Source organism: Folsomia candida, unplaced genomic scaffold (assembly GCF_002217175.1).
Source record: "Folsomia candida strain VU population unplaced genomic scaffold, ASM221717v1 Fcan01_Sc010, whole genome shotgun sequence".
NCBI classification, from domain to species: Eukaryota; Metazoa; Arthropoda; class Collembola; order Entomobryomorpha; family Isotomidae; genus Folsomia; species Folsomia candida.
The window spans coordinates 3,402,596-3,474,684 of NW_019091202.1; the positions used below are offsets into that span (position 1 = coordinate 3,402,596).

General features: G+C 36.7%; 4 protein-coding genes across 4 annotated transcripts; 1 reads left to right on the forward strand and 3 right to left on the reverse strand.

The window, feature by feature from the left end:
• Positions 1-21,709: 21,709 nt before the first annotated feature.
• LOC110854689 lies at positions 21,710-23,027 on the reverse strand. The gene is made up of 4 exons (XM_022103155.2): positions 22,846-23,027; positions 22,602-22,760; positions 22,208-22,318; positions 21,710-22,127 (listed from the first exon to the last, which is right to left on the reverse strand). The coding sequence occupies exons 1-4, from the start codon at positions 22,915-22,917 to the stop codon at positions 21,972-21,974; spliced, it is 498 nt and encodes a 165-aa protein (XP_021958847.1). The 5' UTR covers positions 22,918-23,027; the 3' UTR covers positions 21,710-21,971.
• A 14,855-nt stretch (positions 23,028-37,882) lies between these two features.
• Positions 37,883-40,241, forward strand: LOC110854522. The gene is made up of 4 exons (XM_022102959.2): positions 37,883-38,236; positions 38,681-38,870; positions 39,141-39,437; positions 39,815-40,241. The coding sequence occupies exons 1-4, from the start codon at positions 37,964-37,966 to the stop codon at positions 40,120-40,122; spliced, it is 1,068 nt and encodes a 355-aa protein (XP_021958651.1). The 5' UTR covers positions 37,883-37,963; the 3' UTR covers positions 40,123-40,241.
• A 6,790-nt stretch (positions 40,242-47,031) lies between these two features.
• Positions 47,032-48,616, reverse strand: LOC110854646. Its single transcript, XM_022103113.2, has 3 exons — positions 48,479-48,616; positions 48,182-48,400; positions 47,032-47,681 (listed from the first exon to the last, which is right to left on the reverse strand). Exons 1-3 carry the CDS (start codon positions 48,537-48,539, stop codon positions 47,140-47,142), a joined length of 822 nt encoding a protein of 273 aa, XP_021958805.1. The 5' UTR covers positions 48,540-48,616; the 3' UTR covers positions 47,032-47,139.
• A 2,873-nt stretch (positions 48,617-51,489) lies between these two features.
• Positions 51,490-53,809, reverse strand: LOC118436819 (protein SUPPRESSOR OF K(+) TRANSPORT GROWTH DEFECT 1-like). The gene is made up of 7 exons (XM_035855448.1): positions 53,771-53,809; positions 53,389-53,550; positions 52,739-53,299; positions 52,296-52,473; positions 52,068-52,242; positions 51,718-51,832; positions 51,490-51,654 (listed from the first exon to the last, which is right to left on the reverse strand). Exons 1-7 carry the CDS (start codon positions 53,807-53,809, stop codon positions 51,490-51,492), a joined length of 1,395 nt encoding a protein of 464 aa, XP_035711341.1.
• Positions 53,810-72,089: the final 18,280 nt, after the last annotated feature.

A 72,089-nucleotide genomic window follows, 5' to 3' on the forward strand; every position in this document is an offset into this window, starting at 1 on the left:
TCACAGATCCAATTTGCACAGTGAGAAGAACTAACCGAACTCATTGCCGATAAAGTTTTTTATACTTCCGCAATTTTATACTCAAAACGTAGTTATTTGGGGTGGTTATTATTTATGAAGCAAGGGTACATTATTTATGATACAAAACTTTGCATTTCTGATAATATTTCCTGATTTTCACCCATCTTTTATACCTAAATCTGTCCGGTTTATTTCCTGGCTGAAGGCAGAGATCATAAACCTTCTTTTCATATTTACGCTCCTTTTAGATGTAAGCATAAGAAGGTCAGTCGGTGTCTTTGCTACCAGGCTTGCAATGTCTCCATTAAGTTTATTGTCTTAAAAACAAAGCACTAAAAGCACTTAACTTTTCAACAAAGGGGTTAATTCTTTGTTGCACAAAAATTAGAAAATTATGAACCTTTTACAATCTGGTTTTTACTTGAGAAACCCAACCATTTTGATCATGATAATACTTAATATATTTTTTCAGACCTTTCAACGGGTGCGAATAATCATATAAATTTCAAACGCTTACAGCGCATTCAATATTCACTTTACAGAAAAATGGCCCGAACCTTTTGTTCGGAAGGGGATAATGCATCCAATAAAGTCATCAATTGTACTTTGCCACTTCGCTAACACACCTAAAATATAATATGAAGACGTTTAGGTTTTAACCTTGACCCAGTTGTAACCACATAAATTTCACAGACTTACAGCTCATTTAATATCCATTTTAGAGAAAAATGTCCCGAACCTTTTTTGTTCGTAAGAAGATAATGCTTCGATTAGAGCTATCAATTTTACTTTGCGACAACGATAACAAACCGAAAATTGGAAATGAATTGTTGGATCAATTGTAGCAGTAGTATACAAGGGCCTAGATTATCACCATTTAGCAGTATGAAATTTATTTATACCTGGAAAACGACGTATTATGTAACCAAAAGAATTGAGCAGTTTACAATTTCACGACAGGATTCAATTGGCCCCCAATCACTCCAAATGTAAAGAAGTGATTTTATTGAAAGTTTATATAATACTGCGCATGTCGATTTACTCATACATTGTAATTTAGGGTTTAAATAATTTGAACTCTATACGATTCAACACATCTAAAAACTGGATTCTGATTGGCTATTGATGAGAAAAGTAATGTAAAGAAATAGCTCGAAAAGAAAATCAATCGATCATATGGAGAAAGATTTTATGAGTCACCTCTCAATTTGCAACATATGTGTACATATATGTGTTCATATGTGTGCATATGTATGTGTACATATGTGTATATATGTGTACATATGTATACATATGTATGTGTACATATGTGTGAATGTGTATGTATACATATGTGAGCATTTGTATCTACGCATATGAGTGCATATGTATATAACAACGTGCAATTTTACCTAAGACAAGATTTGAGTCTATACACCTGAAGTACAGCCAACAGATATTTGGTAAATTCGAAATGGAGGTTGAATCGTTGGTTACAAGTCAGATTTGTTGGTTGTCTGCACACCTCGGTACGACAGGAATGTAGTATTAAAACGTTCATGATTGCAAGCGTCGATCGCTGCATCAGATGATGTGATTAATAAATGTAGTATGAGTAAGACTACTAATGATAACAATATGTTTTTATTTTACCAACTTACTCTGTAAATTTAGGCCGCCAAATATATACATGCTTAACTCTCATATGAACTATTGTATAAAATCATTTCTAATTGAACATCCATATATCCATGTATTTTCATCTTTACATTTTTTTAAATTAGTCCGTTGTTAAGGATTGCGTCGTTAAGAATAGTAACTGAGCAAATTTGAAGAGGGTTATCGTGCCTATACTTATTCAGCTCTAGGGAGACCTGCTGATGATCTTACAATATCAGTAAGTAATTTACGATTGACAACCATTTCTCCATGACTTGCTGCAAGCATGATAGCTACTATTACATTCCTCACATGTTCTCCAAACGTAAGCATTTTCTCTCTTTGGGTTTGGGGGACTTCTAGAAACTGCATCAATTTTGTCAGCACATTCGTCGAATCTTCATTCCTTAGCAACAACTCTATTCCACGAATGTGATACTCAGCAAGTGGTTCACACCAAAAATCTACACGGTCAGGTTTATGCAGTGTGCGACACATCTCACAACATTCACCAGACTCGTAGGAAGTACTGCTTGCGTGACTTTCTGTATCATCATCCTCTTCTTCTTCGTCAGAAGACGCGTCTGAACTTGAATCTCGACTGTCTCCTTCGCTACTACAATTTGACCTGTTCGTCCTTTCACCTCCACTTTGTCGTTCTTTTTTGGCCTTTGGCTCATCCTCGGAACTAATTTCAGCTGAGTCATCTTTGTTTGTTTCACTATCATCAGAACCAAATAATGTAACTTTATGAAACCCAGTTTCATGACTACTTAATGCCTCTTTAGAATTAAAGTGTCTGGGGCAGCGTCTACAGTTGTAGGCCATCTTGATAACACCTTCCTGAGTCAACTGTATGTGCGCTTTAATAATGTCTTCTTTTATACTGCTCCAAAATTACAAGGTGCACCGATAGGTCTGATGTTTTGAGTTACATGCATATGTGCGCATGCTCCAATATATACATATGTGCAAGTATGTGTATGTATGCATATGTATATTTCCATATGTACGTTATTATGCCGAGATGACCAACAAATCTGTCTGAATTGAATCCATTGATTCAAACTTACTTTCGAACTCACTTTACCGCGGCCTCTCAAATGTGTAGGCTCAGGTCTAGTCTTGATGTAAAATTGCAAGTGAGTTGTGTGTGTATGTACACACATGCACACATACATATGTGCACATATGTACACATATGTATTATACATACATATGTACACAAACGCACACATATGTACACATATGTATCATACATACATACATATGTACACATATGCATACATATGTACACATACATATGTACGCATATATATGTTCAATTAGAATTGATTTTATACAATAGTTCATATGAGAGTTAAGCATGTATATATTTGGCGGCCTAAATTTACAGAGTAAGTTGGTAAAATAAAAACATATTGTTATCATTAGTAGTCTTATTCATACTACATTTATTAATCACATCATCTGATGCAGCGATCGACGCTTGCAATCATGAACGTTTTAATACTACATTCCTGTCGTACCGAGGTGTGCAGACAACCAACAAATCTGACTTGTAACCAACGATTCAACCTCCATTTCGAATTTACCAAATATCTGTTGGCTGTACTTCAGGTGTATAGACTCAAATCTTGTCTTAGGTAAAATTGCACGTTGTTATATACATATGCACTCATATGCGTAGATACAAATGCTCACATATGTATACATACACATTCACACATATGTACACATACATATGTATACATATGTACACATATATACACATATGTACACATACATATGCACACATATGAACACATATATGTACACATATGTTGCAAATTGAGAGGTGACTCATAAAATCTTTCTCCATATGATCGATTGATTTTCTTTTCGAGCTATTTCTTTACATTACTTTTCTCATCAATAGCCAATCAGAATCCAGTTTTTAGATGTGTTGAATCGTATAGAGTTCAAATTATTTAAACCCTAAATTACAATGTATGAGTAAATCGACATGCGCAGTATTATATAAACTTTCAATAAAATCACTTCTTTACATTTGGAGTGATTGGGGGCCAATTGAATCCTGTCGTGAAATTGTAAACTGCTCAATTCTTTTGGTTACATAATACGTCGTTTTCCAGGTATAAATAAATTTCATACTGCTAAATGGTGATAATCTAGGCCCTTGTATACTACTGCTACAATTGATCCAACAATTCATTTCCAATTTTCGGTTTGTTATCGTTGTCGCAAAGTAAAATTGATAGCTCTAATCGAAGCATTATCTTCTTACGAACAAAAAAGGTTCGGGACATTTTTCTCTAAAATGGATATTAAATGAGCTGTAAGTCTGTGAAATTTATGTGGTTACAACTGGGTCAAGGTTAAAACCTAAACGTCTTCATATTATATTTTAGGTGTGTTAGCGAAGTGGCAAAGTACAATTGATGACTTTATTGGATGCATTATCCCCTTCCGAACAAAAGGTTCGGGCCATTTTTCTGTAAAGTGAATATTGAATGCGCTGTAAGCGTTTGAAATTTATATGATTATTCGCACCCGTTGAAAGGTCTGAAAAAATATATTAAGTATTATCATGATCAAAATGGTTGGGTTTCTCAAGTAAAAACCAGATTGTAAAAGGTTCATAATTTTCTAATTTTTGTGCAACAAAGAATTAACCCCTTTGTTGAAAAGTTAAGTGCTTTTAGTGCTTTGTTTTTAAGACAATAAACTTAATGGAGACATTGCAAGCCTGGTAGCAAAGACACCGACTGACCTTCTTATGCTTACATCTAAAAGGAGCGTAAATATGAAAAGAAGGTTTATGATCTCTGCCTTCAGCCAGGAAATAAACCGGACAGATTTAGGTATAAAAGATGGGTGAAAATCAGGAAATATTATCAGAAATGCAAAGTTTTGTATCATAAATAATGTACTCTTACTTCATAAATAATAAAGATTTCTCCTCTCATTTGTTAGTTACTCGCAGGGTGTTCAAGTTGAAAATGCCATTTACTGCGTGCCAAAACATTAAAATTTGAGTCAATTTGAGGCTATTTGAGACGTCTAGGAGAATTTATAGAATAGGCAATAGCTTCGGGGCCTAAAGTCTCAAATGCCCCGCCACCATTTCTTGCCAACCCATGTACATGTATCTGAAAGATTTTTTCCCATAAGAAATACATCGGACGTTAATTTGAGTCATTTGGGGCCCTAATTTTGGGGATTTGCGGCAAGATGAGACATCTGGGGGGAGTTGAGACAAAGGGGGGTAATTTTAGATAATTAGGGTATTGTGAGTCAGTTTTGAAGTATGCGCCACCATTTCTGCACATGAAAACACATCTTGTAAAATTTCACTTTTTCTGCACATGTAAATACATCTTATAAATTTTCGCTTTTCCATAGCCAGCATCGTAGCAATCACACACATCCACCTTCCTCTCTCTTTTCCATACATAATATCACGCACGCATCCACCAACTCATCCCTTTCACGTTTCCATGGCCGCCGGTGCTGCGTACCTTTCCCAAGCTGGGCGACAAAGTATACACGACTTTCGTCAGTACGTTCTGAATGTGACGCCTACCATACCTATCAGCGTTAAAGATATGGGGTATCCTACTCGTGCTGGGCGCGAAAATATGCGCACCTTTTACCAGTAGGTTTTAAGGTCACGTCTAACCCATACCTATCAATGTTAAAGACAAGGGGTATCCTACTCATGCTGGGCGCGAAAACATGCCCACTATAACTACTACTAATCCTTATGGCCGTTGGTAATCCTTATGCCGTTGGTAATCCTTATGCCGTTGGTAATCCTTATGCCGTTGGTAATCCTTATGCCGTTCGTAATCCTTATGCCGTTCGTAATCCTTGTGGCCGTTGGTAATCCTTATGCCGTTGGTAATCCTTATAGCCTTTGGCAATCCTTATGCCGCTGGTAATCCTTGTGGCCGCTGGTAATCCTTATGCCTTTGGTAATCCTTATGGCCGTTGGTAATCCTTCTGGCAGTTGGTAATCCTTACGCCGTTGGTAATCCTTATCCCGTTGGTAATCCTTATGGCCGTTGGTAATCCTTATGGCCGTTGGTAATCCTTATGCCGTTGGTAATCCTTCTGGCCGTTGGTAATCCTTATGCCGTTGGTAATCCTTATGCCCGTTGGTAAGGATTACCAACGGCCATAAGGATTACCAACGGCCATAAGGATTACCAACGGTCATAAGGATTACCAACGGCATAAGGATTACCAACGGCATAAGGATTACCAACGGCCATAAGGATTACCAACGGCATAAGGATTACCAACGGCATAAGGATTACCAACGGCCATAAGGATTACCAACGGCATAAGGATTATCAACGGCAGAAGGATTACCGACGGCCATAAGGATCCTTACTGATGACGTTAACCTATCAATGTTAAAGATATGGGATATCCTACTCGTGCTGGACGCCAAAAACATGCACAGCTGTTACCAGGAGGTTCTGACGGTGACGCCTACCCATACCTATCAATGTTAAAGATATGGGGTATCCTACTCGTGCTGAACGCGAAATCAAGCCCACTATAACTACTGTTAAGGTCATTTTACATCCTTAAAAAAATTGTTATTCTCGCATTGCCGCTAATTTGTCCCGTACATCCGAATTTTGAGTGATTTTAATTAGAAGTTCTCGCTTCTAAGACCTGTATCTTAAGGCTATGGTGCTATCGATCAGCACTTAAATATTTTCATTCCATCCATGGTAAAAAATTTAACGAAAAATATTGACGGGATCATTAGTTATAGCTGATATTGTCTCCAGCAGGCGCCAAAAAAATTAATGTTACCGGAATAAATTTACACCCTTTATATTAGTCCTTATTCTTTGGACCAATTATGCCGATCATGCCCTAAGCTCTTTGTTGATGACTTTTACAAATTGGTTTCGATTAGCAATGATTTGATATTTTAGTAATCTTTAAAATTTTGTTAGTAAAATGTTGCCCGGATTTTTTCGTACTATTTTTCTTTGAATGCACAACAGACTATCAAAGGAACATAAGGTTGATTTTTTAACGTGCCACTACAATTTGAGGTGTCACGCTTTGCGTTAAAGCCACTTGGTACCATCAAAGTTTAACCTAAAGTTGCAGACCCTCGTTAATATGTGATCCGATTTGTTTGTCATAAAAAAATACTCGGATGAATTAGATAGACACAACTTACTACAGATATAATAAATGTTTATAGGTCAGGCATTGTATACGGCTTGCTGTAGTTAGTGGCTTTTGACGCTTAAAGCTAAGATATGTGCAACTATACATCTAAACCCTGTGTAAAAGCAGTGTGAGTGAGTGAACGTAGAAACTTTAAGCCTAAAAAGGGTAATCGAAATATTTTTTGGGCTGGCCCAATCCCTATCCCCCCAAGGCCCAATCCTGACTACGCCGCTGACTGTGGGTGTAACGGCGAGCGGATGGACATCTATCCTGGCACTCCCAGTCACGATAATCTGGAAGCGATTGGATGGAATGTTAGTATCTGTTGTTTTTCCACTTGTGAATGATTAAAATTATCCATGCAAAAAATGTAAATATTTGGATAAAATTATCTATGTATGTATGTATATATTTGTTTCTATTCAATTAAACGTTTTAGTAAATAGAAGTCTAAAACTTAATAAATTGAAAGTATTTGGTAAAACCGGTCGGTGATCGTCCATATATTACGTCATCATAGAAGCCACCAGATTTACATTCCGTCCACCTATTATTTATCTATCCTGCTCATGCTACGAATAACACGAGCAAGACAGGCGGTCCAAAACCACCAGAAAATCATTTATTGTTTTGTAAGTTGATAAAAATTCGAATTGGTTAATAATTGGTTAATTTAAGTAAGTAAATTTTGTTAATTAATGTCCTAAATTTACTGACATTTCTTTTTCTCCGCGCTGAATTTATACTGTGCAGTTGAGAATTGTTTTGAAGGTTCACTTGATAAAATTATTGATTTGGCGTCAATTGAAGACGGTAATAGTAATGGCTTAGATAGGATGTAAACTGTTGAAACATGCCATGTAGCTTATTTGTAGTCTAATATTAAGCTAGAGCTATCTTCTTTAGTCTTAATCATTTTTACCTGTATCTCATGGTCATATAAATCAGTATAATAAATATTATTATTATTACTATTATTATCTGGGTTGAACATGGTTTGTGCCCCCATTGTTAGTAACCTCCTCTTACATATGTAGGAGTATTAAGGCCATAATGTCTTGAAATTTATACTCGTGCGTATACGTGGAAAATACTACTCGACAAATACCTACATACGTATATAGTATTTATGTGGTATTTTACCTTATTTTTTTCTTCATACGGTACAAATCATGTCTAATACATTTGTTTTTAATTTATTACTTATTCATTATATTTTGTTTAACTACATATCTACTACTACAATATACTATAATATAGTATGTATTTAGTAAATATGTCAAACTCGTGCAGAATTAAATTACGGAGCTCTCGACAACACTCTGAAAATAATCCTTGTCGAGAAACGACATTGAAATTAGTTAGCTTGTGACGGCCGTATAGAAAAGTTTTTTTTCAATTTCCGACTTCAAACATGACTTCAGACTCAATTGAAATTACCGAATTTTTCGGGGTGATCCTTGCTTATGCAGAAATCATGGAGAAATCCTTTCTATTTGGAAAGTGTCCGATGCAATGGGATCCAAAGAATCATGTTGCAAGGCTAGATTGGGGATTTCTCCGGTGTTTCAAATTTTGGGTGAAAATCGTCACTTCATTTTTATTCCTATTTCTCCCCGTTTTCTCAATCCAGTTGCGATTCCTGGTTAACAAGTTGTCTATTTTGGGCACGTTTGAAGACAATGTGCCACTCACCGTGGTCAGCCCTTACTTCGCCTGCTCAGCCAGGGTTGCAGAAATCTCACTAGTCGTCCACAAATCTCATCTCAGTGAGAAATAGTGAGATTTATGAGAAATAGTGAGATTTATGAGATTTATTCCACCTCCATCTTGCGGACAAAACCACGGCTAAGGAAAAGAGCATATAATCAAAATTCTCTCTGCACAGGTCATCAATACTTTTAAAATAAAAATTTATTTGGTAATTCAATAGCTAAAGAATATCGAAACAAGCTATTAAAACAAGTTAATTCGAGCCAAACAGCATGGCTAGACGAAAAAGAAACAATTCTGTAGTTTTTAAATTCGGGACGGTGGAGAAAATGACTGCATCCCAGGAGCAAGGAATTTTGGATATTTTAGGTATGGTAATATATTATTTATAATTAATGCGTTCGTTAATATACTGACCTTTTTAATTAAAGCAGAGGAAGAAGAATCAGCAGGCGGAAGCCAGATCACACATGAAAACATCGAGAAAAACAGTAATCAAATTGATGGTTTGCAAAATGGTGAGGATTATTTTGGCTAATTACTATTTGTGATGAGCAAAGCTGACTTTTGTGCACCTTGTGACATATGTACAGCTCGACTCGAGGTATAATATATTTTTTTCTATGACCAGAACCAAGCGATATTAAAGGAAACCTTATTGATCAAGTTACTGTCGCTGTTAATCCTGCTCAAATAGCTCAATTCTTGCCCAGCATGAGCCCTGGTATTTATCAAATATTAAATCGAATTTTTGAATTATTGCTAAGTCTCTATTAAGTAATTAAAAACTAGGCAGAATGATCACAGAAGACGATGAGATTCTAGGCGAATGGACACTAGAACAATTGGATACAGGGGCGCCCGAGCGACAAATTCCGGTCGTGGCTAGCACTCAAGGTCAGGCGAAATCAGCAAATCAGCAGAAACTACCAGGGAAGCCTCGAAGCAATGTTTGGGAAAACTTCGATAGTGTGTTCGATGCTAATGGAAAGCCTGATCGAAGTTCAATGTCGACATGCAAAAAGTGTGGTCAGAAAGTGAGCTCTCAAGCCGACCGATTAAATAAACATTTATCTTCCTGTAAAGCATTACGACAAAACAAAGCCGGGACCTCAGCGCAAATGCCGTTTTTAAGCGATCAAATGCCTGAGTCCAAAGGAGGAGCACAATCAAACTTGCGCAAATATTTCAAATCCGTTAATGCAACTGAGAAGAATAAGCTCGACTTCAAGCTCGGAAGTTTTATTTTCGCCTCAAATTTACCCTTTAACGTGGTCTCTCATCCACAATTTAAAGAATTTGTTGCGTCGCTAAACCCAGCGTATAATATTCCGTCCAGGGAAACAGTTCGAACGACGATTTTGGATACTCACTATCAACGAGTTCTGGAGTTGCGGAAATCCGAAATTGAACATAAGGTTGGTGTTTTATTGCAAGACGGCTGGTCCACGAATCAAAATAAGCCTGTACTCTCACACTGCCTTGCCACGCCATCGGGATCGTACTTCCTATCCGCCGAAAGTACTGGAGCCGAAAAAAAAGACAGTGAAACATGTTTCAAGTATCTCCAGAAGGCTATTGATTATTGCACAGAATCACTTAATTGCTCAATCGTTGGAATTGTAACTGACAATTGTTCTACAATGACGGCAATGCAGACGTTAATTCGTAAAGATTATCCACATATGGAAGTTTATGGATGCAACGCGCACCTTTTCAATCTTATCGGAGAGAAATTTACGGACAAAGATCTTGCTGAGAAAATACGACATGTTCAGACCTACATTCAAAACCATCACTTTACGAGTGGCCGATTGGACGAGATGGGAGGTAAACGACCGGTTCTTCCCGGAACTACCCGCTGGAACTCCCAAATTGACTCTTTTTTTAAATTATCTGGAAAACCTTATATTTGGGCATTGTTCGTGAGTTATGCAAGGATAAAGATCATCGTGGGAAAGAAAGCTTCCAAAAATTGAAAGAGGTCGTTGAAGATAACTCGGTTTATAACAATGTAGAAGATGCGGTAAAACTGTTGCAGCCTATTTGTGTAGCACTTGACGAGGTCTGACATATGTGCAATTTATGACATTTGTGCAGACCACTTACCAGTTTTTCTTATTGCTTTTCAGATGCAGAAAGAACATTCCACGCTCGCGGATGCGGCCGAAATGTGGATTACGCTTTGCTGCAGTCTTCCGAGAAGTATCACAACTCACGTGTATTTTTTGAAGCAAAAGAAACTTGGTCTTACACAGACCGCAATCGCGGCGCATATCTTACATCCTAAGTACAAAGGTATCTCTTTGAATGTAAAAATAAGTTAATCGTTAAATGATATCCGTTCATGTATACCACAGTAATATATGTACCTCATTTCAAATTTATTTTTAGGCTCACGTTTGACCTCTGAGCAAAAAGAGTCAGGACTTTCATGGATATCTGACAAAGATCCAAACTTTCTAGTTCCAACCGCCGCCTTAGAACAAGAAGGATCTCAATTCTTTTTCAAACAATACCACAATGAATCAATCTCCGCACAAATGACAGCGACCTCATGATGGAAAGCTGCATCAAAGGACACTGTCCCAAAAGCGATGCTTGACATGATCGCGAAATTATTTGCTCTACCGGACAGCACAGGTGCGATCGAAAGAAATTTTTCGACCATGGGTCAGATTATGTCTGATCAAAGGAACCAAATCTCTGTTGAAACAGCCAGTAAATTGTGTGTAATAAATAACCACTATAAAATGCAAAACGAATTAGCAGCCAAGCGACAACCAAAAAAGAGAAATTTTAGTCAAGTTGAATGAATATGCAAATGTCACTGTTGTGCACAAGTGCTATTCCGAGATTTTTTGTTAAAAATAAATTTAAAAATAAATTACTTAAAACATTGAATTACTCATTTATCATGTATTATTTATTTCTGAAGGGCGATTCACATTTTTTTAATATTATCAAACTCTCCGTCCTCAATTTCATATGCCCGAGAAAATGGATTTTTTGCTAGTGCTAATGGTAGATAAATTTCTTGGAATAATCTCATAGTGGCACGAGCATCTGTTAAAGCGGAGTGAATCCCTGATTGAATATCTTCTTCGAAATAGTGAAAATACAACGATCTTAGATTTATCGGCTGGTAAACTTTGTCCCCTGCTTTTGTAAATTGTCCTGACCATTTTCGGAACACCGTTTGAATATCAAATAGTTCATAATCTGACGGTACCAGTCCAAGACTTAACAAATCTGAAGCACCCCCGGCTGTTATAATAACTTTTCCCTCTATAATGGATTCCGTTTGTTCCATAATTGCTGATAGTTCTCTCCCTTTTTCTAAAACAGAGCCTTCGAAACCTTAATTTTCTTTGTGTATGAGTTGACTTTATAACTTCCGGCCTTGTGATACACCGTCTCCTATAAATAAATGTTCTTAGGTTTTCTCATTATCTTTAAACAATATCAATACCGATTTCTATAATATTTACTCACATTTAAAATTGTATCTTTTTTCCAATCAACAATTCCTACGGTGGCAGCTTTTTGGATGAATTTTCCATGTGAATTTTTTTGATTTAGGGTCATCATTTCAGTCCAGTGATACAAATCCATCCACCCCGACCTCCTCCCACCAAGAGGTTGGTGGTGGTGTCGTTGGCATTTGTGCGACAGTAGTCGACATCTGCGCAACGACGCCAACCACTTCCTTTCCAACAGCATGTCGTTTCTTTTTGGATAAATGTTTATTAGGCGATTTCCTCTTCTTAGCATTATCTACGAATCTTTGCACTATCTTCAACTCGTCGTGGGGGGTGCATCTAATTTAAATCTTGAGTAAATTTAGCCTGGAGTCACGGTCAGTTGAACACGTCCAGTTCACCACTTCCTAGTATTTGCATACAACAAAATTATAAAGAATTCATTTTCATTCATTTAATATTGAATTGATTACCTGAATATTAAATTCATCCATTTCGAATGTCGCTTGTCGTTTTAACACCAACTGTGGAATATTTTATACATATGTAAATATCGACTATTAATTAATTGGAGTTATTAAATCTTACCCTCAAATAATCAAGTCCAAAACAATTAACTCTTGGCCTAGACCAGCTTAACAATATGAATTGGAGGAGGAAATAAAGATTCTCTTTTTAATTCAACTTTCGCTCTTATTTTTTTACAGCCGGGCCTTCATTTGAGACGGAGCGAATGTTTTTACATTAAATCTCAGTATTTCTCATATTTCTCATATTTCTCACCTCAGGTCCAATTGAGATGATTGATATAAATCACTAAATCTCACTAAATCTCACCAGGTGATATATATCACTTATAACCCTGTGCTCAGCCTTAGCAGATTCCCTGGTCGTGATCTTTATACCAATAATTGTTTTAGAGGACGGGTTTCTTATTGGAGAAATTAAACATTCATTTCACACGTTTCGGCAGTTGAGGAAATGTAAGCAGCCCATTTTTAATGAACAATAGACCCCTTTTTCAAGCTACACCAAGATTGTTTAGCGAGTTATATCAAAAAATAAAGCCCAAAATTAGAAATCACATGGCGCTTCTCATTCCGGTGAATGATCCTCTGAAAAAAATATGAGAGACCAAAGTACCCACGATCGCTTTGGTCTTCACCTCACGGAATGAAGCTGAGAACAAATTAATTAACAAATTGAACTTTGCCGCCCACATTTTTTTTAAAGCGGGCATTCAACGGAAAGAAAAAAGTGTCACATGATTCCCAATTTATTTTGATATAACTCGTTACACAAACCCACTGTAGCTTGAATAAATGTTGCATTGTCAATTGTAATATTTCTTTGTTTAGTTCTCCCCCAGGATGAAAAAGGATCCGAGATAAGCTCTAATATCAACAAAGTTGCCTCTTTCGTGGCCCAACTTTACGCCAAACTGCCCTTCATTCTCACCATCCTCTGTATTCCGACCAATATAGATCCATTATACTACTTTATTCAGAAGACGCCACTTTCACCTCGTAGCAGCAGTACTGTCCTCGTCCGAACTGTATTGCTTTTCACGTCTTGGATAGAACCCTGCAGGGTGGTCGCACTTATAATTTTTGCCTCACTCTTTGCAATCAATGTGGCGAAGAGAGAGACGCAAATGTGGATGAATATCAGGAGACGAAGTAATTCAGCCGGATTACTGTTTTACAGACATATTGCAATTCTCTACACGCGAAGGAGGCTGTGGACATCGCAAGTGATGACGCTAATTTTTGCGGTCGGGTTTGTTATGCAGGTATGCTGTTGGAAATATGATATTGACCAGGATGGTTTCATGGGAACGCTCAATTACCGAATACAAGCTAATTTGTGTTTGTTTCGTGATGTTGTTCGAAACATTGAATTTAGTAAAAGTTGCTAAAAAAGGTGGGAAACTAAATTAACTTGCAGAAGAATTTGTGGAAATATAGATACATATAACGTAAAAACTCAAATAGTGCCCGTTATTTACATAATAACCGTGCGACTTTTCGTAATTTTATAAATTGTGCATAATCTCGCCCAAATAGTGGCCCTCGAAACCAAGCCACCCATGTTGTAGATAGTTGCCCTCGGCTGCTTTTTGAGTTTCTGCTGTGGTTGAAAATTTTACGATTATTTGATGAGCACCCCATATATGTGTAATTTTAGATGCATTTATCCCATTTTTAATTTCTTTAAGAATTATGTATGTATAGCGTCAAGATTTTAATTTTCAGGTCCTCTTCAACTACGCGACCCTCACCAGGGTATTCCGACCCAGGGTTTTATTGGGTTGGGTTTTTTGGGTTTTAATGGGTTTTAATGGGTTGTTAATGAATAAAACCCAACGAGTTTTACCATGTTAAATGGGTTTTATTTGGGTTTTAATGGGTTTTATTAGGGTTTTAATGGGATTTAACTGTGTTTTAGCTTAAAACTATATTCTAAAAGCTGAAAACAGCTGTCATACATTAGACGAAGTTGTTTGATGAGAGCTAAGTAGTTTCTTTGATTAATACTGTAAGTTTTGAAAACCAGGAATAAATCAGGGACATCCCTTACCATTACAGGTTTCAAGTGACAAAAAATACACAAAATTAATTTCGGAACGAGGTATGTTTAACTGATCATACATAATTTAATACATTCTGCCATCATAATTAATACTTTTTTTCCCGAATACTTCCTCTCATCTCAGCGAATAAATTAAACAAAATACTATAGTATGTTTTTAATTTGTAAAGTTTTTTAAAATGTTTCAAAGCGATCTTAATTATCACCTCTTGAAAAATCGAGTACTTATGGACAACGAAGTACTTTATTATGAGCAAAAGAGTATATCTGGAAAAAAACACTTATTATATTCTCGATCGTAATACATACGTGCTTTGTGCTTTCGTTGTTCATAAGTACTCGATTTTTTCCAGAGTTTATAATACACGTTAAGATCGCATTGAAACATTAAATTTTAAAAACCTTTAAACAACTTGCATTTCATTATGATGAGAGGAAGTATTCGAGAAAAAGGTAAGATATGTAATTATCATAGGGCGGATATGTATGTACTTATATTCCTCAAAATATGTATGTAATATGTACTTAAAAAACGCGAAAATATGCACGTAAAACATATTTTTCAACCGAAATTTTCTACTATATTTACATTTAATTTTCGAAGAGTTTCAAATTTGTAACACTCTTATTAATGAATTATTATGTATAGTATTTTAATATTCATGTAATGAATAAAATAAAACGACATTAGCCGTATTTAGAGATTTTCAGGGGTAATTTTATGACTTGAAAAATGGGGCAAAATGGATTTGCTAGTCGTTCACACGAATTAAACTCCGTTATCATGAAAGTACAATTTTTATCCAACTCTAACGTCTGAAAGAAGAAAAATATTTTGTCCTCAGGAAATCCTGAAATATGCATTAAAATATTGATATTTAGAAAAAAGCTCGAAATATGTACGAAAATATGTGTATTTACGAAATAACCTCAAAATATGTATGAAAATATGTATATGTACGAAAACTCTAAAATATGTAAAATATGGAAAACCATGTCTGAATTTTTGAAATCATGCTTCGATGGGATGTGAGTATACGAAGTTTTAGTAAGATCTGATTGGGAATGAAAAAGTTAGAAATACATACATATCCGCCCTCTGGTAATTATGGTCTCATAAAGTATTAAACTATGATCAGTTAAATAGGACCCTTTCGAAACGGATACAAATTCTAACATGGACAAGGAGGATTTGCATATTAACTGAAATTGGATTGCAATAGTTGTGAAAATTGTTGTTCAATGTATTACTTATGTAAAACCTAATAAAACCCAATAAAACCCATAAAACCCATCAAAACCCAAAAAACCCATTAAAACCCATTAAAACCCCTGGGTCGTTACTTTTTGAATAAAACCCTGGGTTTTTCCGAACCCTGACCCTCACTATGCCTGGCGTAGTTCCAATCTCTACCTACTTGATATTTCCCTACGTCGCAGGCGTCCTTGGAGTCATTGTGACGCAAATTGTGGACATCGCGGCGAAAACGTACCAAAGTTTTGACACAGGTTTGAACCTCATGAAAGGAAAATGTAGTGCAAGGACGTCAATCATGTATCGAAGGTTGATAGCATCGCCAGTTATGGGGTGTCATGTCTACCTTGGAGGGAGGTTGTACCCAGTTAAGAAGAACTTTAAGATAGAATATCGAGCAACCGTGTTATATTACACGGTATCACTTATGCTCGCAATTCCAGTGGATTCGTTTAGGTCCTAGTTTTTGGTAAGGCTCTGATCAAACTAGATTTTCAATTTATATCTGTATTTCTTAGTTTAAAAATATGGTACGAGACACCACTTATCAGGCTAAACGGCCAAACCTGGGTATTTAGATGAAGCATCCTTATAAGGACTATAGTTCTTGCAACGTGGACATTAGAAGGGTTGATTGACAGAGAACGAAAATTAATAATTATGCTAAAAAAATAAAACAAAACTTTTTCTTCGACTTTTCCACTAAACTCTGTGTAATCCAATTATTAAATAATTATGCTATTTATGAACTAGATTTTACTAATATATCATTATAATATCATATTTTTGTCTATTTTGTTGTTGCACATCGTTGTTTCACAATTTCATTGGATGGTGGTATTCATAAAAGAGCCAAACCTTCAAGATATTAAATAAAATCTACTCACCCTCGGTTAAAACTTCAACTCTTTACTTTCACTCGTGTGCTTTAGCACTGCAACAGAATTGTCAGATGTCTCTCGCGAATGCGTCACATTATGACAATGAGGTGCCAGTCCAGTGTGTGAGGATAGTAGATACCTGTTATTTTCGCGGAAGTGCTCAAATGCCACACTGCTTACATTAAGCACGTCACAAATATGCTGTACATGTACCTCTTGCTCGTCACAAATATCGTCACAACTTGACGAAAAGGGAGTTTTGGATGGAAATTCCTTTAATTTGTTTTAATATCATGCATTGTGGTCATTTTGACGTACCGGCTTCGGTGGTTCCGTTTTTTTACTTCGTGCTCTTGATACACTAAATAATAGTGGTAGAAAATTTACCCAAGGTTGAGTAAGAAAAAGGTGGATGACACAACAATTGATTAACATTTTTTAATATGTAAGTGAATACAATTCTTCAACAATTTATTAAAAATTTTTAACAATTGAGTACAATTCTTAAACAATTGCGTAAATTTGTTTTCAACAATTGCATACATTTCTTTAACAATTGAGTACAGTTTTTCTAACTGTTATACAAATTTTGTCGTCTGTCCGTAGCTCCGATAACTTTTGAACGAAAAGACATAGACACTTGAAATTTTGAACATAAACTCCTAACGTCAATGGATAGGACGAGTTCGAAGATGGACACTGTGACATCGTCCCCTGTGACGATGACGTCGTCTCAGTGACGAAAAGTGACGAAAAAGTGTCACGTGTCAATTTTGACATGTGACACATCATTTTTAACCGTTTTTCAACGAGGAATTCGAAAATTCATGTCATTTTGCACTTGGACGTCACCTGTGACGATGACGTCGTCACAGTGACGAAAAGTGACGAAAAAGTGTCACGTGTCAGTTTTGACATGTGACACGTCAAATATTTTTCAACGTCGAATCCAATGGTGACCTTCATTTTGACCTCAGAGGTCATCTAAAGGTCATAGGACATATATATGTCAATTTAACAAGGAATTCATTTTAACGTATTAAACAGTTCTTTCATCCCTTGGTTACATTCGTTGTAACGGTTTATTTAGATACTAATCTGGTGATAAAATTTCTTAGTGTTTTAATGAAAATATTAATGTTTTAATACATATTTAATCTAATTTTCCTTTATGCGGAATCAAAATCATAAAGTTGTTAACGAGCAAGGCAGAGTTATTGCTATCGTTTTGTCCGTTTGTCCAGGACTCTAAGAATACGGCTTATGTGAATTCAGCCCCGTTAATACATATGTTTGACCCCCGTCCAATCTATGTATCTCCTCTGCCTTTCCGTTCTGTCCAATTTATTATATCTGTTTTTGAGCTTATTTCATTTATTATTTATACATATGACTGTGTGTGTAGTAGAACTCCTTATATCTCTTTGCGGGTTTATTTCATTTATTATTTACACGTATGACTATAAATCACAAACCCAACTAAATTATATTTGTAGCATTCTAAAAGTCCACTTTATCGAAAATTGGAAAAACGTTGCTGCTTATCACAGCCCTTTAGAACACTTTTCTCGGTTGTGCAAGAATATTCTAAAATGACTTCGTCTTCCCCCCAAATTGCCGAATTTTTCGGTGTGATCCTCGCCTACACGGAAATCATAGAGAAATTTGGAAAATTTCCGTTACACTGGGACCAGAAAAATCTAGTTTTCAGACTAGATTGGAGATTTCGTCCATATTTCAAATTTTGGGTGAAAATCGTCACCTCATTTGTAGTGCTGGTCATCCCGGCTTACTCAATCGTGTTGAGATTCTTGGTGAATAAGTTGTATTTCATGGGCACCTTGGAAGACGGCGTGCCACTCCCTGTGGTCACTCTTAGCATTCTCACGACGGCCTTAGTAGCCTATTCGGTGGTGACATCTATACCAATAATTGTTTTAGACGAGGGCTTTATTACGGGTGAAATTAATCATGCGTTTAAAATGTTTGGAAATTTGAGGGAATGTAAGTCTATCATTTTATAATTAAATCTTCCGACTCGTTGAAGTTTCGTTGTTTTGTTTTCAACCTGGGTTTCGGGTTTCCCGTCCAACATTATTTTTACAAGGGCAGGCACACTCTTAGAAAATCAATACCAGATCAATATTCATATGTGACTCTACCGTCGTGGTATAAATTCAATACCAACGGGTATGTACATACGATTTTGCATTACTATCGTGACGGTATTAAGATGAAATTCGTGGTATTGATTTTGTACTACTTCGGTACTAATTTATACTTTACTGAAATCAAGTATTTGAAAATTGCGGATAATTTTGACACGTCTTTCTTGAGGTCTCACCAAGGAGGAAAATGGACACCAGATAAGCGCTGATATCAATAAGGTTGCCACCGTCGTGGCCCAGTTTTACGTCATGGCTCCCTTCATTTTTACCTTTCTCTGTGTTTCTTATGACTTGGACCCATTATACTACTTTTTCAACTGGACGGCGCTTCCACTTCCACCAGGAGGGGTACTCTTCTCATACGAACTGTCTTGCTTTTAATAGGTTGGCCAGAACCATGCAGATTGTTCGTGCTTCTCATTACTTCTCCACTATTTGTAATGAACGTCGTGAAGAGGGAGACGCATATGTGGATGAAAATGACGAAACAAAGTTATCTAGCCGGGTTACACTTTTACCGACAGATCGCAATTCTCTACACGCGAAGGAGGCTGTGGACAGCGGTTTTTATGACGATCGTTTTCGCTGCCGGATTTGTGATGCTGGTATGCAAATGCTCTGTAGGAGCAAATGAATTGATTCCTCAAGTTTTTACAATGTAGGCGAAATAACAGTTAACGAAAAAACTTGCGTCGCGGAGCAAACTTATTCTGGTAGTTTTGCTCCGCGACGCAACTGTTTTTGTAGGGACAACTATTCGAAAATGTGGTGATTAATACAAGAATTGAGTCGACAGCCCGATTTTTGGGGTACCCGTGGTCCCCTAGGTGTAATCTAGTAAAACGATCGGATGAAAACTAAAGGGTGTAAATTTAATCCGGTAACATGGATTTTTAGATCCCCGCTCGAGACAAAATCAGTCATAATTATTGATCCCGTTAATGTTTTTCTTTGAATTTTTTCCCATGAGTGGTATGAACATAGTTGTTAATAAAAAGCACCATCAAACTGAGATGCAGGTCTTAGAAGCGGGAAATTCCAACTAATAATTAAAATCTTCCAAAATTCGGATGTGCCGAAAAAGTTCGTGGAAATGCGGGAAGAAAATTTTTTTCAAGGATGAAAAATGACCCGAACCATCCAAAAGGGTCTCACCTACCACAAAATCAATGACTATACTCAAATTTCCTGAGATAACTTAAAGTTTTCGTCCAAATAGTGGAATGGAGCGGAAAAACATAAAACGGATTAAATTAAAATCGTGCACAAATAGCCCATTGTGATGATAACTGCCGATGAATTTGTACTATGTGTTCACCGAACTTATAAGCTAAGCAAATAAAATCATCCGTCTCCAAAAAATATGGATGACCATGTTGCATTGACATAAACGCTATGAAAGAATGGGAATTTGACTGCTTCAAGAATTTTGTCGCCATATCCTCTAAACCAATAACTCGCAAATTTAGTTGTATCCTAAATTACACTGACAAAATTGAACATACAGAAGAGCAAAGAAATTAAACCAATGCTTGATAGGAGTCCTGAAATTAGGGTATGAAGTTATGGTAGCCGGTGGGTTTTGAGCACGACAAAAATCATCTTGCACAGTACATGAAGCATGACCTTCAGGGCATGATCGAAGTACGTGGTGAAAACACAAAATAGTAAGGTAAATTCTGAAGAAAATTGGTTTTTGTAATATATGCAGTTTCGAAAAACAAGCATTTTCTTTGCAGTGAAAAATGTTACCAGATTAAATTTACACCCTTTAGAAAGCAGTTTGGCTTACAATTAGATTTTAAAATGTAAAAAATATCTGATAACCAAAAGGTACGGATATTTCTTGAAAATTAAAAGAACTGGGGCTCCCTTTCTGAAAGCGTTGATCGGGCAAAGGGGCCGTCCATAAATTACGCAACCCAAAAATCCCGATTTTCTAAACCCTCCCCACTCTTGCGTTACACAATTTATGTTTTAACGGTCCTAATTTGTGCCAGAATTATATGTTTCAAAATTTTCACAGGTACTCTACAACTATGCCACCCTCACTATGTTTGGCCTAGTTCCGACAACGGTCTACTGCATATTTCCCTACTTGGCAGGAGTCGCTGGAATCCTTGTGACGCAAGTGGTGGACCTGGCTGCGAAAACGTATCAAACTTTTGACACGAATCTAAACCTCATGAAATGGAAATGTGGGACCAGGAAGTCAATTACGTATCGAAGGTTGTTAGCCTCGCCACGTTTGGGGTTCCATGTTTACCTTGGCGGGAGGTTGTACCCAGTTAAGAAGAACTTTAAGATAGAGTATCGAGCAACCGTGTTATATTATACGGTCTCGCTGATGCTGGCTGTTCCCGTGGATTCGTTTAAGTCCTAGGTTTGAGTCAGGTTGATAAAAATGTATAAATTCTCAATTTATGTTTCAATTTTAAAGTATGAATGACCAGGAGAGCAAACCAAATCAAGATGCTGCACTCTTAGAAATGAGGTTACGATTATAACCACAAAGTAAACGTATGTGACTCGACCGCCATGGTTATATATTTCTCATCGAGTGGTTACAATTGTCGCCGACTAATTATAAAGTTTCACATTGATTGGTATTAAATTGTCACCAGAGCTAATACATTTATAACCAGTTGGTGGCAAATTCATAACCACGGCGGTAGAGTCACATTTGTTTAGTTTTTGGTTATAATTGTAACCCCATTTCTAAGAGTGTACATGTGGTTAACAAAATAATAAAAATAAAAATTTCCAATTTTCATTCATTTGGAGATAAATAGGTAGTACCCATATTTCATAATTGGTAATGTTAAAAAGGTATTTCGGCAGGGTACATACATTCATATTTATATATTGATTTACATACTCATTTATATATTCATTTATGTATACGTATTGCTATTACCTTGCGTAACATTAAAATGTCAGCATCTTAAAATATGTACTTGATAAAATCTCTGACAAATGTTGTTATTAATTATGCATAAAATATGTAGCGACACCGCTACGCTTTCGCGGAAAAGATTGGCTTGGATGAGGGTGTATATTTTCCTTCGGTTAGAGTCCATCGTGACGTAATTGTCCAAGTATTTATCGCCTCTTTGTTAATCGAATATCCCAGGGCGACATATATCGAGGATAGGAAAAACAGTCCGAAAATCTAGAATATTAATGTCCTTTCTGTGCATTAACTACATACATAAATACGTTTTTTAAATATGTAAATATGCATCTGCTCACATCAGAAATGAGGGAAGTGGGAGCTGCTTGGTAATAAATGTCCAGATCAAAAAGACTAATGAACGATCCAATTCCAATTATCAATGCGCCATAATTGTTAAAACGGTAAATCTGGATCAAGTATTAAAATACATGTATAGTAACGACTTATTAGTAATTAAATAGTTCTGACATGTTCTACACTCTTAAAAATAATGTTACCCTTTTGAAACCTACGTAAATTTATCTTAAATTCTGTATTAAATAAAAATGCAGTGTAAATTTTACGCTTTATTAAGTAACCGTTGATTTCGATTTTGTATAGTTTACTTAATACAGAATTCAGAATACATTTACTTTTCCAAAGGGTAACATTATTTTTAAGAGTGTATTCATACCAGAAAAAGTAACTCACATAATTGACCAATCCTTCCGATTTTTCGAAATTGCGAATTGAAAATGCAACAAAAATGAAGACAGTGTGAGCCAGCATGAATACGGATGGAAGAATGAGGAACAGTTGAGACTTTCCGTACTCATACGTCCCCAAGACTAAATTAATTGATCCGAAAGTCTGTTTAACAAATTATTTAGTTGAACAATTAAAAAAATATGGATAATTATGAACCTTAAACAATATTCCTACGTATGTATCTTACCATGGCCACGGCATAAAGGGGATAGTAGAGAGTTAATGGATCCTTATTTGATTTATGGATTTGTTTCTTCATCACGAAATATTAAGGATGATGCAGAATTTAGCCAGAAAGTAAAGCAAAAACGTTAAACTATTGACAAGAGTTACACTGAATTTACAGGTTATTCTCCCAGCTATAGCTAAACTTGCTGAATGGAGATACCGCACTTTTATCTCATTACTTATATAATCAGTTTTTAAGCTTATGTATGTAAATTTATCTCATATTTATCAGTGATATTATCTCAAAGCCATTTTTGCTTAATCTAACTACACTCTAAATTAAGTTATTTCAAATTCACTTACATAAGAGTAAGTAAAATGTTGCATGACACAGTAACTGGTGAGTAACCAAGTTACGAAAGTTTATTTAGTATGCTATTAAAAATTTTTTGATGTTTTTTAAAATATCCCTGATGACAACGTACTCAAACATTTGGACCATAAAATTGTTTTAAAAAAGTCAATCCAGAATGTCCGTCGTGCATATGTATCTTATTCAATGTACATACATATTTATGAGGACTGTTCTTACGCGATGTACGAGCATGTATCACTGATGTTTGCATATCTATTTACACATATCACGTATTTTACATATTTGTTTAGTATACATACATATATTTATTTACTATCTACTTTTATGTAGTAAGAGACAAACCATTTTGTATTTACATATTTACACCACAAGTAGTCACCTGTAAAAAAATTCTTTACAGAACAACAGCGTGTAAAGATGTGCATACATATTTATTTATGTCGACATTGACATTAATAAAGAAGCCGTTTGCCTAACACAGAACTCCTGAACCACTAAAGGTGTTAATCCTTCCACGAAATTATTACCAAATTCCAGTTTAAGAGGTATCAATGAATTCAAAACTTTCCGGTCATGACTCCTATCAAAACTTTGCTTCTTTAACCAACTATCACTCAACGTGTTCACCTTGGCCGCCGAGGTAAACGTGAGCATGGAGAAAATCGTTAATGCCCAGTAAAAATAGAGCAGTATCGCTTTCCTGGAGATATCGGCGTCCTTTGAATTAAGCATTTTGATGGACATGAAACCAAAAAATATTTGCATGTTTGGAACGACAAGGGCAATTGTGAGAAAAACGCGGTGTCGCATGCATGAGTTTATCCATTTTTCGAGCACAAGAAGTTTCCGGTAAGTATGAAGACGCTCCGAAATCCCAGAGGTTACGGGATTTTGATCCAAACCCAAACATCCGATCCATAAGAAGGAAAAGAAAGTCAACATGTGAAATACACCTGTCCAAAATATTTCTTCATTCAAAATTCATCCAATTTAAAAATTCAGGAATGTTTGAAAATGAATATTAATTCATTATCAATTTTCTATTATTTTTTTCTCAAACTCGCCTTCTTAAGTGGATTTCTCAATATACCCCGTGAATTAAGCAGAATCATAAATGAAGAATGAATGAAGTAATTTATGAATATGAAACGAATAATCTTCTTTTCAATATTCATTCAGTCAAAGATTTAAAAAAACTATTCATTCATTATTCATGAATTTATTGAATAATGAATGAATAATTAACCTATGTATTAGATACCCAGTTATAGTGAAGTTATTATGTGAAGCATACCGTGGTAAGAACCGCCAATCATGGATTGAAATGCAGAGATACTTTCAATTAGAGAAAATACAAGCCGAGTTGTTACAGTCCCGCGACAGAAGGGGGAGGACAGGAGGGGTGGCTTGCATGGGGCGAAAAGAGACAAGACCGCCATGAAGAAGACCCACACCCAGTAGCATATTTCGATCAGGTTGAACATGAAGCAAATGCATTTTAAGATCATTTTCTCGGAGCGAGCGTAACTGAAATCTAGATATTACTTAATTAGCATAATATGTATATTAATCATACCAGTTCACAAACACGCATTTAGAGTTGATTCAATCTACATATAGCTTGGAACAAATCATTCATTCCGTATTCATTTATTAAAAAATTGGAATAAATATCTATTCAGATTAACCTTTTTATTAATTTTATCTCAAATTCGCTTTATTAGATATATTTTTCAATATACCCCCATTTATAAGCACCAAGTAAAATGAGGGTAGCCCTTGGTTACTTTCCTCACCTCAGAAAAAAATGAGTAATTATTCATTCATATAAATCCGATATGAATCAATATTTACTCAATATTACTTACTAAAAGTTTTTTCAAAAAATTATTCCCATATTATTCACAAATTTATTGAATAATGAAATTCATTCAAATAATTTGTTAATTCTGCTTTGAATAAGTGAATTGTTAACATCTGAATTTGAATATGGTTAAGTTAAAAATGTACGAACCTTTGAATCGATAGATATAGTTTAGAATTTTCAACGGATCTTGATCCACATTAAAGATTTCAAACCTTTGAAAGCCCGTCGTGATGTACAACGTCGTAATGCCGAGCCCCTCCCCGAATTCGACCCAAGACTCGGATATTATAACAGTGACGTAAACCTGGTACAATATTTGGACCATGTTGAATGTTATGGAAGCCTTGACAAGAAATCTGTTAAGACGACCAGGTCGGATAATGAATCTGCCCTCTTTCTCCGACCACGTTCCGTAATTACATCTTAACAAGTCACCATATTTTAAGTGGTGTTTAATAAGCTTGAATAAGTTGTCCATTTAAAGACAATTTGATTAAAATGTTAATGACTGATTTAATTTTGACACGGATCTAATTTTATTTAAACAAGACTTCCACCATCCTCGGGCTTTTTATGGGATTAATTTCATAACGTGTTAAATATTTAAATAGTACGTAGAAGTTTCATCAATATCGGTGGAAATTGCGTGGCAGGATGAAGGAATAAATTATGTATGTATGCAGAACATAAGTCGACGCCGCCGCTGATACAACGCCGCCGCGCCGAAGAGTGACAAGCCGATGCGACGGACAACGGGGGCGCAAACCATGTTCAACCGAAATTTTGGTTAATATCTCAGTGATACTTGTCAATCCTTTAGAAAGAAAATTTAGCGCGGGACTTGCACAGATGCGCAAAATTCAGAATTCAAAATTCTTCAAAACGCTTTTTTAGAGCTTAATCAGTAACTAGCGATAGCACCTCAGTCAAACTTAACGCGCATTGATTTATCGTGAACTTCCTAACTTCCATACTAACTAAATGTTGTTTCTAAAGTATTTGTCTGTCAACGTGAGGAGGTAGAAAAATAATCCGGGTTGAACGTGGTTGCGTCCCCATTTCGAATAAAGCAATGAGCGATCCGATCCAAAATCACATTGCCACGCGTATGTAAAGCGCTCATTTCAACTTACATTTTTAACCGCCAATGCGTTTTTATTATTGCAACGTTATGACGCCGTCGACAAATGGTAAATTGACTCGGAAAATTGGTCGACCTCTGATTTATTGTTCTCAATAATTTTGACATTGGACAATGTTTAAATCTTGTTTGAACAGGGAACTAAAATAGACCTATTTTATAACCAAACTCAAATCGAGGCATGGATAACTTGTAGATTAGGTATATAATTCTAACCATGTTTAAAATCCATGGGTACACATAATCCCTAGTATAGGAAGGCTTGTTTGTTTAAAATAAGGATATGTAAATATGTATATTTAAATCGATGCCGATGTAGCTACATAAATTGAGTTATGTGATGAGCGGTATCTGGTATCTTGGATTGCATTCTTTATTTATTTTGTTGTCCTAAGCCTTCTACATACATTTGGCTAGCCGATATCTTGTTCAGGGAGCGATATTGATATTTATGTTGAAATTTCATAACTTCAAATCTCAGTATGCACTATAAATAAAAATGAGTAAAATTTACTCAAGGCTGGGTAAAAAAGAGGATGGCACAACCAAAACGCAAATTTTACACAACTTTGGATAAATTTGGCACAACGTTGGACAAATTTTACCTTCTAGTTGTGTCAGCCTCTTTTTTACCCAACCTTGAGTAAATTTTACTCATTTTTATTTAGGGTGTGCAATGCCAGAAACGATAAGGCGTCAAATTGACCCCGTCAGATTGACCCGCAACAGATTTCCCCGGTCATGTTGACTCCACGCCATATTGACCCCACGACACATTGACCCCACCCCATGAATAAATGTACAAATGTAATAAATGTAATAAATGTACAACTTACTGTATTTACACGCTAAGAATTAATTTTATTTTGTATTCAAGATCTAGTCAAATATACCAATCAAAATTGAATTGGTGCAATATATAATTAAACATTATAAGTATTGGTGTGAAAATTTCTAAATCTGTTATTTTTCCTGTATACAGTGGTTGTACATATTTATGTATTTGTGTTCTAAAGTGAAAATAGAATTTCATAAAGCCAAATTATTATTTACTACCAAGGAGGGTCACCCCCACTGGCTTCTGAACTAGATTGTACGGCAGAAATTTTGCATGAACCAGGGGTACATGATATCAAGCCGAAATGAAATATGTAAATTTAAGATTATTTTAGCCCAGGGGGCCCGACGGGGTGACCCGCACTGCTTTTTGAAATTGGTAGCAGAAGACAAAATTCGATGTCAAGGTTAAGGGCACCAAACAATGCTACCAAATTGCATACTACAACAATTCAATTTTCGATTGGAATATTTGACTTGAGCTTGAGCGAAACAAAATTAATTCGTAGGTATAAATATAATAGTAAGCTGTATACTTGTGGCTAGTTGTGGCATGGGGTCTGTCACGGGGTCAACATGGTGTGAAAATTATACTCAACTAATTGTTTTTTAAAATTAAGATCACAGGTAGGTTAAAAATAATGTTGCGCTTTTGTTGCGTAAATGCACTCTTAATTTTTTGTGTAGTGAACTATTTATACTAAACCCGTAACGCCAAGTTGATGAAGTGAAATGTTTCGTCTGAAATCTGGATGGATTTTTTATACTTTATTTAGATTATGTACATACATAAATAAAGTGGAAAATTAACATATGAAAAACTTACTCGCTCTAATTTACAGCGAGTACTTCGAGTTTCTATAGAGTGCGAATTGTTGAGCTGTAATTGAGGGTCTAGGGTAGCTCGTCGAAAACATGGTCGTCGAAAGAGTAACTCGTCGAGGACGAGTCGTCTGAAGGGTAACTCGTCGTTTGGGCAAGTTGCCGAAAATAATACTTGTCGAGAGTATTTTTTTTAATAAAGTACGAGTCTAAATATAAATTATAATTTTATAAAACAAAATTCTCTCTCAAAATAACTCTCAGAAAGAATGCTAAACCGCCTGTTCCAGGCCTCCACTGCATTATTGGTTCTGGAAATATTATGTGATACACTTTGGTGCACATTTTAGAAGAGTATTGGAAACATTGATGGATCGTACACTGTACCGATGTATGTTTTTTGAACATAACTAAAAAAAATTCACCCAGTTCGAGTTTAGTTTGACCATTAAATTGAACGATACTTTTAATTTTCGGAATGTCACTCTTAAATCATCGGGCTGAACAAATGCGAGACCGAATATTTTTTTATTAATAATGCCATTGTAACGTATCGGTCGTACTGGTTCTTTAAATTGGGTGTCAAATGTCTAAACAACGCTTGAGTAAAATGAAAATGACACCCGTGAAGTACGGGGTCTGGAAACGTGTCGTGTACAGCTTTTATCTCTTTGTTTAAAATCCATCAGAACAGCTTATCTTCAAATTTAAGTTTCTCTTTGCTGCGTTACATTAGTTCGTAACAGTAATTTGACATTTTTAATGTAAAATATAAGGGTAAAAAGAACAAAACAATCCTCTCAATTACTGCTGCATAGTGTTTTAAGTATTTTGGAATGTCCGCAGCGTATATTCGTCCCACGATGCACATGTATTGTGCATACGTGTGAACTCATTATATAGGTAAAATCAGTAAACATGTTACATGAAATTCGACGAGTTTCATGCCTAAATTCGACGACTTGCCTTTCTGACGAGTTTTTCATTCGACAAGTTGATTTCGACGACTTACCTTTTCGACGACATAGGATTCGACAAGTAACCCGTATCCCGTAATTGATGGGTGAGAATTGACATTGAGTGCGAATTGTTGAGCTCTAAATGATGCATGCAAGTCCGAATTGGAGGGCGAAAATTGTTGATTTAGAATTGTTTTGTTCAAATTATTGAGTGCGAATTGATCGGTGTAAAATTGTACACGACTCTAGTTTACACATAGTACATACTTATCTAGTTATGCCGTCGACATTAACAAAGAAGTCATCTGAGTAACACAAAACTCCTGTATGACCAATGGAGTCAATCTTTCCACGAAATTATTACCAAATTCGAGTTTGAGAGGCATCAATGATTTCAAAACTTTTCTGTCATGAGTCCTATCCAATTTTAGCTTCTTTAACCAACTTTTACTCAACGTATTCACCTTGGCCGCCGAAGTGAACGTGAGCATGGTGAACATCATCAACGTCCAGTACAAATATGGCAACATCGCTTTCCTGGACATATCGTCGTCCTCTGAATTAAGCACTTTGATGGACATGAAGCCAAACAATAATTGCACGTTGGGAACGACGAAGGCAATTGTGAGAAACACACGGCGTCGCATGCATGAATTTATCCATTTTTCGAGAACAATAAGTTTCCCGTAAGTATGGAAACGCTCGGAAATTCTACAGGTTACGCGATTTTGATCCAAGGCCAAACATCCGATCCATAAGAATGTAAAGAAGATCAACATGTGAAGAACACCTGTTCAAAAATTATTTCATTCAAAATTCATTCCATATACATATCTGTAAAAGTTGTTCATTTATAAAAATTTGAAAATATATATTTATCCGTTGTTCACTTTTCATTCATTTCATTTCAAATGAACCTTATTGGATGGATTTCTCAATATATTCCATGCATGAAGTATAGCATGAAAAATGAATAATGAATAAAGTTATTAATCTATTCTTCATGAGTATGAAATGAACAAACATTTGTTTAGTATTCATTCACATAGAAAAAGTTAAAAAAAAATATTCCTTCACTATGCATGAATTTAGAGAACAGTGAATGAATAATTAAATATAATGCATTATAAAAGTTATGATTTGTGAAACATACCGTGGTAAGAACCGCCAATTATGGTTTGGATAGCAGATATGGATTCAATTAGGGCGAATACGAGTCGAGATGTTAAGTTCCCCCGGCAGAAAGGGGAGGACATGAGGGGTGGCTTGCATGGGGCGAAGAGAGACAATGCAGCAATGAAGAAGATCCACACCCAGTAACCTATTTCGACCAGGTAGAACATGATGCAGATGCATTTCAAAATCCTTTTCTCCCGGGGAGATTTACTGAAATCTAAATATTAATTTATTACATCTGTTCAAATATGTTTACCCATGCCAAATTCATTTAATTTAAAGCTTAGAAGAAATCATTCATTCATTCATTATTCATTTATTCAGTATGAATTTTTATCAGTTTCAAATCTCAAATTGGCTTTATTGTATAGATGGATTTCAGCAGATACACAATAAACATATGAAGCAGATCTAATGAATAACCCTTCACTCATATCAATCTGAAATGAATGAATATTTATTCAATATTATTCATTACGAGATTTTGAACAAATTATTCCCTCATTATTCATAAATCTACATATGTATTCAATAATAAATTAATATTATATTCAACAATGAATGAACAATTTATTCATTCTCTATTGAATAAATGAATTGCTAATATATTAACATAGGGCGGATATGTATGTACTTAAATTCCTCAAAATATGTATGTGATATGTACTTTAAAACCTCGAAAATATGTACAAAAAAATATTTTTCAAGTTAAATTTTCTAACATATTTATATTTAATTTTCCAGAACTTCGGAATTTTTAGCACTAGTATCAATGAATTACGTTTTAACCTTTATCTAATGACTCATAATTCGACATTAGTAATATTTATTGAGTTTTAGAGGTAATTTTTGGCATAAAAAAATGGGGGAAACTGGATTTGCTAGTCATTCACATGAATTGAACGCTATTATCATGAAAATATAATTTTCTTAACTTTCTTAATTTTCAAGTCTTTAACTTGTGACTAAACAAAAATATTTTTACATAAAGAACCTCGAAATATGTAGTAAACTATGTATATTTAGAAAAAGGCTCGAATATGTAGGAAAATATGTGAGTGTATGCAAAAAACCTCAAAATAAGTATGACAATATGTATATGTACGAAAACCCGAAAATATATAAAATATGGAAAACTATGTTTGAACTTTTGAGATCAGGCTTAGATGGGATGTCAGTATACGAAGTTTTAGTACGATCTGATTTGATATGAAAAAGTTAGAAATACATACATATCCGCCCTCTGTATATTAACAACATGAATTTGCACATGTTTATTTAATTTCAAAAATTTACGAACCTTTCAAGCCATAGATATAGTTGAGAATATTCAACGGGTCTTCATCCACCTTAAAGATTTCAAACCTTTGAAGCCCTGCCGTGATGTATAACATCGTTAAGCCGAGCCCCTCCCCAAATTCGACCCATGATTCGGATATTGTCACAGTGGCATAAATCTGGTACAATATTTGGATCAGGTTGAATATTATGGAAGCCTTAACAAGAAATCTGTTGAGACGACCTTGTCGGAAAACGAATTTGCCCCTTTTCTCCGACCACGTTCCATAGTTACATCTTAACAAATCACCATATTTTAAGTGGTGCTTGATAAGTTTGAATAAATTATCCATTAAGAATTAAGTTACGAAAATGTGAAGTTAATTACTGATTTAGAAACAGGTTTTAAGGAAGATTAACGTCCGCTGGCCGTGGACGATTACCACCATCCACCGGCTTATTAATTGTTATATACATACAATTGATTGATTGATATCCATGAATCTTTTGATCAATATCTGTGCAAATTCGTGGCAGGATGGACGAATAAATTATGTATGTATTTTTGACAGAGGTCGACGCTGATTGAGTCATGTTTGTGGAGAACAATTGCCGCGGAAGTGTGTGGATAGCGGGTCCTTCCCATTGTTCGATGTCCGCATCATCTTAAAGAATTTGGCAACCGACCAACCCAATGCCATGCCGGTCGCATTTTTTAGCGCTATCCCCAACGACAAATGTGATTTCCAAGATGCACATTTCTTCCAGAATTGGGATACCGCGCCGACGAAAAATATTAAGCTTGATACCGCCGGCGCCGAAAATTTATCGCGGTAGACTTCTGATGAATGTACATATGATTCACATTAATTTTGGCATTGGGAAATATTTAAATCTGGTTTGAACAAACGACTAAAATAGGTATCATTGTTTTATAACCAAAATCAAATCCACGAATCGATATCAACCGTCTAAAATATTTATATATGTATGTACTTAGAAATAGATTATATAATTCTAACCATGGTTGAAATTCTTGCTGTCGGACGGCTTGTTTGTTTAGAATAAATTTGTGTATTTAGAGTTCATGTTTTTCTAAATGGGTGCTATACCAAACCAATACCAATTTAAATAACCAACTAAATATATACCAGCGAGAATTTCCAAGCCTTAACCTCTTAGAAATTACACTTATTTCTTCCAGATAGTTACATACTTGCATCCCAAGCGAAAAACACATATTTGTGCCAAAAATTCAAACATAAATGCAGTCAAACAAATAAATATCCCACCTCCTAATATGTAAAACGCCGTCACGATTTTAGAGTTCATATCCAACGTTTCAAAATCTCCACTCCTATCGGAGCCCAAGTTTCCTTTAGAATTTGCATAATGCGAAAATAACCTGATAGGTCGATACTTCTTATACCAACTTTCCCAATGCAGATAAATCCCTGACGATACTAAAGCTGTTAACCTTTTACCTACAAACCTATCCCGAACTCTAGGAAAACTCCAGTGTCCAATGCTCTCTAAAAAATCCGGATACAAATGTTCCCCCTTCAAAAATTTGATATTCCTACTTTTCCCTTCTTCATTAACGAATGGCATAAGGGAATCGATATTCTCTGAAGTGTCGACATACGCCACTTTCTCATTGTATCCACATTTCGTCACATTATTGATAAAATGCTCCCAATATTTGTAATGGAGATATCCAAAATTCCCATTGCTGATGAGTCCCCACTGTTCGTAAAGGTAGTTGTCTAGCTCCTCAAATTTTTTAAGGGATTGCATCCCTGACATTAAAATGCCGTAAAGTGGGGCGGAAGCGTACGGAATTCCAAGTTTGTATTCTTCATCTGCAACATCGCTGTCTTCGAGCGGTGTCAGAATCTTAAACCCGATTAAATCCAGGGCCGATTTCCAGTCCGAGTATGACTCGAATGGTTCAATGATGTCGGACGTGAATAGCGTTTTGTACCACGTGGTTAGCACCATCGCGCTAAATATCCACAACCAGAGGAGAAAAGCACTGATGGGACGCTGTCTTCTTTGGGGGTTTGATATGTCGATGAGATTTGCTGCTAAGACGATAAGATCGAAGAGATCTGGTAACCGATTTTCTTGCGTGGTTAGAAATAACACGAAGAGGCTGAACCCTATTAAAATCCAGGTCGTGGTGTCAAACGGAAACGTGTAAACGGCAGGTGGACTTCTTTTAACGTTATAGCACGAGAGGAAATTGTACGAAGAAGTGGTCCACATAGTGTAATTGAATTTGTGAAAGGGCCCGGTTTGAAACAGTGAAAATATCTTTTTAGGTTCGAATTCGTACCGTCCTGGTGATCCAAAGGTGAAGAATCCAGTGTCTGATAAAATCAATAGATTTAAAATGTCTTCCACACCAAGCTGTTCAAAAAATATAATAATAATAAAAATAATTTATTAATTCCATATTAATTATTCAATTTAAAAATTGGAAAAAAATATGCATGCGTTACTCATTTGTTCGAAATGTGAATATAATTAAATACATATATGTATGTACCTAATAATTTGTTTACATACTCGGACCATAAGTGCCCGTACATGCATTTCTGGTGATAAATCAGAAAGTATTAGAGCTATTTGCTAGAAATTTTTATGGAAGGACAAGGCACTAATATTGTTTAGAAATCATAACTTAGTTTTCAAGATTTCGTCCAGGGGCTTATACGCAAGACATAACTCGTGACAGAAACTGCTCGCTCGCGGCACGCAGCGTTTTCATGAGATAAGTGCTCCACACTTTCGTTAGGATGACTTCAGGCCATCCACGCTTATGTGAGATTTAGAACATACTTGTATCTATAATTTTGGCCACCGGTCATAATTTAGAGGACTAAGGTCTACAGATGCTGAGGACCGTTCCTGGGATGAAAAAAGTCGTTCAAAATTCGTTCGAATCCATTTTTGGACAATTTTTGCAGAATAGTCGCCAACCAGAGCATCTTGAAAAGTCAAATGTTGGTTATCCAAGCGTTCATAGTCTATGAGATTAACTATTAGCTTTTGGAAACTCTGAAAATAAGTCTTGGGTTGAACTTGTACCCTTTGCGGCAAAAAACAGGGATTTGCATTTTCCATGCAACTGGCTCCTGTCAGATCCAGGGCGATAATTTCTGATTGACCTCTGCATACTAAATGGAATGTCAGGGTTCCGTAGAGCAAATATCTGGCAATTTTTTTCTACTATGTAACTTTGTCTCGAAAGGCGAAAAGTCTGAAAACCTTTTGTTCTGAAAATGGCGCGTGCCGCGAGCGAGCAGTTTCTGTCACGAGCTATGTCTTGCATAAAGGCCCCTGGACGAAATCTTGAAAACTAAGTTATGATTTCTAAACAATATTAGTGCCTTGTTCATCCATAAAAATTTCTAGCAAATAGCTCTAATAATTTTTGATTTATCACCAAAAGTGCATGTACGGGCACTTATGGTCCGAGTATGTATTTATTATTGAATCTTAAATATTCATGTGTTCTTCAGTTTATCTCAGACCCATCTTGTGACAAGGAGTAAATATTACTTCGACATTCATTCGTTTACAAATTTTGAAAACATATTATCGTACATATCATTCATGAATTGGTTGAACAATAACTGAATACTATATTTAGTCCTTATTGAATTAATGAGGGTAAGGTATGCAGCCATACTTACTTTTCCGAGTAATTCGTACCACTCTGTGTGCCCAGGGTCCCGATGAGACAAGTATTTTTGAATTGATCTTATGACGCTTGAATTTTGTCGGTAACGCGGTTCTGTTTTCAGGTACGGCACCCAATAGAATTTATTGTAAGAGGAGACATTCATCAATGCCTTATTAACAAAGTTTTGACATGGGGACCTTGAAACGTTTGAGAATCCCGCACAATTCAACGACAGCCACCGACCAGTCATCATTTTTGAGTGGAACGTGTTCGAAAGCCAGAATGATGACAAGGTCAAGGTGGGCTGGATCTTGTTATACGAAACCAAAAACATTTCGGGGTAATTGGTGGCAAAAATTTCCTTAAATTTCTTCCAAGTTGATGATTCAGTCAGGAAAATAATATGGCCCGGAACATCTTTTGCTGAAATAGAATGTCGATAAAATAAGTCAAGGAGAGGATTTATCAATGTTAGTTTTCGAGGAGGTGCCGTCTTATTTAGAAGAGGAGCTCGTGTTGGTCCCGTCACGTCGAGGAAGGTCTCCCCGAAATAGGGGCGTTCTGGATTCAGAATTAGGAATGCGAGACAGGAATTCTTTGCGGTGTGCTTCAACCGGATGTCGTTCTTCTTTGGGGTTATCTCTAATCCGAGATCGTGATTAAATTTTATATCCGCTTTAATATTTATAATTTTTGCCAGGTAACCGCGAGAAATTGGGTGTGTCTCATACAGAGGGGGAGGTTTTGGGGGAGTCGTATTATTATGTAATGAATTGTTATGAAAGGCTTCAATTATGATGAAGCAGTGTTGAAATGCTGCCAAAACGTTGGATAATGTTGTTTTGAGACTGGTTGCGTGACATTTTGTGGGGTAGAAGAATAAAACACGGAGGAAATTTATGAATATGAATTTCATTTTTATGAATGTATTCGTTCCTGATATTTAGAAATCGTTGGATGAAAGTGTAGTGTTGAACAATGTCAGGCTAAGTACTACATATGTAGCTCGGCAATATTCTTGCTTTAGTAATGTAAAACTTACGACGTTTAGTGAATGAATATGTAATTTATCACGATCGTCATATACAAATATAAGTGTCCACTGATTGATGGCTGGTTGGGTGATATGTCAATTTCGAATTTGTATGAAATGTGTAGATTTTCTGAATAATTAATTTTATTGTGCTTGTGCCATAAGTATTTTTTGATGACGATACATGTCAACTATATGTAAATATATAGCCGATAACCCATGCATTCGTACAAGTACATACTTATGTATGCATGCAAAGTACACTATGCTCAACGATTAATAAAGTTTTCTTCAAAACGTTGACGTAAACTGAGATGTCAAAACTGTCGTTTTACTTGTCTTATATGTAGTTAACTGTTATGCAGCATATGTAAGTGTATACCTACATAGATATGTGCATATATGTGTACATATGTACATAGATACATATGTACATATACATATACATATATGCGTATTTTATACATGATACATTATGATCAGGGGCTTAAATGTCTCGCTACAATGGAGAATTTTTCAACGGGAAAAATATGTAAGTTTCCATTGGTAACTGAAGTTTTACCTCTGAAATTCGCAATTTGAAGAATTTTGAAATTATGTTCCACCAGTATTGATACGTATGTATTTAATAGAGATGAACAATCAATAAAAATTCCAAGCCCTTGTGACTAATGGAGATTTATGTATTTTTGCCTTTGTACAGGTTTCATGCAACACTCCAGCCAGTTGTGTTTGTGACGAGTGTACGTATCCATTCCTGGAAAAACTTGTCCATTTACCAAGTAGTTGATATCATTATTGCAAGAAATTCATGCATCAAACACAATTCTGATGTCAAATACAACAACATCTTTGTTAAATACGTATGAGACTGGAACCAGTTTTTCCAGGAATGCCTGCACACGTCACAAAATGAGATACGAACCATAGCAATTTATTTGCAACTAGCGTATAGCCCGGCCAAGGCCGGGTTCTAGGGTTCCAGTGGGGGGTGTGCCCAAAGCGAAAAATCCGTCATACTATACTTTAAATAATTCCCAGTGAAGACTTTGTCATACCACATACATACATCAGAGTGAGGGTTTGCCCAAGTCATGCTGCATTTTAATTAACCTGGTCACAGTACAATTTGATTTCCCCCTGTGGGAGTAGTTGAATAGCTAATTACTTAAATTTCCGTCGCGTGGGAGTAACTGCAGAGCTAACCATTTATATTCCCACGCATCACACTCCCGTTAAGTTCCATAAACCCCGTTATCTTCTACAATTAACGCCAAGCTATTGACGGATTCCGATTCAGCGTCAAAAATACATTCGAATTGATATGCTACATCACGAATAAGCCATATTTGGATACCACGGTCACGGCAAGGTCACGGGGGGCTCGGAGGTCAAAACCATTGGCGTTGGATTCAGGGTCAAAAATACATTCGAATTGACATGCAACTCGCTGTGGGTTGAGTTTCTCAAACTAAAATAATTAATTAATAGTGTTTATCAAGATCACTTATCATGATAACCACTAATTAGCTATTAATGTATATCATGATGAGTGATGTCGTGTATCATACATCATGTATGTATGTGGGGTAGCAGCATGTACATGTGCATGCATTGTTCTGCATGCATTCATGCATGCATTGCAGTGTATGCAGTTGCTCCGCTTCCTTCTTTGTCTTCTCTACTGGGCAACTTGCATCGCTCCCCAGACAGGCAGGCAGCCAGGCAGGCAGCCAGGGATCATACTACCACTTTATTAGTGTGGATATTTGCATGTGCATAAGTATTTATTTACACGTGTCCATTTTGCCATCTTTCCAAGAAATTACTGGTTTTTCAGGTGTGTATAAATATAATCCACTCCTAAGTAAATTTATTCATTTAATTTCTGTCTAGCTATCAGAGAGGAATTGCGATTAATAAATCTTTCCATACTTTTTAAGGAATTTTGTCGAAAATGAGACAAGAAAAATCAATGGGATGTCTTCTTATTTCTATTTTTTCTTATTTCTGTGTCGCCTATCCGGTAATAGTTTGTGCAAGTCAAACCGCCCCCACAATTAGTGTCCAATTACTTAATTCACCTGCAAATAAGGCAGAAAATTTTACAACGGAGAAGAATGATTTAATAATTGTAGAAAAGTCTGCAGCCAACCCGTTCGACTCGAAAGGAATGGAAGTCACTTGCTCGGCACGATATCCAGTTTCGCTTGTGTTTGAAGGTGTTGGGGTAAGTTATTTTGGCAATGATTATGTATTTAGGACTTGAAAAGAAAGCACATTTGTACACTCTTAAAAATAATGTTATCCTTTCGGAAAATAAATGCACTCTTAATTTTATATTTAAATAGTTGCCTAAATATGTAGGTATGCTAAATCCAGAGTAACGCTACCTTGACCGGTTTTAATAGAGTACTTTTAAGAGTTTATGATTAATTGGAATGTTACAAGTTTAATTTTTTTAAATTAATTATAAATTCTAAATAACTGAATTTATACCAAATCGAGGGTAAAGTTAGATGTGTAAAGAGTAAAGTTTGTGCTCGGTTTAGTGTACATAGTTTGCTTAATTCAGATTTCAAACGGGTAAAATTATTTCTAAGAGTGTATCATTACTTTTAACAGTAATTACGTAAATATGTCTACTAATTTTGAAAAAAAATAATTTTTGCAGGATTTTAATTTCCTGTCAGGAGGACAAGGTTCGTCTGACTGTGCTGAGAAAAACGGGGAATTGTGTATCCCAAAATATTGGATCCGGAAAGACATTGCCGGACTGAGGAGTGACCATACTGGAAAATTTGTGTGCAGTGGAAAATCGCAAAATAACAATTTGACATCCTCCTTTTCAATCTATGTTGAAGGTGTGCAAAAATATTTTATGCATAATACACTGTTAAAAGTGTGCAATAGTCGGACAGGTATTGACTTCTCGGTAATAAAGTTACTACTGGTTGGTATTAAAATTTTACCATTTCCGTTTTTCAAATTTTTAGAGACGGTATACATAATTTTAATATTAATCGGTGGCACCTATCGATACCTGTCTGACTAAATTTTTAACATTGTATTAAAATTCGTTGGAATTAGTTATCAAAGAAAAATAACACCATGCATTTCTATCAATTTGACAGGTAATTCGCATCCCTTCGTCCGACAGAGGGGTGGCAACGTATATTTCACTAATGAGACGGAAGCCGTCCTTCCGTGCCTCTCGTCCATCCCGAACACTACCGTAAGTTTGGTCAAAGTTGAAAAGGATGGCGAAACTATGGAAGATTTTGCGGAGTTCAAGTACCACGTCGTTCCCGGGGAAGGGGTCAAATTCGCATATGCGGAGGAATCTTACGAGCCAGGAACTTATTTATGTTTAGCGTCCTTAAGGAATAGGACGTATTTTGCGGAATATAATGTTAAACGGTTGGATGATGGTGAGTTTATTCCTTACACTCTTAGAAATCCGGTGTTAAAATAATACAACAAATAACTCAACCTACATACATAAGTGGTATTGATAAATAACACGGTCTACTAATACCTCGGTATTAAAGTTTTACCGTATCTGTAGCAAAGCCTTATGGAGCAGTGTAATTTTAATACCAAGCGGTAGCAATTTTAATACTGCGAAATCTATTTCTATGTATGGAACTGTACAATATTTCTAAGAGTGCAGCTCATTTTTTGCATATTTTTTGCGCACTCTTAAAAATAATGTTACCCTTTTGAAAATTTACCTGAATTCTACATTTACTCTCCACTTATTGGAGTGACAATAGATTGCTAATATTTTTGTTGTATTTACCAATAGCATGTACCAAATCTTGCCCGGAACTGGGTACAACTTGTGAGAAGAAAGGAAAAACAGAGGCTTGCGTTTGTGCCGCCGGATTTGAGAAAGTATTACTTCTCGAGGGCGGTTTTCCTGAGACAAAGTGTGTCCGAAAATGTGGCACAGATGAAGACTGTCCAGCCCACTTGGTGTGCCAATTAACCTATACGAAACCTGAGAAGGTGAACACATGTGTAAATCCGTGCTACTCGGCGCCCTGTATTGGTCATGATTGTAAAGTGGAAAATCGAAAACCTGTCTGTAACGTGCAGATAGGTTCGGCATAGCTGGAATAATTGTGTATGTGTGTGAGAGTGGAATAAACTATGTAATTATCGGTTCTTTATTAAATACATATTTATTTTTATATGCTTATTAAATAGAGAGACATGCTCAATATTCAGAATTCTTTAGCACCAAAAGACACAAACATAGAGAATTTATTGAAGTCATTCAATCTTTACCCTTCTAAACCTTACACGTTTAAAAATTATTTATAAAGTATTTAAATCTAAACATACATAGGTACATAGATATGTAAGTAGAATGATAGTACCCAAATCCAATACATAAGTTCGGTAGAGAAAGTGGACTTTATATGTAACTTTGATACTTCATATTCTTCAACAAATACATATTTGTCATAATTTGCTCTAATAATTGCACCGATGATAAAATAGTTATAGTGCTAGTTAAGTGGTTTTGCTAGTATCAAAAAATGTTCAGTCAGAATATAAATATGTAGTGAGATAACATTGAAGGACGGGGGTCACCTTTAGCACTTCTAAGGATCCAAGGTAGCTAAAAAAGGTCTAACCTTGGGCCCTTCGAAGTGACCCCTCTCCTTCCATGTTATCCCATTACATATTTATACTCTGACCACACATTTTTTCATACTAGCAAAACCACTTAACAACAGAGTTTTGAATTAATCGAGATTAAGCAATGTATTGACATTGCAGAGATTAAAATTAATATTAAGATTATACATTTATTAATTAATTAGACATTTATTAACACATTGGTTAATCTCGGTTAATTCCTAGCTCTGCTTAACAAGCATAATAATTATTATGGTAAATTTATGTATATGATATCCTCAAAATTTAAAGGCCCCTTAAGGTACCGTTCATAAATTATGTAATGTGAGAATGGGGAACGGGGGTTAAAGGTTCCAATGATATAGTACCTACGCGATACATGTAACGGTAGAGGGCAGGGTGGGTGGGGGGGGGGTAAAGAAAATCCTAATTTTTGCTTTACTTAATTTATGCACGGCCTCTAAATATAACGAATATTCAGAAAGTAAACATATCCATTAAGAAGGAAAATAATTTGCAAAATGAAATATACAATTTGGAAAATGACTTCTTAATTTAGTTTCCACATCAGGCGAAATTTCCGAGTATAATGTTAACCTAGTAACTCCCGGATTAATCAGTGTATCACCACCTTTCCGAACGATATCACCTAACCCGTTGTCGGTCGGATTTCTCAATTCTAACGATTTCAGTTGTTGCATCCTTTGTCCCGAAAAGTTTATAAGTTGACAAGGAAAAATGGCAATGTTCAGATTCGCAAATTTTCGCAGATTTGGCATAACCGGTAATTTAATATCAATTACGCCGTCATTTCCACGATTCCAGCATGCAATTTGCTCAACGTGCAGGAATTTAAATGAGTTCGCAACCTGTGCAAAAATTTGGGACAATTCTGCAAGCTAAAATTCGCAGATCCCACAAATTTCAGTGCTACATACAAGGTTCCTCTTCATTGCCAGATTTGGCAACCAATTTCCCTGCAGTTCTAATCTCTCCAAATTAACTGCAGAATTCAGCAAATTTCCTTGATAAGTATTAACTTCCCCCATTGTTTCTAACTTCATCGACGTCAGCCTTGGTCGCGGGCGAATTTGAAAATCCAAAATTCCCTTACTGCCAAAACCTTTAGCAACGCTGTCGGTAATGGTTAAATGCAAATATTTCAAATTTTGAAAATTTGTCGGGTCATCCAAAAGTTTGCCGAGGTCGATAAGCGTTTGCGCAGTCACGGCCATATAATTAATTTCGCGAAGTTGTTCCCCGCATGTGTTCTGTAGATGGGAGAGATTTTCTAAATCGATCGGACAAAGGAAATAATTACCTCTTCGTATCGTTTGAAGAGTAATACTTCGTCCCAAATTTGGATTCATGTTAGAACAGAAAGCCCCAAATTGTCCGTATTTTGTTCGGATTCGTAACATTAATCGGTCCTGGGAGAGGGCGACATCGTTCCAAAAGTGGGATACGAATCGAACCTCTTTGAGGGGAGTGTAGGCTAGTATTTTTTCGAGAATCTGTAAAAGTATAAGGTTGAGTTTTACTACATAAATAAAGTTATTACTCAAAATTAATTGACAATGTAGGTAATTAATTACTAATAACTTATTTCCACCAAGTATATACATATGCTTGCATATGTATATACTTGTATCGAAATAATTAATTACACAAGTAATTACTTTTCTTCATATAAATAATCATGAAATAAAATATGTTTATTGATAAATATTTATTTATCGATACTCAATTAGACATACGACATACCTAACCTAGGTTTAATGTATATTTATTTAATACATATAATTTACCCGAAGTTAGAATAATATAAACTCACAAGTGGGTTGGATAAGGCTTTCTCCATTCTTGAGGGCAACTGTCCTGACGACTCGTTAAGAATAAAATTTTATGTACATATGTATGTAACTTGATTTCTTTCTGTAGTCCTCAATCTACGTATAACTCGTCAGATACACTTCGTATTTTGTAATTATTTGAACAGAGGTTTAACTAGATGGTATTCGACAATGGCAATTAATTTGTCGCAAATGTGTCCTTTAGTTAACAGGATTGAAAATGTTACTAAATATGTAAGTACATGGGAGCGATCTATGTATGTTTGTAAATATGCAGGTATGCGATAAACCTTGAGTAAAGTGAAAAAAATGCATCCACGTTCATCATCTTTGATGGTATTCCTTCGTAGCCTGAGCATTCTACGCATCTCAAAATAACTTATGACGGTTACGAGATTTTGTAAGTGTCGATAGGTTTTGTCGTTAAAGGTCACGTTATTACGGTTGCTATTTTTACGAAACTTGACCCCTTGTTTTTTCTTGGTAAACTATTGTACGATAGTAGGAATAATAAGAAGTAATGAATATCCTCAATGTGTATGTATTAATACGCATTGATTTAGGCATGTTTAGTATTTACATACATATACACATACGTATGAAATTTTTTAACCCTTTTAACGCTATGTACATAAATATGTGGACAGTGGCCCCGGGTGTGTGAAAGGTGTCGACTTGATGGGTATTATTTCTTGTCTTAAATAGGCTAAATATTCGTGTACATATGCACGCAATGCTAGATTATTAAAAGGAAATAAAAAGAAGCCAAATTCTTGACCAAACAACAAACCTCAAAAGCACTCGTCCAGTTTATTTCGGCAAAAATGGTTTTAATGCTGATACAATGAATGCACTTAAGCACGCAAAGGCCATTAGCTACAGGTAGGACTGCTTAATTTAACTTTTGATTTACTATTAATTATGCACATTGATTATTCATATCAGTATTTACATAAGCACTCTTAATGCGAAACCCGACCCGTCAAAATCAACATGTTAGCAATTTGCACCACACAAAAGCTCAGCATAACGAGAGGGGTCTTCATTTCGATGTAATTACTACCGAATCTTATCTGAAGCGGAGGAATTGCTTTACACCGACGCAGCAAGACCTTATCCGTAGAAAGTGATAACACTCTTGCCATACATTTCTCCGACAGTTGGTTCACTTTTCCGGACAGGGTCCCCACCAGCATGTAGATTGGGGCAGAGTGGAGGAAGACAATTGGAACCATCAACAATCCAGGGTTGCCCAAGATTTGACTTCTTAACAGGAGGAAGACCACGGGAAATACAATGTTGGCCACGGTCGCTAAAGAAAGGAAGGTAGGGAGGAGTCGGAACCGGAAGTTGTCGTTGAATCGGACCTCCAAGATTTTAAGGGAAATGCATTTCTTGATGAAGGACTTGATATTGGTTGGATTCCTAAATATTTATTAGTAATGAAATATTTGCAGGTACTTCCACCGCAACACTCTTAAAAATAATGTTACCCTTTTCAAATGTAAATCGAATAGTTGTGAAATACAGAATTAAGTGAAACTCAATTCTATATAAAGTAAGCAATGCTAAATCCTGGATAAGTTACCCAGGACTTGACAAAAAGTTAAGGTTGTTCTTCATTTAGTTAAGGGTGGAGCTTATCCGTGCCAAGCCGATATATAATTTGTCGAATTTGTAAAACGTCATATTTGTCAATTTGACTAAACAATTTGTCACAAGCCCAATATGACGGACAAATGGGAAATTTATGGGGAGTCTAACTTGTAATATTTGTCAAAAATTTTAATTGCCTGACAAATTGGACAGATTTCTGACATGTCAATTTGTTAATGACGTATCATGACGGCGAATCCCTAAATTTTCTATACTTTACTTAATGTAGAATTCCGTCTGCATTTATTTTTCGACCGGGTAGCATTATTTTTTAGGTGCAGTAACATACAACTGGACGTAGAATATTGAGGGCATTCGTTATTTCTTCGTATCCCCGGTATCGTAAAATAAAATACTTTACGAAGAGAAAAGACGGGGTTAAACGTCGTAAAAAGCGCGTTTTCTTTCGTTGACAAAATCTTGTGCCCCAAACAAATTCTCGTAACCGTCGTATGTATTTACATACACTCTTAGAAAACTGGTATTAAATCATTGCCGGCAGGAGTACATATGTATGTGACTCTACCGGCACTAGTCTTAACGGGAATTACCCTTCAGCAATGTTGTGGTAATGAAAAATTTACCACTCAGGAACAATTTCCTACCAATCGGGTAAGGAGTTATTACCAAATCAATACCAGCACGGAGTATCTACATATGTGACAAGTTATTTTACTACGTATTTAGAATACTTGCGATACGAAGAAACAATTAATACCCTCATTATAACATTTACGACTTTAACATCCTCCTCTGGAAAAGTAGCATCCACACGATTGACAAAAGAAACACGAAACAAATCGCGAATGCGGCGAAGACCAAGGTGACGTAGAGTAGTATACACTGCACTGCAGAAATTAAGCCCCACACGAAAGCACTTTGGCGTATCGTGCAGATTCCATCACTGGAAATGAACAACGAGCCCAGAAAGGGTGCATGGCAAGGGAATAGAATGAATATAAATAGATGGACAATGGTTGTGGTGGGGAGGGCAATAATTATTTGCATAAGGGTAAACCGAGCTATAAAGAAGGTCCATTTTTCGACCGCATCTTGTTTATCTGGGAACAAAACTTATTTAAGAAATTATAAATTTTGAAAGGCAAATAATTTTTCAATAAAATTTATGCTTAAAATTCTTATGCACTGTTTGAAACTTGGTAAAGTAACGGGATTTCTCAATGTTAAAATTATGTATGGGTATGTACCACCGTTTGGTATTAAAAGTATGTTTCGCTCGGTAATGTTTAATACTGGAATTATGAGAGTGCATGGGTACATACAGGGTGGTTTAAATGTCAGGTTACAACGGAAAATTTTTCAATAAGAAAAATTCGCAAATCTCCATTAGTTACCGAAATTTTGTCTCTAAAATTCAACATTTTAAGAATTTTGTCATCAGTGTTCCATAAGTTTTGATAAAAATTAATAAAAATCTCAATCCCAAATCCGTAACTGGAAATTTACGAATTGTTCACAATGAAAAATTGTCCATTGTAAACTGACATTTAAACCAGCCTGTACAAAAACTACCGTAAAATGCTTACCCCTGGGGTCTTTATACAATCGTTCCATTGTAATTATGGAGTTGACCAAATTCACCATATTCTCATCGTCGAGATTCACATACAGTTTAAAAAGGCAAACTATAGCATACACGAAGGTGAGACAAGAACTGACCACGTTCTCGGTAAGTCTAATTTTCCCCGTGATATTAAAATAAATCGCGTTGAGGATTAGAAACACGGCAAAAAAGTAGCATGAGATGCGACTCGATAACATGATTAATTTAGAACGACGAGAGAAATTCGTTTTAATGGTAAGTTTGTTTTTTGTAGAATGAATTCTAGTGAACTTGAAAATTGAACATATTTTAAAGAGATATTCGAAATATGGGAGGAACTGTTCGAACAGAAACATTTCTGCAGGTGGTGAAATATTTCGCAAATCGCTGATTTGCACGAATGTCCTTAACGCGTCGCGAGGATTGTTCTGAATTTCAGATTATCAACTACATAATCAATCTTGTCATTAACCAATTTGGGAAATTACTTATATGAAATAGACTTGTGACTTTATTCTTAATTGAACAGGGTGTTTGAGTGAAGGTGCATATGTGAATGTGTTAGGAATTTTCTTTTTCAAAATCACACAGTCCACATTTACGAAAGTAAGGTTGGCACATAGTTTGTTTTTTAAAATTAATTTCCGATGTATGTTGCGCGTTACAAAAAAACGTTAATATGGCAAATAGAAATTTTTGAAAAAATATGTGAATTTCTTAACTGAAAACGTAACCAAAACCAAGTTTTGGTGATACTCAAAGATAGAGATATTAAGAATCTTGTTTATTAAGAAAAGTTCTACTACCACCTATTTCTTTGAAAAGCAATAAAGTAATTCGCACACAAAAAAACTAATTTTACACGAATCTAACCAAACGATTGTTCTAACTGAAAAAGCAATTTTAGGAATGAGAAGTTTCTCTGCAACACCCTGCTGAAATGCTTACGAAGAAATGTGAGAAACTGATTGGCTTTAATCGGAGGCTTCTGTCTACGATAATTGGTCATGGACGAGACCAATTTCTCTGACATTTGACGACTAATTGGTGCTTGAATTTCGATATGGTAACTGATTCCGTAACATTTCGCCAATACGTAAATACGTATATGTGTGTTTCAAATTGCTTCGTGGTGAATAAAATAATCATTTGTGTATTGGTTATAGTCGTAACTTGCTCTTTAGATAATTAAGATGGCTACTTATTTGCCTCTAATAATTCGGCATTAATAATTCCACACATAAATCCACACCCACCCAAATCAAATGAAGCAAAAGTTTTCTTTTCATGTAGTCTGCATGCTAAATAAATATTTACATAAGTTTTATTAAATACTTGTACATATACTTTTTAGAGTGTATGTAAGCATAATTAAACCCACAAGAAGGCACTGGCATAATTTTTACTTCGTTAAACCCAATGCATCGTGAAAAAAATCGCCGTTTGCACCAGCAAATCTTGCGTGTATTCCCACGCCCAATCGCCATGTCCTCCCAAATAAACCGTGAACTGATTAATGACACCGAACGAATTCAGTTTATCTCTAATCAAGGGCACTTGACTGATCGGCACGAGGGGATCGACATTTCCATAAAAGCCGAGTGTTGGTGTGGAATCGCGGGAAATATAAACCGTTGGGCTAGTCGCGTTGTACAGTTGGGGGCATTCTGAGTAATAGCAGGGTCCAACAAGGTCCAGAAATAGGTCGGCTAGCAGCGGGTTTTCGGTGTAGCCCGGATCTGTAAGATCGCCCGGTCCTACGAGACTCACAACTGCTCTAACATCCTTTGTCTGGCTGTCTCTCGAGTAGCCGTAGAGCATGGATAAGTGGGCGCCCGCGCTGGCGCCAAAAAGGGCAAAGGTCACATTTTGGGTGAAACTGGATTTGAGGAAGGAAATGGCTAAGTGAATGTCTTCAAGTTGCTTGGGAAATCCGGGACTTTGTCGAGTTCCTAAAAATTTGGGGAAATATTCCTTAAATAAATTTCTACACAATATGTAAATAAACTGTGTTAATCTAGCAAAAAAGTTGCGTTATGCGCTATAGCACAATGAAAAATTACACAGCAAAATAACGGTATGTGGTTTGGGACCTTCAACCTCGTTGTAAAGGTCATGGGTTGATCGGTTAAAAAAAATATTGATGAACTTGAATTTATGGCAAAATTTTCTTTAAAATGACGACATATACAAATTAAGTTATTCTTGAGCTTTTGACCGAGTCACAGGGTCACCTTCGAGTTCGACCTTTGACCTTGACCTTAGCGACCCTATGTTCAGACTCGATCAGGAGATTAAAAATTGAAACGCAATGGCGAAAACGACCTTAGATTACATATATTGACGCATCTTAGAAATATGTATCTTGTTTAACGACGAACGGTCGTACAGGTAAGCGGACGGACAAAACGATCACAAAAAGCGGCTCACGTCACTTCAAAATTTCACAAACCTAGTCGATACTCCATATTCGTGATGCAATATTCTGGCAGGAGTGCCTGTAAGAATGGGACCCACGCCGCCATATCCGCCTTCTGTCCTCCACCCCAGGCACCCCCATGAATTAGAATGATCACTTTGGAAACCCTCCCCAAATCCAGGGATGGCAGGTACACATCAATTACCTGCGCTGGATCGGGGCCATATGCCAAATTCGGGATTGGAACCTGACCTAAAATATGTATGTATTGTCACTTAATTCTTGAATTATTTACAAGATTTAATAGTTTCTTAATAAACTGTTTAATACCATTCATTCCATCGAGGCAAATTATTGCTGCGATGATAACAAAATATTTCTGGATAGTCATTGCTAAATATTTTCTGAAATTTACTAAGCAATTATTTTTTGTACTACTACACGGATGAGATGACAATGCTGCCACAAACTGCGTACCATGATACTAAATATAATTTTTAAGTGGTTTAAGGTGTGGTTAAGTATTTATCAAGCAGGTTGTGTAACTTATCTCAATTTCGCAATAGTTTCATTGTCTGGAATCACTTGACACGCGTATGTATGTATGTAGCTTGTAGACATACATATCCATATTTATTTATCAATATGCGAGAATGTTAAGCATGTTATCAATTCGATCGAGATTAACAACATTACCCCAATTTTCAAAAAATATGTACTGACCGAGTCGTCAATGGTTTTATTTGCAATGTATATTGTGACGTCTCATGTTTCCCTAAATATCAAGTTAAAAATAATATAAGTAGATATGCATAATCCAGCCTGCGTAAATTATTATCTACATACAAACGCTAATTAACTAAATGATTTTTGAAACCGCGCATATATTAATATTTGTTCACATCCCATACATACTCATTTTCCCAATTCATCCGGAAATGTCTGTGTCCGTCATGGTGGCCCTTTTCGGTAAATTTGGCATTATTTGGAAAAATAAGCCTTCTTTGGGCCACAGTACTTTATTAATGTTTTCCTTCGTGTCAAAATATCTACATGAAATATTTTCTTTAGCTGTGTCTTAAAGCGGCATTTATAAAACCACCCCCACCCCCACCCAAATCCACCCCCACCCCCACCTAAATCCACCCCCACCCCCACCTAAATCCACCCCACCCCCACCTAAATCCACCCCCACCCCCACCCAAATCCACCCCCACCCCCACCCCCACCTAAATCCACCCCCACCCCCATCAAATCCACCCCCACCCCCATCCACCCCCACCAACACCCTCATCCACCCCCACTTCCACCCTCACCCACCCCCACCCCCATCAAATCCACCCCCACCCCCACCCCCATCCACCCCCACCCCCACCCTCATCCACCCCCACCCCCACCCTCTTCCACCCCCACCCCCACCCCCTGCCACCCCCATCCACCCCCATCCACCCCCACCCCCATTTCTAAGAGTTTATATATTCAACTAAAATTTAGTGTGGAGTCGAAAAGTAAATTATGATTAAAATTTAGGAGGGTTGAATGTCGAAATTTTATAGGAACAGCCTACACTGTTCGTCGTATTTGGTGCCAATTAATACTACACAAACTAACGTTAGTTAATGCAAGAATTAGTGAAAAATAGTGTAGCATTCTGGCAAACATGGATTTATAAATCAATCCTGGTTCGGGCTGAACAAAGCTGTACTGATAGGTTTTATTATTACACATTGTTTATCAGTGTTGACAATAGGTGTTAAATAAGTTTAATAAAGGTTATGGAAATTGCTGCTGGTTTGCTGTCTATACTAATTATATATATTGACCTTATTACATTTGCATATGCAGGAATTTTAAACAAGACGGTATATTGAAGCTTTTAAATTGAACTTAAAATTTGTTTGTAAAAAGTTTTTTGTATAAAAAAGTTAATGTGGAGCAACTAGCCCTTGTACGTGGGAAGCAGTAAATGCGATGACTAATCGCTTAAAGTTAACAGGATTGGGCGAAAAATGCAACTCGATAAATGTCGTTTAATGTCATTTGACATATAGCATCGTTTGTCTCTCTACTACCTGATGGACCGGCCGAAGGAATTGTGCACTTTGTCGTTAATGGAAAAATTGAGTCGACTACTGGAAGTACGCTATCTTCTGTTTGCTGGAAAACTGATAGACCATACCACAAAAATTCTCCTCTGAATAACATGTTTGACATGCAAATACAAATAAAAAGTGATAATAAGTGAAGCAAGTGGCAGAAAAAGTAGGATGTAAAGTATGATGTAGCCGTCCCTTTATAAATAGAGAGAAATTTCACCGTAGAAGATGTTGATGCTTCTCGAATGTCTTCACTAGCATTTTCTGGTGGCAAAAGATCTTCTAGTCGTCCATCTTCCATCCATGACCACATCCAACCAGGCAGTAATAAAATCAAGGCCTGGACAAGAGGTAGAATCCAAATAAATTTATATATTCGATGATGATTCACCTCGACCCCAGGGTGTAGAGGAAGCACGCCAGGACTTATTTCAAATGGGTCTGTAATTTATTACGTCTGTGTTTGAATTCATACATATTACATAATGTAGGAGAGTACAAGTAGTAAAAAAAACCGTTACAAACTTCGGTATGTAGCCGTATGAGTTCCAGAATTGTAACAATATGCCTCGACGTAATCAAGCCCACCATGCTTTCCATGCAGACAGACAATTGGTCTTCCTGTATAGTTACAAGTATACTGTATGCTATAAATTTGTGCACATTAACAATAAATTTATTTTTGACGAAATTATTTGAAGAATTTTTTTGCTAATAAAATTGGCGTGCTAGTAGTTTGTAGTATTGTAATTCATGGTATAATTTTTCTACAGATTAGTGTCGAATCATTTGAAACTTGCGACATGTAAATGTAAAATAATCCAGATTATCGGAACAAAATAAAGCTGTTGTACGTACCATAAAATTCTTTACCGGACATAAACGCAGTCATTGAAACCAAAAAAACTGGGAGCCATTTCGTAAAAATCCTGTAGAATCCATGAGATATTTTAGGGCCTGACTGTGACACAAGGTCACGAATTAGGGGAATACTTTCCATGATTTCAATAAAATTAAGCTCCTTAACTTTTATTTGGTTCCAACTTTAAAGCTTAGAACTTTATTGGAAAAATTTGTGTGCATCTAACACTTGTTAGGATTATATACTACGCTTCAATGCACTAACTACTGATTAGATTTAGTAAATCCTACAAAGCATGTCAGCCATACATATTCTAAGAGAATGTCATCAATAAGTATTTCATTAATTAAGTATTAAGAATGCAGCCAAGATCATTTTCAAACTCAAAACATCCTCAGGACGCCATGTAACATCTTTTTTGCTGATTTGAAGTTAGGTTCGACATAACTGGGTTCCGTGGCAGTAAATCCACCAAACTGATTCATCTCCTTCGTCATATGTGAATTCACTGATGGCTTAAACAATGCCCTCGCCTGCATAATGTGTTCCTGTGTACGAAATGATGAATCATTATATATATTAATAACATAACGGATGACATATTTTATTACCATTGTAATTCGCAATAGGTGTGCATTCTTCTGATTCACGTCTTTATTATGACACGGAGGCAAACATATCCATGATGCATTTTTTAGTAGAGTTACGATATCGCTTCCAGTGAACCTGTAAATCATATGTATATCATGTATTAAACACACGGTTATGCACTTCTATTTGTTGTGAGGAGGAGCTTAACCTCGTGGCTCTTATTCTATGACCCAGTAACCCTGTCTCACATTTGTTTACCTTACATCGAATGGGGTGGTTCGAGGGGCTAGTGTCCAAGAACTACGGGACGGGGGGGAGGTCAAGGAGCACCTCATATGTTTCTTAAAAATTGGTTTTCAATATTAATTACCCTTCCGTTAGAGAGGCAAGTTTTTTAAAGTCTGCTAGAACCAAGGTGTGCAATGTATCCTCCAAGTAGTATTTAATGAGATTCTCTCTTGTGTCCACATCCGGCATGATATGTATTTTCTTCTCCAATCTCCGCAGTAGAGCTTTGTCTAACTTTGATGGACAATTAGTTGCCCCTATAACAACCACGCAGGAGCGATCAGATACGACATTCATTTCCTGCAACAACTCAGTGAGGGTCCCGTCACTTGCTCTGCTCTCTGATCCATGCCGGGCGCCTCCCACACTGTCAATCTCATCAATGAAGATGATACTGAGAGGGTGTTCTCTGTGAGAACCGGTGGCTTTCGGCACTCGGAAGGTCTATGGTTCGATCCCTCATATCTCGGCAGCTGGGGCAGCCCTCCCTGGGTGCCAGTTACACACATTGTAGCTGGACACTCAGTAGAATGGACTGAGCATGCTGCCTTTCCGTGGCAGTATTCGCGTCCAAAGGGGCATACATTCAGATTGAATAGGCAGTGGTGGGTAGAGGATAGGCGGAGTGGGACTGGCCCCGTAAGTGCAGGGGTGAGTGGTGGTGCTTACGGCAAGCCGGCGTCTCTTCCTGTCTTACTATCCTTAAATGGTTTCTCGATCCCCATATCTCATCAATAGATATGGGGATTATACCTGAGCAACTAGATAGCCACTGTCATACGGTGTAAGTAAGAGGATATGCAATAGATCTGATGGATGATCTGAGCATTGGGCTCCTCCAACAAGAGGAGCCCTCCTCCCAAAATACAGAGGGTGTTCTCTGGCCTTGCTGAAAATGTTCTTAATAAAATTTTCAGACCGGCCATACCACTCCGATTTTATATCTGATCCCCGAATGTTGAAAAACTGTGCCCCAGACAGTGAAGCAGCCTTTTCCACTAGTAAAGTCTTCCCCACGCCTGGAACTCCAAATAGTAATATTCCTCTGTAGGGTTTTCGAATTCTTGATTCAAACAGCCATGGATGCTTCAGTGGCCAGACAACTGCTTGTTCTAATTCCTTCTTTGCTGCTAAATGTCCGATGCAGTTTTCCCAAGACAAGGGTTTCTCCACTTCTTTTCCTGTAAAAGTTCCTCCTTCGTCGTATTCTTGATCATTTCCGCAGGAGATATTGGAGGCCTGATCGCTGCAATTGGTGACTGGCGACGTACACGAACCGGAAGGTGTACTATTACCAAGTATAATTACGTCATCCTAGAATTAAGTTTTTATTTAGCAGTGATAAATATCTTAAGAGATGGGAGGTATAGAACTATATTGTATAGAAATATATTTTAATTTACCTCGGATGTGTCAGAGGCACTTGCATTGGTCATTTTCTCATGGATAAGTTCGCGCACATGATTAAGTAGCACCGATATGCACTTCTCATACATTTCGAGTGCTACAGCAGGCTCATCTTTTGCTAATTGTCTGGCTTCTTCTATTATCGAAGATGCAGATGCCTAGGGTAATAAATAATCATATTTACATGCAAAGCCATATCTCAAAATGCATGAATTAGTTTTGAAATACATAAAGAAACATGCAGCACTTTGCATATTTATCTATACATATATACTATTGGTACTTAAGTGAATATTAATTTTTTGCAAAAAATAAAAAAGGGCATTGCCGTAAGAATTCATGCATTGAACCACAAAGTTATAACATATTGAACCTTACCTCAATTTCTTTCCAATCTTCTTCAGATGTAGAATCCATGTTTACTTTGTTGGTGATGCTGACTTTAATTCAATTTTTATTCGCACAAATAAATATGTTTACTTAAACTTTAATCACGAGTGAAAATACTCTGTGTAAGTAATAATTCGTAGTAGACTGTCTCGATGAAATTCAAGGCAATTGTCTATACCCACGATTAATCTGTTTCATATTTTTGTGACTTCATTTTGAAATACTCGTGCTTGGAACCTTATGTGTTACATAAGATAGGATATACTTCATATGCATTATCTGCAACGGAATGCATTCCACTTTGAGTTATTGAAATTATGAATAAGAACAAAATATATTTACATTTAACTAGATGTGCAAACTTTGCATTAATGTTGGACTAGAACTACGTGGAGTAGAATGCATATGAAATTTTTGCATGCAAGAATAATTTGTGGCAGGCCAATAATTTTGCTCCGTCGGTGTAATGTATACAACAACAAATGAATGTAGCACATATGGATTCAAGTCTGTGTCCGGTCGTTTTACAATTCGTTTCGATTATATTTATAATTGAAGCATTAGTGCATATTTAGGGGTACATTTCATGCATTTAATAAATTCTAGTACAGAATATAATTGCATTTGAATTGAGAAGTAGAAACAGTACTCTTCGTAATCGCTGAAGATACAGGCTAGTTATTCAAGCTACAAGCTTTTTTCATGAAATTCTGAAAACCGTGGAAGGAATAAAGTTAACGCAAGTCTTGGTTGATAGTGGTCTTATCCATAGAACTGAAAATGAGTGAAAATAAATTTGCGTTTTCAAAAAAAACCTCGTCTGCGAGAAATAGAGCTGAATCCAATCAGGATCAGGTGGAGGAAGAAAGGTCCATATCTCCTACAAGGTCAGATAGGGTCCATCGACGTAGTCAAAAGCAGTCGTCAAAAACTCTTGAACCAGGGGGGAGCCAGAGAAAACACAACATCTCTAAAAATTTATCCCAAAGCCTTCAAAATATTTCGCGTAAATCTGGAAATGCAAGACATCAAAAACTTGCAGAGAATGAAGGAGAGAAAAATCAGAAGTCCAAAACAACGTCCACCAAGTTTAGTGATAGTTATAAGGAAAAACTTGGACGAACGAAATCACTCTTCACAATTCATGAGGATTCAAAATATAAGGGAAAATCCAGTACTAGTTCGATGAACCCAAGAACTAAATCAGCAAAAAATATATCACAACATAATGAGAAATCCGAAAGTCTTAAGTCAAACACTCGATTTACCAGGGAGAGGGACATAGGAAGTAGCGATGCACAATCACACTCAAGTATTGAGACACATACGAAAGGTTCCACTTCCGATCGTTCTTCTGTGCAATCAGATAAATCAATTAAAGAAGATAGTTCTCCTTCTGGATCTGGGTCTAACGAACGCGTTGTCAATCCGCCCACTGCTTTCCAAGCCAAGTCAAAGTTATATTGTACTACCAACTACCAAGGATGCAACATTGTTCAGAAAAATATTTGAAAAAGTTAACAAATCCAAAGTTTCAATGGTGGCAGCCCCCAATCCTGCAAATGAAGAGGTAAATAATTCAGATATTAACAACTAGATGTTAGTAGAAATTGCAAATTTAAATTTAAGGTTATGGGGCGAAATTTACAAATTGAAATTTTCAAAATCATTGTTGGCAACTGTATTTGCTACACAAATGATCAAGAGTTGACCCAAATATGCAGAAATAAAATCCCCAAGAAATTGAATTTATATGCGTCAGAAGAAAAAATTAGGATCTTTGGTTTTAGATTTTTCTCGAAATTTTGATTAGATCCAGCTACAAATCGGGTTTACCTTTTCTCTAGGTGTACGTGTACCAGGTCGATAAAACTGGGGCGATGTATTGGCGTGCCGATGGAAAGAGTTGGAAGAGTATCCGTTCCAAAAATGTGGGCAACTTAAAGCTTCGGCTATTCCAACTTCTTTCCAATGGATCCAGTGTTCAGTTTTTCAGAAGTGAATATACAGTCGATGGGAATCCTGGCTATGTCCTTGGATTTTACAATGGCGACTTTAGGTACAAGTCTGCTGTGCCAGCAGCACATGGGAATACAAAACGCCCTGGATGTTATGCAGGTGACAGGGCAAGGCGATTACTTCATGGAGATTCTAGTCCAGGCAAGACTCCAGTGAAGGCGTTTATAAGTAAAGGTAATGTAGTTAATCACTTTCTCTCCTGAGTCACGCATATTTTCATTATTGCTAAATTTTTAGACCCGGAAACCCCTCAGTCACAAGGCAAGGGAAAGAATGTACAGGATGACGATGACGATTATGAGGATGTAGATGATGGTAGTTACAAATGAAATTTTGCACGAGGTTTTGTTTACTTTTAAATTATATTTGTTTTGATATTTTGTAATAGATCGAACTGAATTTCCATTTGTTACATCACATAAAAGTGCTAAGAAAAATCTTTCAGAGACGCTGCAGTCGACAACCATGAAACCAACCGCTGTATACAGGTGTACTTTGCAAATATGATAATACCTTTTAAAAAATCTGTAACGTCCATATGACTTATCACTTTGCAGACAAGCGACAATGGCAACTTTTGACGACATAAGTCCATCCTCACAACCCAGGAACATTCGACAAGTCTACAACATTGCATCAGAGATCAAAAGAAAAACGTCAGTTAGGGATGACATGTACGAATTATTTTGCATGACACGAGAATACGAGAAATTTGTTTTAAATTTTCAACTCGCAAGCAAAGTAAACGTAGTTGTGGCGCATCCCGCTATGGTGGCTCACGCCAATGACCTGTTAGAAATTTTTTCAACAAAAAACGAGTATGTTGTATTTCACTACGACACAACGTATGGGGTGGGTGGATTCTACTTAAGTTTAATGTCAATGAGATATCCATTATTAGAAGGACCCAATAATAGTTATTGGATCATGCATGCATGAAGCTTCTGATACGTCCAGTCACAGCCAAATGTTTCAATCTTTATGTCAAGAACTGCCGTTATTAAATTCTGATACGACAATTATTATAACTGATCGTGAGGCTGCAATATCCGCGGCAATAAGGCTAAACCTTACTGATGCACAGAGTAGATATTGCTGGAACCACTTAAGAGATGTAAGTACCTTCATTATGTATTCACATCTATACTAGAAGTAATTTTTAATACAAATTACTTACAAGCTATTTATTATCATGGGTTTTTAATTTATATTAGAATGTGGGGACCTGGGCTCAAAAACATTTTGGAGTAGAGGCAGCTCACAACTACAGGGCAGATTTTTTCCAACTACTATCTTGTGAAACAGAAGATGAGTACGTGCTAATGCTGGAAGACTTCAGAGAAACTTGGGACCCGCAATTTCAAGATTACTACAATACGTATATAAATACAGATGTGATCAACAGTGGTCGTTGGGCAATTCAAAAATTGGGAATCTACAACCCAGACAGTGGAATTACAAACAACGCTGCAGAATCTGCAAATTTTTCAGTTAAACAAGTCATCAAGTGCAAAACAGCCGGATTTTATCAAGTTGGATTAAGCGTCTACTATCTCCAAGCGTTTAATCTTATGGAGATTACACGCGGACTGACAGGACATGGTAATTGGAGAGTGACAGACAACTACAAAGATGTGGCACAGAAACTCCAACCCATTCAGAAATTTCAAGACGTAATTTATCCTGTGATAATAAAATCAGTGGTCATCGACGGGAAGATACCGGAAGGCGTCTCTCGAGGGAATGCAGAAAAACCAAGACCTGTCCCTACTACAACATTGGGCATAGCTAAAATGCTGGTCATGAAGAGACGCATTGAATTCGCACCAGCATCGGGGACATTTGTTGTCCGTGGATTATTCGGACCGGCACATAATGTGAGTGACTTTGACGATATTATCTTGTGTGTGCATATATTGACAATTTACCAAAGACATTGAGGGTATTCGTTATTTCTTCGTATCCGTAGTATCGTAAAATAGTTTACGAAGATAAAACAAGGGGTCAGGTTTCGTAAAAATCGTAAGCGTAGTAACGCGATTTTCGATGAGAAAATCTTACGACGCTTACAAAATCTCGTGAGCGTCGTAAGTTGTTTTACGATACGAAGAATACTAAGGATACGAAGAAATAATGAATACCCTCATTATTAATTACAGGTACATCTTGGAAATCAAACCTGCACTTGTGCAAGGCGAGACACATGCTCTCATTTGTTAGCTGTCATGTTAAATACAAGTAAGCCCTCATTCAATAATAAATATTTATTTGCCACTTATTCCGTACTTAATTTTATTGTTTAGACACCTACAAACCTGCTCAAATGGGCAAACGGCAGGTCAGGCGGAATATGTCAAATATTTATAATTCCACTAGGGTCAAGAGGGCCGGGAAGAAAGGGTCTAGGCGCGTTGGCGTCAAGCCTAGCCTTGCCCTATCACGCCAGGGAAAAATTCCAAATTTAACCCCATCCTCTCCTACATCATCAACTGGTTCGCGACCAAATTAATTTCTTAATAACCCTAGAAACAAATATCATACATTTATTAAGGTGGATTAGCTTGCCAAAAGTCATCGGATCAGGACGTCGCACCGCCAACACAAGGTATAGTAACGAAACTTTGTCCATTTGTCTATTCCTCCAAACCCATTTTAACATTATCATTTGGCTAATAGCGGCAAGTGCAATCAAAAAGTTACGCTATATTGCGCTGGACCTCATTCCACCAATATCGCAAACCAATGTTGAGTCTACAATTCTAAGCAACCCGAAAATCACATTTGCCGACTTAAAAAGTCTGGCCATCCAACTGAAGCGTGCAGAGTGTGGAGTTCTAAATAAACTCCAGCTTCATTGCGTAGGCCCATCCATAAAATATGATGAAGATCACCCAGGATGGCTGACTGATGCTGTGATCGATGACTTTCATCATTTATGTGTAAACTCTACCAAGACGGTTTCCTTACCGTCTGGTTCTACCCACTGTTTCCTGGAACTTGAGGATGGAGCCACCCTACCAAACACAACGCTGGAAAGCGTTGAGATTGATTATAATCGGCCTGAATTGGAGCTAATTTTAGCACCAATCAACCTGGATCAATGTCACTGGGTACTTGGAGCTTTCTGGATTAAATCAAAGGAATATGCGTGTATTAAATTCATTATTTACATATCTTGATTTTTCTGTACACATTTATATATGTATCTTTTTCTAGATATCGATCCACTAGCACCTGATTGCATTAATCAAGATATCGTGCAGAAATTCATAGGAAGCATTAATTCTCTAACTGAAATTCAGCAAAGTCAAACCTGGAAGCTAAGAGAGATCAAAATTGCTAGGCAAATCAACGATAACGATTGTGGCGTATTAGTATCTGCCATTTCTTATCTTTTATCTCAAGAGGTCAATCCAATAAATCATATCAACGCAATTGATTTCCGAGGGCGAATGCTGGGAGAAATTATAGGAAACTGTACAGTTGTAAATCCCGATCGTCGACCCAAGGTGTGTCCAATTTGCAATCAAAATTGTGCAGACTCGAGTGGCATCAAATGTGAAAGGTAAATAAAAAATTTATAATAATAAAACATATATGTGTGCTATGGAGTTGTAATTTAATTCCATTTCTAGATGTGGCCAATGGACACACCGACAATGCTTAGGATCATACACTGCACAAGGATTCCATACCTGTTAAAAAATGACTTTCTTGGACACCATTCATCATTTTCATTAATTAATCATTTAACATATTTAACACTTATTTAATTTTTAACTAATATTTAATTTTTTATATAAAAAACTTTTTTTGTGGGGGGTGGATGGGGGTGGGGGTGGGGGTGGATTTAGGTGGGGGTGGGGGTGGATTTGGGTGGGGGTGGTTTTATAAATGCCGGTCTTAAAGTTTGTTATGTAAAGACGTATTATTAAATTAGAATTTAAACAATGTTGCCCCTCTTTGCTCTTCTTCTCTTAAACTGACCAAAAACTAATCAACCAATTTTCAAAATTTTGGATTTGAATGTAATAAGCCCTTTACCAAATAGTAATCTCGAATAGCAAATACGATTTTGTTTAAAGAAAAATGTGTACCCCCAAGCAACCCTTTTACTTTTGGTTTTTAGCCTTTTTAATCGTCCAATATAAACGTAGCTCTGCCATACAAGTTTACACAGGATCAATTTTCTTTAATTTGTTACGGAATCTGCGTAATTGCGACGTGCAAATTGTTCATTCTGGAGAACGTGACGGAAAGTTTTCATTGAATGGTTTGAATATGGGAATTACATCAATTTTCGCGCCAGAATACGAATCATTCGAAATATCTTCGATGAGATGGATGGGGAAGGAACTTCCTGCGATGAACATTTTCAAGTTGCTCGTTGAAAATTTTACACCACTGAAGGAACTATGGTGCACTTCGGAATCTTGGATGAAGAAAAATTTAACCGTCGCCAATAATGAAATAACAAGGATCAAGACTGTGAACGAATTAATGTTTGGCATGTTTTCTAATGGGAACATCACTCTTATGTTCAAACATTCAAAACGAGCGACTTGTAACTCATATAGAAATGTAGTACAATTCAAAGGAACAAAACCTATCTATAGTAAGGACGTCGAACTAATAATCACAGAAAGTGAAGGGTACAAGTTTTTGACTTGTTATACGGAACCCTACATTTCGTTTTATTTCTATTTTACGCCTTTCCAAACCGAACTGTGGGTGACGTTGGGGGTATCTATTGCAATAATTATTGCCTTACGACCGTAGTTCTTCATTATCAGCAGGGTAAACAATCTTTCTCTGTGTGGTTATTCGTTTTAGCCACTCTCTTTGATGAAACGGGAATCATTCCTTACAAGTTTGCAAAGGCTACTTTTTTCAGACTGTCGTCAGAATGTCGTTAGGAATATGGTGCCTAATGTCGATAATTTTGACAAACGGATATAACGGAATTATGATATTGGAACTAAATGCCCCACACAAATTATTCCACCCAGATAATTCTGACCATTTGCGTTGCCAAAATAATTTTGCCGATATGACAGAATTCAAAAATATGCGCAAAAAAATGAACATTGCCGAGTTGAATAACCTAGAACGGCATTCCAATGTTAAGATGGCGTATGATGCGTTTAAGGCGTTAACATTCCGTTACAACGAGTTGACATTAATTCCAGCAATGTAGACGACAGGTGCTACGGTCTTCTCTCAGGATTTAATTCAAACTTAAGAGAAGAACGTCTTCCCGAATTTTTACTTGTTTTGCTTACGTTGGTCTTCGATTCCAGAAAAAATTCGATTAGCAATTATAACAGTTTAGACTCGTTCAGAAATTTGAATCTCTTCAACTCAAAGCATTCATTCCATCCAATAGGGTTTAGCTATTTGACGGAAAACGTTAATTATTCATTTCTCCAGGAAGGGGTTGAACGAGATGTTGTGCAATGTGGTAAAACGGTTTTTATAGCAGAATCTGCTCAGCTTAAATTGGAATATGAATATCTGTCAAGAAAATACCCAAGGACGAAATTCTTCACAAGTTCCCAAGGAAGGCAAAGTTATCCGAGTGGTTTGGCATTCCAGTACCCGTGGAAATCTGTTGTGGTCACACGCTTCAAGAGGGAGAGAGAGAATTCGAGATGCATTTTTATGGCGACTTCGCTCTGAGTAGTTTCGATTTCGATTCGTTTCGTCGTGATTTCGCTGAGAATTCAATGTCACTTTTTTTATTCGGTTTTTCTTGCCGAAAGCAATGGAAGATTTATTAAAACGTAATATAAGTACATACATATTAAAGTATAAAATACAAACCAAAATATTAAATAACATCCGAATTTACAATACCCATTGGAGTATGATTTTCGATTGCTGAATTTTATGTATTTACTCGTGTTAGGTTGGAGTTGGGTTTTCTATAAAATGACGTAATGAAGTTTAGAGCAATTTTCAGTTTTCAGTTTTCAGTGAGCAGTTTTCCTACTATATAAAATTTAAAATTGCTTACAATTTTTTTCCAATCTCTGCCTTTTTCAAAAATTTTGGGAGAACGGAGTCCACGGATTTCTTCGTAACCGACATGAGACTCGGGTTCATTCACTGACTCCATAAAATTTGAATTATTGGTAAATTTATTTAAAATTTTATACCTAATAGGGTTTTAATCAAACATAATATGACTTATCTGGACATAACTTTGCAAAAAGAGTTTCCCCAGTTAGCAAACACATTTTGTGAATAACTCTAGACCATCTTCTAAAGATCCGATAAGTATTTCCTTTTACAAATTACCAAATGCGTAAGAAATATGTTAGGTTAATTTAAGTGTGGTTATTTGTATCAATTACCCACTTACCAAAAGATTTCAGCACCCGTGGATTTCACAAATTGAATCACTAATTTATTAATTATTAGTTTGCACTAGAGGAGGATTATTTATTAAGTTTTCTCCGTTGTAATCGTTTAATTATGAGATCCGCCGGTCGAAGGGCACGTGATCGAAAGGCGAGGAGTAGTAGCGATTTCGGTGTGAAATCGCTGCTCAAATTTTATACGGACAATAAAATTCTGAAGTCGTTCCGAATTCGTTGCGAACTCGCATGAACAATTCCTTGCTGGAAAGACCAGCGATTTTTCGTGATCGAATTCGTAGCGAATTGTCTTCGATTTTTCGATGAGAAATATATCGTGGCGAAGTCGTTGCGGGTTCTAAGTGAAGGAGCCCTCGAAATCGCAAAGATTTTTCGCTGCAGCGAATTCGCTCTAAATTCGCTATGGTCGCAGAGAATTCGACCAACGAATTGCTTACTGGGAATAGGTACAACCTTTGAATTCTTGCCTAATATATAAATTGCATGATATTTATGAAGTGGAATTATTGAAAACTTAATCTTCACTCTCATTTGAACTCCCCATTTTAAATATTTAACTGCACTATCGTAATTAAACCAATTTCAATTATGCACGATTTTAAATAACTTGAATACGGATTAAAACTCGATTGAAAAATAATTTATTGAGCAGCAAGTACCCTGCAGCAAATTTGAGTGAGTGAAATTTCAACGGCAGCTGATGCTCAAAACAAGCGAAATAAGTGTCTTATTCCAGAAAAAAGTCAATCCAGGAGACTTATTTTCCGATCACTTATAAGTGAAATACTAGCTACTGCGCATGCTCGCGCATTGTCACTTAAAAGTGGAAACGACTTATAATTGGTCGGTACACTTATAAGTCAACATTTTGTAAACACTTAATATATATATATTGCATGTGGGTTTTTAATAAATGAAGGAAGGCATTCTGAATTCTGAAGAGACATGTTTTCGAAGTTTTGGATTCGCGCGAAAATTAGAAAATGTGCATAATTTAAAAAAACCCAGGTTTTGGCTGGAAAATAACTTTCTTTGATAAAGTTTTAATTGTTTTAAATTTAGACTAACAATTTTGAAACGCTGTAACTTATTGCCCCCCCCTCCCACTTACGTTTTCCTAGATTTTTTTTGAATTTTGATATAAAAAATACATATTTATGTATGTAGTTACATACATACGCAAGTTGATGCGCAATTAACAAAATTCAAAATAATTAACGAAATACCCTGTTGTTTATAAAATTCCAAAAACCTAACGTCACCTAAACCCATCGATTTTGTCTAACGAATCCATTCCAGTGTGCTAGAATCCCATATTTCGAGCATGCTAAAACTAGTAGGGAAAATGGTATAATTTTCCAGAACTTTACAAATTACAAAGTTAAAGTCAAATATTAGTCCAAAATAAATTTTTGAAATTGTTTGTATAAACAATTTCACTATATATCGTAAAACCTCTATTTATAGCCCTATTCTAATTATAGGCGGTCTCCAAATATAGCCGAGTCTAGAGACCAAGATTTCTAAATTTTAGCCGGGTCTCTAATTATAGCCGGGTCCCTAATTATGGCCGCGTCTCTAATTATGGTATGTCTTGTCCACTCTGTCCCCGTTCATAGCCCATTCAACAAAAATGCTGTACACTCGGTGAATACACGAATGAAGTCAAAATTAACAAAACTTTTAATTTTATTTGACCAAGAGTGCATTTAATCATGATAAAAAGTCATTTTAACATATTGAAAATTAGCGCGGAACAAAATTTAGCCGGGTCTCTAATTATAGCCGGTCTCTAATCGTAGCCGGTCTCTAATTGTAGCCGGGTCTGTGACACCCAGTTTTGGATTTTAGCCCCGGCTATAAATAGAGTATTTACGGTAGTTATATTTGATCTAATTTATGTATGTATGTAGACAAGTCGGAGTAAGAAATCAGGACTAGGAAATATGCGTCTTTCAGGGGTGAAGTGGTTAACAAAAAATTTGCACATTTTGGCATGTGTCTCGAAAATTTGGTAAGCGCGCCCCAATACTACCTGTGTTACGGAATATTGATCTGCTTAATATTTACGCAAATTTTAAGCAATTATACACCAAAGAAATAGAAGCGCAAAAAGGTTGCTATCTCATTATATATATCCAGCCTAATAAGGCCTGTGTAAGAATATATTGCGCAATTATTTAACTGAGAAAGAAGCCACATGCGAGCGCCGAAGGCGCGAGCGGCTCGGGGCGCCTAATTTCTTTGCCCAGGTAAGATTTTGGGCTAGATCGGGGCCTGCTTGCTTGCAAAGGATTCATGTTTCGGTAACAACTTTTTACCGGTGATTGTAAGTTTAACATCTATCGGCAGCCTGTTTACTCAAGATAAACGAGTACGCGACAGATCTTCACCAGTGTATGTACATTTATCTTGAATAACTATGTTTGAATGTATAAGGTGTCTTCGCACTAATCGAACTTTGTTCAAAGATATGAAAATTGATATGGAAGTCTGCCCCAAATCATTAATTACAATAAATTCAATTACAAAAATTGTATATGTTTGTTTTTCACCGATACCACTTAAGTATTTAGTATTTGAGCATTGCACACATTCTATTTTACAGTTTGAGGTAAGTTTTTAGTAAATTTTGCCCAACTTAATTTAGCATGTACATACATACATATATGTCTAGTGTAAATGGTTACGCAAACTATGATTTGCAATCGTACATATGTACATACATATTTGCAACAATAAGATAATTTTGCTACGCAATCCATATTATAAGCTGGAAATGTTTGTCTGCAACGGAAGTGAAAGTAATTTTCCGAAACGGAAGTGAAAGTTAAGTTTCGAATGGCCCTAAACATAATACCATAAAAAATTAATTATGGGGAATTATGAACAATCCCACTCAAATTTCATGATAATCAAATAAACTCTCGCCCGGCGGGAGACGGGCTGAAACGCAAGTTATTTATATTTCCGTTACATTGGCGTCCAATATTTCCTCAATTCATGCTGAAACGTATTGGAATAAAGACGTATGTATATGATTAATAATAAATTATAAATGTTTATCATCCTGATAAGATAGGAACCCCATCTCATCCCCCAGAGCAGCGTCGAATTTCAGGTACATATGTATCTACAAACTGTCTCAGATATTACTTACAATCTATCGTTCATTTGGAAAAGGTAGAGCAAGGGAATTCTCGGGAGGCTAAATGGCCGATCTCCCCATAAGCTATAACATGTGAAGTTTCGAAATTAATTGCGGAGCCAGTTGTTGATGGATTTTCAAAATTCCGCCCGTTTTGGAAACCTTGGACCCTTGTGCGAAATATATATTTTCAAATTTTTGAAATTTGACCCCACCCACTAGTTATCCAGGTCACCAGGTCAAAAAAATGAACTGACACTTTTGTATCGAATTTCGAAATTCTACGTCGGGTTTCGAAATATCTGGGTACAATTCTTGGCGGATAATCAGGTCATCGTATGCAGCGGTTATCTGACCGCACCCCTTCATTTTGGGTCAAAGTGGGGGTGGTCGAAAGCCGAATACAAAGAATTAAATTAGAAAAATTGTCCTACAGCCGTGGTTTCTGAAATTCAACATCGTCATTATACATCATCTTGATCACGCACCCCATGCCAACGACACGACGTTATCGCTGACCCCCTGGCGACAAAAGGGTGTGGCCATAGGCGCTTCTGCGAATACCCAACTCAGGTACGTCATGCGACATATCATTCTTCTCAGCTTAGTGAGGGGATCTCAACCGCATAATTGAAATATGCAAACCACACCCCCAGTGGGAGTGGTCATCAACGACTTTTCGATTTTAATTTAACCACTTCATGCGATATATCATTTCTCTCACAATAATGACGGGATGTCAAGCGCATAATTGAAATTTGGAAACCACACCCCCAGTGGGTGTGGTTCCAAACGACTTTTCAGTTTTAACGAACCCATGGCATGTGATATATCATTTTTCTCACCAAAGTAACAGGATGTCAACCGCATAATTGGAGTTTGGAAACCACACCTCCAGTGGGTGTGGCCATTAGCGACTTTTCGATTTTAACTAAACCACTTACTGTGATTTTTAAAACGTTGCAAATTTTGAAATTTTAAGGATGTTTCAAAAACGGGCTCAAAGTTACTTGCATAAAATTATATAAAACGTTTATAAAAATTTTAAAAGTTTGAAAGTTCCATGCTATTTTGGAAATTAAAAAAATGCAACAAGAGATTTTGAAAATTCAAAACTTTTGAAAAGTGGATTTTGCTCAATCTAATTCTGAGCAAAAAATTTCTTTAATTTTTTAAATCGGGTACTAATTGGAAAATTTACAGCATTTTGAAAGATCCTCATTTTTGCTGGAAATTTATTCAAAAATTCCACCACGTGAAAACGACCAAAACGGGAAAATGTGAAAATGCAAAAATACAGTTCGGCTTATTTGCTTTGTGAACAATTTAAAATGCGCCAAGTCAAAATCGGAATAAACCACGTTATGCCTACGCATTTTAAGTTTAAACGAAATTATTATCGAATCCCTGAGCGGAATCTGTACTTTTCTCCCTCGTGAGAAAAATCCCAGGGTAAACACGGAAATTATCTCTCCCGGGTTCCGGCATAATTTCGTTTAAACTGGGCATTATCAAAAATCCAGAGACACGTGCTTAAGTATTCATCAAAGGTTACATGATTTTCATAGCCTCGCCAAAATCGGAGCGAGACCGCAGGCGTGATCTCATTATCATAAATTTTACAAAAAATCAGTTATAGGAGCAAAATGGTTAAATCTATAAACCCTCTTCGTCTTATTGGAGGAAACTCCGCGAAACTCCAGTTTTCGTGGGGAAATCTTCTTTTTCAAACATTAAACTTAAAAAGTTCTTGAAGGTCCAGGTGAAATATTTTCAGTTTTACCATAAAAAATGATGCAGAATACAACGCCGTCATCAGTTTTCACCCAACTCGTACTGGGGGGGACTGGGAAAAATACTCCTCCGCCTTGGGGTGTGGCAGTGTAAAAGTATTTTTCCAATACTCCTGGTGCCTCACTCGTTCGAAATATGCAAATAAAGTTGTGTCACAATACCCGAAATTACGCATCTTAATAATGACGTAATTGAGAACTCCATACACACCACTGAAGTCTCGGGTGCAAATAATATTATTATTAGCCAACTTCCACCCGGATAAAAAGCGGAACACGGGCAGTCGGAGAGAGAGATTGTACGGGAGATCAGGAGGAGCGAACAGCGACAACTGAGTCGGATAGTTAAGGCTTAGTTTGTAACCTAGCTTTAGATAATATTAAATTAAAAGAAGTCCATTTGGTGAACAAAGTGAATAAATGAATATAAGTTTATCAAGCAAAATTGGACAACCCATTGTTACAAAGTGAACATTATTACAAACTATCCCCAGAAAGGGGGTTTTACAGTTGGAAGTTTTAAAAATTTTCTTTTTGAGAATGAAAATCCCATTTGAAACCATTGTGGAGTGTGGGTTAGAAATTTGAATTACCTGTTAATTTTAACAAGTTGAGGAAAATGTTGTGGTCTGCGAGACTGGCAGTAGCGCAGGCAGACTCGCCCACGAAGGATATGGTTTTTGACTAGAGTGCATTACCCGCCTGCACGAGCTAATAAAAATAATATGTTGCATGACGTGGTATGCGAAACCGACACTGATGCCGAAAGCCACACCCACTCTGGGTGAGGTATTTTAATTCTCATCCAGCCGCTAAGATCGCTTTGACAAGCTGAGGAAAACGACGAATGTAGGGTTTCGAAAATTTACATTTGTGTTGACAATCAAACCCACAGGGGGTGTGGGTTGTGGATTACAACCTACTACAATTACAGAAAAATTATATGTCACACGACATCGTTTCGTTAAAACTGAGAAGTGGTTTGGAACCACACCCGCCGGGGGTGTGGCTTCCAAATTTAAATTAGGCGGTTGACATCCCGTCATTATAGTGAGAAAAATGATATATCACATTAAGGAGGGGAGCTTCCGAGGTTGATAATAACAGATCTGCTTGAAATTTTTACCAATGATACTTTGGGATGAGTGAACCTTAACCCTTGAAGCTTTTGATGCCATGGCCATAAAGAGCTGAGAAATTAATTTCGAAATTTTCAAATTTTCGGGTAGGGAAATGTATCAGATTACTAGGCACCTGTCCGCAAGATATCTCCAGAATAGATTAATATTTTTGAAAACTGTTTTGGGCTATCCATTTCTAATTTTCGGGGGTGGACTAGTTCGGTCATGGAGTCAGTCGGACCACCCCCACTTAGCGCCAGGAGGTGTGGTCTACTACCTTTTTGGAATTATTTTTTCTCTTTTCGCATGGATGGCACCCCATGGCACCCTATATTATAAAAAATTATTTAACCTAGCTACCATACCCCTTCAACTCAGGGGGTGTGGTTATATCGGTTATGGTTGAGGAACCAAAATTAGGCACATTTCTTGTGCAGAGGCTTATTGGCCGATCTTGTAATGCTTAATAACATTGAAAATTGAAATTCTTATTACTTTTTGAATTGTTGGTCGATTTTAAAAATTGCGACTGTTTTTTAAAGGTCAGACCCATTGTCGAAATATATATTCCCAGATTTTTGAAATTCGACCACACCCCTTAGAAATTAAGGTCACAATTTCAAAAAATAAGCAAATTACAATTAATTAAAACAGCGGAATTCTAAAGCACAAAAATCGAATTGCATGTCGAAAAACTACGTCGACCCCATGGCCACTGTAAAAAATGTTCAAGTGGTCATATGCCCCACCCCTAGTGGGTGTGGCCCTCGGCGCCTTTTCGATTTTAACGAAAACATAGGTTGCGACATATCATTTTTCTCAGCTCGATGAGGACATTACCACTGAATACTTAAAATTTCAGAACCACACCCCCAGTGGGTGTGGTTATCAGTTATTTCAAACTCAACCGAACCATGTCGTGCGATATGTCATTCTTTTCAGCTTGACGAGGGGGTCTCGACGGAATACCTCAAATTTAGAAACCACACCCCCAGTGGGTGTGGTCGTGTGCGACTTTTCGATTTCAACGAAACCAGGTCATGTGATATATCATTTTTCTCAGAGCGACGAGAGGATTCGACTCAATAATAAAAATTTCCTAACCACACCCCAAGTGGGTGCGGTCCTCAGCGACTTTGCCCATTTAAGCGTAACTGTGTCATGCGACATATCATTTTTGTCAGTGCGACGACAGGTTTCGACTGATCACTAACAATTTATCAACCACACCCCCATTGGGTGTGGTCAACCGCGACTTTTCGATTTTTGCGTAACTGTGTCATGCGACATATCATTTTTCTCAGGAGTAGGGTGTCACATGTTGTCAGTTTCAGATTTCGATCTCCTTCGGATATGCTGTAGTACTATGACTGCAAAAAGTGAAGGAGGGTGAGACTCCATGAGCCCATTTACGCCCGCCACACCTCCTCAAAGGCTCCAAAACCCCAGAGTTGCCCCACTAAAATCATCCCCAATAATCGAGTTTTGCTCAGATTTAGATGAACTTTTCATTTTTGTGATGCCATAGAGTTGCTCTATCATACAGAAGGGTGGTCCAAGAATGTTTTTTAATGCACAAGTTTCTGGATTTGACGGCCCTTGTTCTTAACTTTACGAATTCATCAAATTTGAACTGCGTTTGGGTTTAAAATATTTTTGATCACTCCGCAATCCTAACATCTTTCAGACTTTTGCATTTCCACTTAAATCCATCCCATGCATTGGATACTACTAGGATACTCAATTCCTTGCGCATAGGAAAAGGCTTCACATTTGGTATCGTGTTGGCAAAATAACTGCACGACAAAAGTCAAAGATGTTAAAACTAGCAACAAAAAACCGACGGAAAGTCCATAGGGAGCAACTTTCTAGACACCCTCTAGCAAACTCATTTTTTGAACTTTCGGATAATTTTTTCGATAGATTCCCTTGGTCAGAAAATCTTCAAAAATATCCAAAATTTCAAAAAAGTTGAGTTTGCTATTGGATATGATAGAGCAACTCTATGGCATCACAAAAATGAAAAGTTCATCTAAATCTGAGCAAAACTCGATTATTGGGGATGATTTTAGTGGGGCAACTCTGGGGTTTTGGAGCCTTTGAGGAGGTGTGGCGGGCGTAAATGGGCTCATGGAGTCTCACCCTCCTTCACTTTTTGCAGTCATAGTACTACAGCATATCCGAAGGAGATCGAAATCTGAAACTGACATGTGACACCCTACTCCTGAGAAAAATGATATGTCGCATGACACAGTTACGCAAAAATCGAAAAGTCGCGGTTGACCACACCCAATGGGGGTGTGGTTGATAAATTGTTAGTGATCAGTCGAAACCTGTCGTCGCACTGACAAAAATGATATGTCGCATGACACAGTTACGCTTAAATGGGCAAAGTCGCTGAGGACCGCACCCACTTGGGGTGTGGTTAGGAAATTTTTATTATTGAGTCGAATCCTCTCGTCGCTCTGAGAAAAATGATATATCACATGACCTGGTTTCGTTGAAATCGAAAAGTCGCACACGACCACACCCACTGGGGGTGTGGTTTCTAAATTTGAGGTATTCCGTCGAGACCCCCTCGTCAAGCTGAAAAGAATGACATATCGCACGACATGGTTCGGTTGAGTTTGAAATAACTGATAACCACACCCACTGGGGGTGTGGTTCTGAAATTTTAAGTATTCAGTGGTAATGTCCTCATCGAGCTGAGAAAAATGATATGTCGCAACCTATGTTTTCGTTAAAATCGAAAAGGCGCCGAGGGCCACACCCACTAGGGGTGGGGCATATGACCACTTGAACATTTTTTACAGTGGCCATGGGGTCGACGTAGTTTTTCGACATGCAATTCGATTTTTGTGCTTTAGAATTCCGCTGTTTTAATTAATTGTAATTTGCTTATTTTTTGAAATTGTGACCTTAATTTCTAAGGGGTGTGGTCGAATTTCAAAAATCTGGGAATATATATTTCGACAATGGGTCTGACCTTTAAAAAACAGTCGCAATTTTTAAAATCGACCAACAATTCAAAAAGTAATAAGAATTTCAATTTTCAATGTTATTAAGCATTACAAGATCGGCCAATAAGCCTCTGCACAAGAAATGTGCCTAATTTTGGTTCCTCAACCATAACCGATATAACCACACCCCCTGAGTTGAAGGGGTATGGTAGCTAGGTTAAATAATTTTTTATAATATAGGGTGCCATGGGGTGCCATCCATGCGAAAAGAGAAAAAATAATTCCAAAAAGGTAGTAGACCACACCTCCTGGCGCTAAGTGGGGGTGGTCCGACTGACTCCATGACCGAACTAGTCCACCCCCGAAAATTAGAAATGGATAGCCCAAAACAGTTTTCAAAAATATTAATCTATTCTGGAGATATCTTGCGGACAGGTGCCTAGTAATCTGATACATTTCCCTACCCGAAAATTTGAAAATTTCGAAATTAATTTCTCAGCTCTTTATGGCCATGGCATCAAAAGCTTCAAGGGTTAAGGTTCACTCATCCCAAAGTATCATTGGTAAAAATTTCAAGCAGATCTGTTATTATCAACCTCGGAAGCTCCCCTCCTTAATGTGATATATCATTTTTCTCACTATAATGACGGGATGTCAACCGCCTAATTTAAATTTGGAAGCCACACCCCCGGCGGGTGTGGTTCCAAACCACTTCTCAGTTTTAACGAAACGATGTCGTGTGACATATAATTTTTCTGTAATTGTAGTAGGTTGTAATCCACAACCCACACCCCCTGTGGGTTTGATTGTCAACACAAATGTAAATTTTCGAAACCCTACATTCGTCGTTTTCCTCAGCTTGTCAAAGCGATCTTAGCGGCTGGAT

What these genes read in the sequence shown, in the direction of transcription:
- LOC110854522 (XM_022102959.2), top strand. Translation starts at nt 37,964, where the DNA reads ATGAGACAAGAAAAATCAATGGGATGTCTTCTTATTTCTATTTTTTCT. An exon ending in TTGTGTTTGAAGGTGTTGGG is followed by an intron (nt 38,237 to 38,680) that starts GTAAGTTATTTT and finishes TAATTTTTGCAG; the next exon opens with GATTTTAATTTCCTGTCAGG. An exon ending in TGTTAAACGGTTGGATGATG is followed by an intron (nt 39,438 to 39,814) that starts GTGAGTTTATTC and finishes ATTTACCAATAG; the next exon opens with CATGTACCAAATCTTGCCCG.
- LOC118436819 (XM_035855448.1), bottom strand. Translation starts at nt 53,809, where the DNA reads ATGGATTCTACATCTGAAGAAGATTGGAAAGAAATTGAG. An exon ending in AGTGACGGGACCCTCACTGA is followed by an intron (nt 52,243 to 52,295) that starts GTTGTTGCAGGA and finishes TGGTTGTTATAG; the next exon opens with GGGCAACTAATTGTCCATCA. An exon ending in ACCTATTGCGAATTACAATG is followed by an intron (nt 51,655 to 51,717) that starts GTAATAAAATAT and finishes TTTCGTACACAG; the next exon opens with GAACACATTATGCAGGCGAG.
- LOC110854646 (XM_022103113.2), bottom strand. Translation starts at nt 48,539, where the DNA reads ATGACTATCCAGAAATATTTTGTTATCATCGCAGCAATAATTTGCCTC. An exon ending in TTGCCTCGATGGAATGAATG is followed by an intron (nt 48,401 to 48,478) that starts GTATTAAACAGT and finishes TACATATTTTAG; the next exon opens with GTCAGGTTCCAATCCCGAAT. An exon ending in GAATATGGAGTATCGACTAG is followed by an intron (nt 47,682 to 48,181) that starts GTTTGTGAAATT and finishes CCAAATTTTTAG; the next exon opens with GAACTCGACAAAGTCCCGGA.
- LOC110854689 (XM_022103155.2), bottom strand. Translation starts at nt 22,917, where the DNA reads ATGAAGAAACAAATCCATAAATCAAATAAGGATCCATTAACTCTCTAC. An exon ending in CCCTTTATGCCGTGGCCATG is followed by an intron (nt 22,761 to 22,845) that starts GTAAGATACATA and finishes TTTGTTAAACAG; the next exon opens with ACTTTCGGATCAATTAATTT. An exon ending in CGGAAGGATTGGTCAATTAT is followed by an intron (nt 22,319 to 22,601) that starts GTGAGTTACTTT and finishes TACTTGATCCAG; the next exon opens with ATTTACCGTTTTAACAATTA.